The 70576-nt window shown below is 39.9% G+C and overlaps 7 protein-coding genes and 1 pseudogene across 8 annotated transcripts; 3 read left to right on the top strand and 5 right to left on the bottom strand.

Annotated features, from left to right (window-relative positions):
* The first annotated feature begins 813 nt into the window (after positions 1-813).
* Positions 814-2837, top strand: LOC133742321 (protein MHF2 homolog). Its single transcript, XM_062169986.1, has 7 exons — positions 814-881; positions 977-1025; positions 1137-1177; positions 1389-1428; positions 1554-1607; positions 1704-1808; positions 2610-2837. The coding sequence occupies exons 1-6, from the start codon at positions 855-857 to the stop codon at positions 1805-1807; spliced, it is 315 nt and encodes a 104-aa protein (XP_062025970.1). The 5' UTR covers positions 814-854; the 3' UTR covers position 1808; positions 2610-2837.
* Positions 2838-3047: 210 nt separating this feature from the next.
* LOC133742320 (leucine-rich repeat receptor-like serine/threonine/tyrosine-protein kinase SOBIR1) lies at positions 3048-5145 on the bottom strand. Its single transcript, XM_062169985.1, has one exon. The coding sequence runs from the start codon at positions 5083-5085 to the stop codon at positions 3172-3174; it is 1914 nt and encodes a 637-aa protein (XP_062025969.1). The 5' UTR covers positions 5086-5145; the 3' UTR covers positions 3048-3171.
* A 22377-nt stretch (positions 5146-27522) lies between these two features.
* On the top strand, positions 27523-29398 carry LOC133742107 (uncharacterized). Its single transcript, XM_062169792.1, has 2 exons — positions 27523-27711; positions 28271-29398. Exon 2 carries the CDS (start codon positions 28631-28633, stop codon positions 29270-29272), a length of 642 nt encoding a protein of 213 aa, XP_062025776.1. The 5' UTR covers positions 27523-27711; positions 28271-28630; the 3' UTR covers positions 29273-29398.
* Positions 29399-39390: 9992 nt separating this feature from the next.
* LOC133743607 (leucine-rich repeat receptor-like serine/threonine/tyrosine-protein kinase SOBIR1) lies at positions 39391-41497 on the bottom strand. Its single transcript, XM_062171587.1, has one exon. The coding sequence runs from the start codon at positions 41428-41430 to the stop codon at positions 39514-39516; it is 1917 nt and encodes a 638-aa protein (XP_062027571.1). The 5' UTR covers positions 41431-41497; the 3' UTR covers positions 39391-39513.
* A 2231-nt stretch (positions 41498-43728) lies between these two features.
* LOC133743606 (protein SIEVE ELEMENT OCCLUSION B-like) lies at positions 43729-47655 on the bottom strand. Its single transcript, XM_062171586.1, has 7 exons — positions 47376-47655; positions 47160-47258; positions 46170-46627; positions 45956-46065; positions 45640-45782; positions 45003-45482; positions 43729-44645 (listed from the first exon to the last, which is right to left on the bottom strand). Exons 1-7 carry the CDS (start codon positions 47592-47594, stop codon positions 44025-44027), a joined length of 2130 nt encoding a protein of 709 aa, XP_062027570.1. The 5' UTR covers positions 47595-47655; the 3' UTR covers positions 43729-44024.
* A 1465-nt stretch (positions 47656-49120) lies between these two features.
* Positions 49121-51279, top strand: LOC133743608 (protein-L-isoaspartate O-methyltransferase 1-like). Of its 2 annotated transcripts, none has more exons than XM_062171588.1 (4): positions 49121-49454; positions 49927-50197; positions 50345-50509; positions 50830-51279. In XM_062171588.1, the coding sequence occupies exons 1-4, from the start codon at positions 49191-49193 to the stop codon at positions 51078-51080; spliced, it is 951 nt and encodes a 316-aa protein (XP_062027572.1). In that variant the 5' UTR covers positions 49121-49190; the 3' UTR covers positions 51081-51279. The 2 variants fall into 2 exon arrangements, with proteins under 2 accessions (XP_062027572.1, XP_062027574.1); XM_062171590.1 differs by having other exon boundaries at positions 49123-49418.
* Positions 51280-51450: 171 nt separating this feature from the next.
* Positions 51451-54004, bottom strand: LOC133743609 (28 kDa ribonucleoprotein, chloroplastic-like). The gene is made up of 4 exons (XM_062171591.1): positions 53459-54004; positions 53269-53370; positions 51992-52273; positions 51451-51751 (listed from the first exon to the last, which is right to left on the bottom strand). The coding sequence occupies exons 1-4, from the start codon at positions 53888-53890 to the stop codon at positions 51692-51694; spliced, it is 876 nt and encodes a 291-aa protein (XP_062027575.1). The 5' UTR covers positions 53891-54004; the 3' UTR covers positions 51451-51691.
* A 410-nt stretch (positions 54005-54414) lies between these two features.
* Positions 54415-58565, bottom strand: LOC133745978 (probable galactinol--sucrose galactosyltransferase 2; annotated as a pseudogene).
* Positions 58566-70576: the final 12011 nt, after the last annotated feature.

Below are 70576 nucleotides of genomic sequence, written 5' to 3'. Positions count from 1 at the left end.
TTAATTAATAGAACGAGGTTGTTAATCCAAAGATGTAATGAATCTCATTTCTAAACTCAACAATTCTCATATGCTTTATAACTTAAAAACCAAAGTGGCTGATAACTCCACCCAAATTTCGAATCAAAATGCATCATACTTGTCAAAAGTAGTAAACAATGAAACTAAAGAGTATCAGAAACTTCAGAGACATCAAAAATCTAACACTAAAAAGTTTCACTACCACATCAAAAGCTCACGTCTTGCGACGAAGACTCTTCCTGAGCTTCCTCAACTTATGCTTGTTCATCTTCCTCTTCCTCTTCTTCTTCACGCTGTCAGCCCAAATCGTCCCCGCGTCATCAGACCCGACCCCATCGGCCTCGCACAGCCCCAACCGCTCCGACCCAATTTGGGAAATCGGATTCAAGCAATACCCGAATGGAAAACTGGGGAAAACCGGCAACGACAATTCGACCTTGTCGACGCTTATAGGACTCAAATGGGGAAGCTGGGTGTCAGATTTGGGAGGGCCCAGATGATTGTGATGGGTAATGGGAAAGGGTTTAGGTATAGGGAAAAGATGGGTTCTTAGAGAGGTTGAGTTTCTGGTCAGTCTCCGGACAAGGCTAGCCATTTTGGGACTCCAATTTGAAATCTTTAGGCACTGTGGTGTGGTGCTTAAGCTGAAAAAGGGTTCGTTGTGATTGAACAAGGGTTTTAGTTGCAAGAATCAGTAAAGAAGAAAGACCAAGCGACGCCGTTTTGATGTGACGTAATATACGACACGTCGTGTGATAAAAACGACACGACTCTTTCTTCCAGCTTAAAACGCGCCAGTAGTAGGACTTCTTCTTCTTCTTCTTCAGTCGCAAATGGAGGAGAACCAGACTTTCGAGACGGTGAAACCCTAATTTCATGTCTCCGATTCTCGATTATGAGTGTGCTTTGATGTTTATGGCTCTGAGATTTTGCTATGTGTTTTTTTTTTTGTTAGGATCTGATTCACGCCATTTTCAAGCTCGTCTGGTCCAGAAGAGCTCTCGGTTTGAATGCCTCGCCATTTTCGTTCCTTTTTTGCTCCGTTAGCTTGTAACTCTTCTTCTTCTTCTTCTTCTTCGTCTCTCTTATGTGTTAATTTCCATTTCCGATTCCAGAGCGTCAGTTACTTGAAGGCACCGATGCTTTGGACGGCGAGGTAAGGCATTGTTCCTCCACATTGGTTGATGTTAAGCTTTCTTTAACCAAATTAGGGCTAGAAAGTTTAACTGAATGAATTGAAATTTGAATCTAGGACGTTCTGAAGATACCTAATCTTTGGGCCTTGATTACTCATATCACTGTAATTAGCTACTTTTGTGGTGCTAAGAGTGTATATGGTTTACATTTTGAGTTTGACTCGGGTGCAGGTGGGAGCTGGAACGTCCAAGAAAAATCGGCCGACGTCAGGTAACTCTCACAATGTAGCTTTTACTATTTTGATTGGATTGCTTGTTCCTGTTCAGAAGAGTTTTGGCTTCTGTTTGTGTTGTTACTTGGTTTTGTGGTGAATCATTTGGACATTTGTAATGCAGCTAATGCGAATGCGTTGAAATTGAGTTGTGAGCTTCTCCGAAACTTTGTCACAGGTTGTACAGGATTTTGGTTTAGTTGAGATAGAATGTATTGGAATTTATTTATGTTTGTTTGTTGTAATGTTTTGAGAGAGCATTTTGTGTTGGCAGAGGCTGTGCAGCGTGCTGCTACGATTGCTGAGGCGGAGGGCACTGATAAGATTGAGGCAACTCATTTGGAGCGGATTCTCCCGCAGTTGCTTTTGGATTTTTGAGGTATTTAGGAGGATCTAGCACAGATATGTTTTTTTTTTTTTTTTTTTTTTTGCTTTTCTTATGATTTTGGCCCCATTTGAATCCTTGAAAATATGATTTCTCGATTTTTTTCGATGTACTTGATGAACGATAACTTAAGATAAGCTAAAACCTCTTAGGCATCTGTTTCTCCATGAGAAATAAGACATAATAACCTCATAATCAACTTTTATGTACTTGCTGCCGAATATGTATTTCCTTGCTACACATGGTGAACCCAATGGTTTTTGTCTTTTCATAAGGTTAGTGGACTTGATATTTTGTATAAGGTCTTGAAATCTGTACTGATATCCGTATTGCTTTGAATACTTTCTCTTTTGGTCATGGGACCTAAAAACATACGTGATCCTCAGGTCAACCTTTAATATACTTGTTGTTGAAATTGAAGTCTTGATATTTGTTTCGGTTTTCTCTGCTTTTCTCTGCTATCATATGATTCACATGGTGAAGCCAAGAATTTTTTGCTTCTGATTATCTTCTTGTCAAAGTAAATGCATTCAAGGTCCTAAAACTCCATCTGAGAAATCATACGCGGTTAATTCACTTTTTCTGTACAAATGACGGAAAGATGAAACAAATTTTTCGAAAGCACTTCCATTATTTTCTTGAATAGTAATGGAATGCATTTATGTGGGACCTTCCTTTCTATTGCATGAACTTGCTTGGATTTTTCATATCTTAGTGGAAATTCCAATTATTTTTGAAGCATGAGTTCGTAGAGGCATGTCTTTTCATAATTTAACAGATTATGTTTTGCTTCAGGTATCAAAACTTGCTGAGTTAAAAAAAGAATCTGGACAAGTATATCTTTGGGGGTCACTACAGTAAGAATGTTTCATAGGAACCACCCTTTGTAATGGTTGTTGCCTACTATGGACTCACTTTTGTTATATGTAATCTAAAATACTCCCATCCTTTTGTACTAGAAACCTTTGGAAGTACATATGCAAGGATTTGTGCTGAGACTTGTATAGTTTCCTCATGATTGAGAATATTAGGTAATTAATGTTCTTGCATTTGGTGGTTTATATACGCAAGTTAGGGCGAGAATCCTCTTTTCTTCTTAACCTTTCCTTCTGATGCATTTTCAAGGTTGATTCAATCATATGATATCTTGCTCTTTAGGGTGCTTCTTTCAAGCTAGAAATGTAACATGAACTAAATTTCTGAATACATAATGGACACGGTGAATTGCTGATATTATTTGCAAACACAATATTTTCTTATTCATCATGCTATTTATAACATTACACAACTTCTTGGATGATACATATGAGATACAATCCATCCAGTGGGATTTCCCATTCATTTCTTACATCTATACTTAGTGCTTGATTTGATCCAACATGCACCTAACATCCTTACTATTAGGTCTCTCTTTCGGGTTATCCACTGTGCAAAAGCATGCTATCTTTAGAACCAAGAGCATTTGGTCCTCAAATCCATTTCCCATCAATTTTGAGTCGATTGCCTGCTTAGGATCCTCCGACGTCAGCACATTCTTCATCCACTTAACCAGACTCATCTCGCTGGTGGTCTGGAAAAATTCATCAGACGGTAGCTTTCCTATGATCAGTACCCCGAGCAATACCCCGAAGCTGTATATATCACACTTGTCTGTGAACTTGAGTGTCTGATGATACTCCGGTGCAATGTAACCAACCGTTCCTGCCACATTTGAAGTCGTGATATGCGTCTGGTAGTCAGGCATTGCTTTCGCAAGCCCAAAATCTGCAATTCGAGCTTCCATATCGTCATCAAGCAGGACGTTTGCCGGCTTCAGATCTCTGTGAATGATGTGAGGTGTATGGTTCACATGGAGATATTCAAGCCCTGAAGCGATTCCTATTGCAATCCTGTGCCTTGTTAACCAATCCAGTTCCTTTCTCCCTTCAGAAACCTCAATCAACATGTCTTGTAAGCTCCCATTTTTCATGTACTCATACACCAGCAGATGACAGTCCGGCCGGGACACATGTGCCAACAGAGGAAGCAGATTCCGGTGTCGAATTTGTCCCACGGTATTGATCTCCGACCGAATTTGACGCATCTTCTTATGCATCTGCTTGCTGTCTTCGTCCGTCAGCTCTGCCGCTTCCTTAGGAGGTTGAATAATCTTCTTAATAGCGATTATCTTCCCGTTGCTTCCTGGCAACTCAGCTTTGTAAACCTGTCCACATCCTCCACTTCCGATGAGCTCCAACGAAGTAAGCCCGTCTTCTTTCTCCAGAAAAGCCAAGTCCTCTTTTCTCTTAATCAGAGAACTGAAAATGGCCGGACCAGAGTCCTTGCCTCCACCTCTAACCACAGCCAAGAGCAGCTTGAACAGCAGAGAGAAGATGAACCCGGATATGCTCCCGGCCAGCGCTCCGGCGAAGAACCCGAGCAGCCAGCCTCCGAGTTTCTTCGTCTTGCTCTTCTTCTTCTTCTTCGGTGCTGCAGATGGACCTGGAGCTTGAGCATTAGAACCGGAGGGTGCTTGAGCGATTGAATTACTATTATTGGTTTTTGCTGCGGTGGTGGAGTTTGATGTTTCAGCAAAAATGAAACGCCTTGGAACCTCGGAAGAAGCTGAAACCTCGACCCTTTTCAACTTAGGTGCGGAGCCTTCCAGGAACTCATTTCCGGCGAAGTTGAAGAACCTGAGATTGCGAAAAGAACGAACCGAAGCTGGGATCTTCCCGGAGAAGAGATTGTCGGCAATGGAGAGATTTTCCAAGTTGGGAAAATGCTTCAAGAAGCTCAAGTTGCCGGAGAACTTGTTGGAGGAGAGGTCGAGTATTCGAAGCCTGATTAGAGAAGAGAGCTGAGAAGGAACTTCACCCGAAAACTGGTTGTTTCCGAGGTTGAGGATCTCCAGCTTCTTGCAGTCAACGATTTCGGGCGGGACTCGGTCAACGAGGCTGTTGTCCGGAAGAGAGAGCTCTTTAAGCTCGGAGAGCTGTCCGATTGCCGGAGACAGAGAGCCGGAGAGGAGTTGGGACTTGAAGACGAGTCTAGTGATTTTGAGGACGTAGGTGTTGTTGGAGAGTCTTCTCTCGCAGAAGACGCCGGGGGTGTTGCATGGGTTGGTAGGTTTGGCTCTGTCTGGGGTGTGGAAGCCGAGGTGGGTTTGGACAGTGATGAGGGCTTGAAGGTCTGAAGGGTCGAGGTTGAGCCTACCGCCGTGGATGAGGAGGAGGAGGGAGAGGAAGGTGAGGAGGCGGAGGAGCTGCGGTTTGCCGGGAAAAGGGTCCATTTTCCGGCGGGCGGGCTTTAAATTGTGGACTAGCGGGTAGACTAGTTCATGCTTAGGTTTGTTTTAAATAGGAGGAGGATGTGGAAAAGAATGAAGAGTGAGTGGAGCCCATTCAGAAGATTGAATCCATTATTCAAAGTTTGATTTTTCTTTGTATATTACCCAATCATCACATTTCTGAAATCTATGTAATTTTATAATAGAATCTTAATTTATTAAAAAAAAAAAAGGAATCTTAGTAGAAAATGCAATTTTGCAAAATTGAAAAGGTAGTGAGACAATTATACATTACATCATTCATACATGATGCTATGATCTTGTTGAGAATGAGATAAAAATTCATTATTTGAGGGACGTGCATAAAATTATTGATAATCGATTGATACATCTGACTAAGGTCTAGAATTATTCATTATTGAAATATACGATTTTGATACTATAAATGAAAATATAAAAATTGTCATACTGGATGCGTATAGAGAACTAAAAGTAAAATGATAAATTAACAGGGGGACATTAACAGAATGTTAATTTACATATATAGTTAATGCATCATTCTTAAGAGTTGTTCACCTAACGGACAATTTCAAGGAACTGTGCCACATGTATTGAATTTAATTAAATGATGAAATTACAATAACTTACCCTTTGGGTAAGTCGTTAATCAGGCGGTGATGATGGTTCCCTTTTCTTCGGAGGTAACAGGTCGGAGGTAGAGGTTCTCTGTGTCATTATTGGGTTACCACTTTTGTTTTACATAGTTCATTTGAGGGGATTTCATTGGGATGGCCATGTTCGACTTTACCCTACTCTTGAATGTGTACTCGGGCTGTTTTCCTTGGGGGCTTTGGGGTGTATGTTACTAGTTAGGGGCTTATTTTCAGACCGTGGTTGTCTTCCTGTAATGTTTGCTTCAATATTCAATGAAAGTGTTACGTTTCTCTTTAAAAAAAAAAAAAAAAAAACCTATGAATTCATTCTCAGCCGTTAAATCCACATATCTCTCTAAAACTATTGAGCAGCCTGCATTATCCTCTTAAAATAAGAAATATTGGATATTTACAACATATGATCTACTGAAGAATACTACAGATGATTATGAAGGTCACTATTAAACAACTAGTTATTTAATTTGATTTTTTTTTTTTGACAACTAGTTATTTAATTTGATTGATGGGGTGTATGAAGGTCCTAACAATATAGTCCATTGTATTGGACCCCATTCCATACGCAAAGCAGAGCGCGCCGAATGGGTCAAAGAGAACTTTCAGACTTGAGTGGCCTTGTTTGTTGGGGTATTAGTTGACTAGGAAGCTTCTGAGTATACTCCAAGTAATTGCCTCACATTTCCATCGGTCAAGTCAACACAAAGCAAATGGCAAGTCTTGCGGACACTTCCGGCCGTTGGATCATATTTTACATTAAAAATCTGATATTGATCTGAAGCAGAAATTAATATTCCCACCTGGTCATTTTCTTGCTAGGGCCAACCAGCTTCCCACAAAGTCTCCACTAGTCTCTGTCTTCCTGAGTCCTGACTCGCCCCGCATTCCCTGTTTGCATTTCTACTAGTCAATACTGTTGTTCTTTTCTTGATGCTGAATTACAATAAAGATGTTGGTTAGTTATATTTATCCTCTTATATTATCGTATCTATCTGCAGGCTGGAAGTCGGGAAAATGAAGAAGAAATAAGGGTTCAGGTCGGGTAACTATATATGAAGCTCGATCTTCATATATAGGTATCTTAACTTCCAAGTCTTCTAGCGGTAAAGGGTTCAAAGACTCGATCGTAATGAAGCTCGATCAGTCAGAAAGTAGTGATCATAGAATATCACTATACGCTCTAGGCCGAGCCGCCGAGTTAGCTGTGTACTTGATGGGTTAGAGATGAAGATGTTCGCACCTCTCAGTTTGCTTTGTTTGCTTGCCATTGTTGCTGTCGTACTCAAATTCGAAACAGTTCGGTGGACATTTTGCATTAGCATTTTTGTGTGATTGCGTCCTCTAGTCTTACCTGCCCCAACATAATTTTGATTGTTGTTGTTGTTGTTTTTTTTTTTCAAGAAAAAATATCAATTCATTAATAATTCCCCTGCCTGGGAGTGGGCCTGATAAAAAGAGCCACTACCTAAGCACCTCATCTTTTCTAGCCTTCCATAACAGATAAGCACAATTTCGGAAAGTACTCAAATGACCTGGGATCTACGCGCTAACCTGCGATATCTCCCTCGGCCTTCCATCCATCAAAACATGAAAAAAAGCTCAAGCGCATATACAAAAACGTAGACCCAACACCAACTTCAGCAGCCCTAGTGTCAACATCCAAAGATTGAGCCCAAACCCACACCTAACACACAGAACCCGATTTCACACGGCCGACTGCAACTCCAGCGCTACTGCAGTCAACCACGCCGCCCGCAAATCCACCATATGTGGATCCAACCTCCGGTCGCATCCATTGCTGAGAAAACTTCCGCAGCCGCCGCCTACCTTCCTCCAGACGTCCATCAGCACTGCAGCATCACAACTCGATCCCGCTCCCACTGTCGTAGGAATGGTGCCTCAATCAAGAGGACACAACTCAAGGTTAACCCGAGTTTGAAGCAGTACTCATCCAAGCCAACAGCCGGAATCGAACCCAACAGAGAACTACCCCCCCCACCAGATTTCGGCAACCGAGAAACCAAAGGCTCCGCATCTCTTCACCTCAGAAACTGATGACAAAGAAACATGGTAGGCTAGCTAAGGCCTACAATTGAAGGTTCCCTGGCCGCGACACCCTCTTTACGAGCAGACACAGAAAAATCCCTTGGCTGATCGATTGAAGCTGCTAACGACCCGAGTTCTCCATGCAGAGAGAAAAAACCTAACATCATCTTCTGATATAACATATTCTTGATTCTAATTAAGCCTCTTTTAGCATCTTCAAAACATTTTGCCCTCATATATATTCAAGAAAATGCAAATACAAAGAGCTAGTAAGCTTTCATAGGTTAACAGAGTTTACATGTGAGCGCGGTTCCCCCAATTTTATTTGATTCAAAATGAAAAAGAACACCAAGTGTTGATGTGATGCATGTTCACAAGCAGTAGCAGACAACTAGCTAGAAAATAGTTGAGCTCATTTATTTCAAGAGATTGAATTCCAGGAGTTTACAATACTTCTTAGCTAGGCAGATGGGTAGATTTTCAAATTATAAATATAAATAATACTCATTTTCTTTGCAACAAAATATATATAGTACGATAGACTTAGTGCCGTTTTTTCAGGCGCAAAGCCAATTCCTCCAACAGGGCCATCTCAAACTTGTTCAAATGGTTGAGATTCATATCCTTGGTGAATTGCCACCAAAAGTATTTAAGGATGACGTGATTCTTCAAGTCGTCGGCCATGAGAGCAAAACATTCTACTTTTGTAAGCGACCTAACAATTCTTTTCGAGATGGGCAAGTCTGAAGAGGGAGGAAATCTCGATGCCCAACTTACGAGTTCTTCTCCATAAAAATTGCCTTTCTTGAGACAATGGGCACGTATTCCATCATTAGGAGTTGTGTAAGTCCGAACAATGCCTAGTGAAATGAAGATTATCATGTCACTAGCACTAGGCTCTCCTTCTCGAAGAATAAAGGTATCCTTGGCAAATATCGTTGGCTTTAAAAGCTCACAAATTCCTTTCAAATCATCCATTCCTTTGATTTCTCTAAGCTTTGGCACCTGGAGTTTGGTGTAAGAATTTTCAATATTAGTTCAAGAAAATAGATGTTAGAACAGGGGATAATAAGCAATGGATCGATTCTCAAAATTAATTGTAAACAGATATATATATATATATATATATATATATAAAATTACGAAATAAGATTAGGGTGAGGCTATTGCCACCCTATAATTTTCTTTGTTCACCCTACTTGCTTATTACACCCTATATTTTAATTTCAATTATTAGATTTACTTATCCAACCCATTTCTCTTTCCAGGAATATCCTCCATCATATGACATATCAAATTAAAAAAAAAAAAAATTTAACGAAAATTTCTCATTTAATTTATATCAATTAAAAAGACGTCCTAAATTATATTAAAGTTTCTTAATAAAATCATAATTTGATTTTCTTCTATTTTTTTATTTTTTCCATTCAGTTTCAATGTTCATTTATTTCAATCCATATTAAAAAAATTAGTAAGTGCTACTATGAGCAATGAAAAAAAGATTTATTTTTTTTTCGTGTTTTAAATTTTTTACTTTCGGTGTTTACAAAGGTATTATAAAGATTTTGATGAAGTTAACACTAATGGTTTTGTGAATTGAATAACGAATTAACGATGAGGACGCAACAAAAAGATAAAAAAGAAAATTGTAATAAATTGAAATTTGGATGGAGAAGATGAAGATTAGTTATGTTATCAGAAGAGAAATTAAGTAGTTTTGTATTTAATTAGTTATGTATTTAGTTTTCTTTAAAGATTTAAATTTTAGAAAATTAGTGTACTTATTAGTCATTTTGCATTTGGGTAATATAGTCTTTCAATAATTCAAATATTTGTAGGGTGAACAAAGAAAATTGTAGGGTGGCAATAGCCGCATCCTAAGATTAAAGCGTAATTCAATCCTAATATATGAATGAAATTAATTTTCTTGAAATTAAAGGAGGAAGTAATGAAATCATATATTGACTTGATCTGAGAATGATAGAGGCTTATGCTTGTAACAATATCCTAAGACAGAAATTCGTTCCTACTCTTGTGCTTGTAGTTCCTTGGAGGTCTATCTTGCAAGATACAACTATCAGATTCAATTATGGCAAACTCTACTATGTGTTTCTCTTTTGGATCGAAGGAGGGGAGGAGGAGAGGAGAAGCGTGCGTTCTATTTCTTCTCGTGTTGCATATATAGACAACGGACGAACAGTTGCAACTATTCTTTTAAATTCAAACTCAATCAACAGTTGTAACTGTTGATAACTGATGATGTTTGATAATCATCCGAAAATCAAATAGTCTAAAGAAACAGAATGCAAAAAATAATTTTCGTTTTGGCCCAAGGCCCATCTTTGATATATATAAATACACACACACACACACACACACACACAACACACACACACACACACACACATATTTAGTTATTTACATGTACAATAGGGCTTGCCTCCACCCATTGGCTTTACCTCTCTCTCTGGGCATCTCCAACAGAATACTTATTTAAAAAAAAAAAAATTTAACTAGTTTTAAGCTAAGTTTGATCTCCAACAGAATATCTTTTTTTTTTTTTTTGAGTTGAAGAGGTCAATCTCATTACGCATTTCAGCAAGCAGTACAATAATGGCCTGCCCATAGGGCCGTCAGAAAAAGCCATTACACAGAGTACACCTAACAAGCACACCCAACAAGAGGCATACCACTAAGTACACCCCTAGCGCACCCACCTTTTTACCATGAAGCACAAAAACAAACAACAAATAAACTCCGAATTTAAATAAAACTACCTACGAAATCACTTGTTGTTTGCCGATTCCTTCCACTCAATCAGAAGATAAAGCCCCCACACTTCCCACAGTTGAGGTTTTCACCTCCCCAACTGGAAGTTGGTCCTCGTTAAGAGCCGGATTCACCTCCGTCTCCTCCATCGAAACCTGCTCACCTACAGGCTTCCCCATCACAGCAATTGAAGTCATCACCTCTTCACTTGAAGCTTCCCCACAACTGAAGTCATCACCTCATTAGCTTGAGTAGTTTTTTCCTTCCTCGGAGAGGAATCACTCCCTTCCTCCTCCTCAAGAAGCTTCAGAAAACGCTTTCGCCCTTTCACTTTGACTCGAGCATCCTTCTCCGCAGACCCTTTAATCTTATTCTTTGATCCCTTGGGGCGACCTACCTTCTTCTTTTGTGGCGAAATGATCAGACGATCATCCTTCTGAGGTAAAGCCAGGGACAGATTCCTAATCCCATCCATAGCAGGAGAAGGTAGTGCTAGTAACTTTTTGCCAGGCCGCACAAGAGAAAGATCAGCACCACGCTTGTGGCCACTAATAACAACAGAAGCTTCCTGTGTCTTGGTAGTCTCAAACGCTGGCAGCTGAAAGCCTCCTTGTTTGCATGCTTGTAAGAACTGATCCCTAGGTGATTCATTAAGCATACAGCTAACCAGACTACGTTTCGGTTCCACCGAAGGGCCCGGTTTCACCAACTTTTGAAGCAGACCGGCAACCTTGAGTCCGGAATTGAGGTATTCTGAGAAGAAAGTTGCTTGACCAAGATGCTGTGCCCCACGTTCATCCGCCTCAGAAGATAGGAACCCAACCCTAACATTCGTATCTCTTTGCACCATACCAGTCCGAGCCCTAGAAGTCCGAGCAGAGTTGAACAGAGTCAGCCCCAACATCGCATCCACAGCTACAGCCGATTTGCGGGCTTCCTCCTCCTTGATGAACAGACGATCACAACCTTCCATTGGGTGATCAAACAACCCACAGTCACGACAATGCCCCCAGACTTTCTCATATTGGATTGTGACATCCACTTCAACCGAGGAGAAGAAAGAGAAACTTCTGAACACCCTAAACCTTCTCTTGGTGTCAATAACCATCCTGATCCTCTGTTCCTCATCCTTACGCTTCAATGCTACCGTATCAAGCCTCAAAACCCTACCAATAGTAGATCCAATCATGGATAGGGACAGCTTGTTCCGAAGCGTAGGAGGAAGCCCTTGAACAGTGATCCATAACTCCAGAGAATGAAGAGGGATTGAATCCACATTAGCTATCCCATCATATAGGGCTAAGAGCAGCATAGTGTTCCGGTAAAACCATAGGCCTCCGTGCAAATAACGGTTTCGATCTTCTTCCCAATCAAACTGGAAAACAAATCGATTTCCCACCGCTTTGATGGAAAGATCCCCCTTCATGCGCCATATGGTGGTCATCGAACCAATGAAACCTGCTAGATTTGGCTTCCGAGTAAGCAATTGTCCCACCATGTAATGGTGAGAGTCCTGCAACGCCGCTTCCCTGGCAAAGCCTAGATCGACATGAGTGTCGTCTTTGAGAGTAAAAGCAGCCGCAAGGCTGGAGATCGGATCCGTCATGATTGAAGGAACAAGGTTTTTCGAAGGAAGTCTTCGTAAACCCTAGCAGAGCAAAGAAGCAGCTAGGTTTTTTTTAGTTGGTCACTTTCCAACATAATATCTAAATAAAAACTAAATTTAACTTTAGCTGAAAAACTTAGCTATATTTAGCTAGAGAGGAGTAAAAATTTAACTAAAATTAAATTTAACTTGGAATTTAGGTATTCTGTTGGAGCAACACTCAATAAATGACTAGTTATATTTCAATTTTAGCTACTTTTAGCTATGAAGATAGCTATCACTATTAGAGATGCTATAAGGGCATCTCCAACAGAGTAGCTATTTTAAAAAAAAAAAAATTGAAATTTAACAAATATTAGGATAAGATCTATCTCCAATAGAATAGCTATCCAAACCTAAATTTAGCTTTAGCTAAACACTCTAGCTATATTTAGCTAGAGTGGAGAGAGAATATGACTTCACATAAAATCCCCAACGTTCCAATTCTTGAGTTCCAACGTTCCAATTTTTCAGTTTCAACGTTCCAATTCTGGGTTCTTGAGTTCTCTGTTCTTCTATTTAAGTTTTGGCATTGTACAATACAACACTTTAACTTGTGAAGCAACAACTATCATTATATTGTATGTCTCTCTGATTGCTGTATTTTCCTATCTCTCTGTTTCCAACTCTTTTTTCTCTTAGGAATTGGGATTAATGTTGCCTATTATGAATTTGTAAATTTTGTATGTAGTTTTTAACGGACATTTGAACAATTGAGGGAATCTGCCATTAGATCTCAGTTCTTCATGGACCAGGTAAGACGTACATACATTATCTAATTTGATTCATTGAATGAGTTCTGTTGTCAATTGAGTTCTCTTACTCTTGTCGAATTTGAAATCCGAGATGCCATAAAATCCTCAATGGAAATTGCATGCATTAGTTGTACTCTTCGTAATTAAGAATGCAGGTGATTTTACTTGAATCATCCATTATTCCATGCAAGACTGAATGGCCTCACATGCGCTGCACCTCTCCTTGTCAATTTTCATGAGTCCCAGACTAATCCTCTAAGCTATTGTTTCTATGTGTTTTGTCCCATTACCAATAATTAATAGTTGGTCTTGTGTGTTTCTAAGCTTCATTTCTATGTGTGCCTCTAAGCTTTCGTTTCTATGTGTTTCATGTGTGTTTCTAAGCTTTCATTTCTTTTTCTTTTCACGGGCTCTAAAAAAAATATATACTTCGTTGAATGAATAGCCTTTTTGCTAGGAAAACTACTACTGCTTGGATAACTTACAGTGATTGCATTGCATCCATTATTAATTAACAAAACTAGAATATGGTCTGATCTGATTATAATGTAGGGGTTGAAGTTGAATTTGATCTCAGTATTTGTTTTCTTTTGATGTTATATGCAGATGGGTTCTGAAAATGTTACATATTTTACCGATCTCCTTAACAAGAGCAAGCATAATTGCTTCATCCTCATCATCAGATGATTCATCGTTCATCATCATATCACGTAAAAAATGAGTCATAGTTAAAGAAAGTAATTATCAATATTGAAAGTGAAGTTGAAGATGGAAGATGGTTGAACATGAACATACGTTTTTTTTTTTTTATAGAACAGACTGTAGGTAGCCGTTGTTTTAGTTATTTTTTTATTTTTTAAATTTAAATTAACTCAAGAATAACTATCCTTGCTGGATGATAACTCTCAAATTGGATAGCTATATTTAACTTTTAGCAATTTTTAGCTATGTTTATAACAAACACTGTTGGAGATGCTCTAAGGTACGTCCTTAAACCTTTTCTTACCCCTCCCACATTCTCCAACAACAGAAACCACGCACACATAATAGTGCAAATTAAGGTATAAATTAAATCATGTAGTACGTAGGAATAAATATGTGATGATCGATTTAACTTACTTTATTTAGTGTTCCCAGACACAGGCAACGCTTAACATAGCTCAAGTATTCCAAAGGAAGAACAGACAGGATCAGAGAACCACAAATCTACATCTAAACCTTTCATTTACATACTCTTCATAAGCTTCTCTGAGCTTACAATTTCCATAGTGGCGGAGCTAGACAAGTAGACCTGTACGTGGATAATACAGTCGAATATTAAAATTGAAACAAACAGATGATAATTAGACCCAATCAAATGCCCATGCCACCGTGTGCATTGACTTGCAAGAGATGGAGAAAGAGCGAGGAGAGATTTGGCCAGGGTCTAATCATCTTCAAATTAAGTGAGAAACTTGCAATTAGAAGGAGCTTTACAGTTAAACTAAAGCAATTAAACCTTTTTATATAACGCATGCAGTACCCACCTGTAAATTTCCAATGAGGTATAAAAATAGGACCAAACCGACTATACAAATAGAAACTGCAAAGAGGTTTTCCCATGCATAAGTACTAGCAATGGCGGATCCAGGATTGAAATCTTGGGTGGGCTTGGATTTCTTAAAAAAATAATATATATATATATATATATATATATATATATATATATATATATATATATATATATATATATATATATATATACAGCGCTTCTCCACTGTGGACGTCCGCATTTTTTCTTAGGTACAGATTTTAGGTTTTGACCCACTTTTCAATCATATTTTCATATCTTAACCGTTCAGTTTTTAGGTCCTAATGTATAGATCACCTCTGCAAAATTTCAGCCAAATTGATGATCGTTAAGGCATCCAAAACTGCAATTTACAACAATGTACACGAACGGTTTCGGTTCAGCAGATTCGGTTCGTTCATGTAAATTGCAGTTTTTGATGCCTTAACGATCACCAATTTGGCTGAAATTTTGCAGAGGTGATCTATACATTAAGACCTAAAAGCTGAACAGTTAAGATGTGAAAAGATGATCGAAAAGTGGGTCAAAACTGAAAATCCCTACCTTTTTTCTTAGGTGCGGATATCCGCACATGAGCAAAGTTATATATATATATATATATATATATATATATATATATATATATATATATATATACCTTGGAAAGCAGTAGATTGTAGCTACTCTAATAATGGAGTCCAGAAGTACTTCCATCCTGCACAAGATCATACATAGATGCACAGATGAACAAGAAATTAAAACAAAGAAACCCCAAGAAAGCAGTGAATCTTGAAGTAGAAAAGGTACAAATCTTCAAGTCACCGAATCAGCCCACAAATCTAACTCAAATTCCAAGAAATTGAAACCGAAGACGAATCACAAGTTGAAAAAGAAAGGGGGATGAGTCATGAGTAGGAAGCTAGCTTAAGAAGAAAGCAAATAATGGACTCAAGCTTATCTGATTTCCAGCAGTAGATTGCATATTTGCAGAACAAGGAGACAGAGAGAATGCTGCCTACAACCTACCTGATTTCCAGTCTGCAACCTTCATTCTTCAATCCACGAAAGCTTCAATCCAAATATCCAATACAACCTACGAAATTGAATTTCACATCAATCCTTAACCCTATAAATTGCCCCAAATTGGATTGATTCAATTAAACAAAATTGAACTTAAAAAATTAAACAAAATTGAACTTGATCTTTGAGAGAAGTGGAGAAGGGAGAACCGGCTGAGCCACAGGCGGTTAGAGGAGGAGGAAGTGGGAGAGAGTGAGACTGTGAGAGACGATTCTCCAGTTGACCAGTTTGAAACTTCGAATAGGCCGTAGACCCGTAGTCGGTGAGTGGAGTCGGGAGAGCCGGCTGAGCCGCAGGCGGCGAGAGGAGGAGGAAGTGGGAGAGAGTGACTGAGTGAGACTGTGACTCTATGAGAGACGATTCTCTAGTTGACCGGTAGTCGATGAGTGGAGTCGGGACTCGGGAGTGGGGAGTTAGTTTGGGTCGGCTACTGGCCTACTGGGCTTCTATTGTCTGGACAAACCCCAATTAAAAAAAAAAAAACATACATCTAATTTTTTTTTTTGAAGCCCAAAAATCTCGGACGGGCTTGAGCCCGCCCTAGTCTGTGCATAGATCCGCCAGTGAGTACTAGTCTGGAATTTGAACCAAGAGAACTGCAAAAATCAAATGGAGCTAGTGATTAATATATCCCGAACCACAGTTAATAATTTTTTCGTTTAATACACGAATAGTTGTTGTTGTTGTAGTTTTTTTTTTTTAATATTTTCGTATTTAAAAAAAAAAAAGACTCGTTAAATTATTTCTTATTTTTAAATCCAAAAATATTATACATACTAGTAGGGTCCACCCACTATGTATGTAGAGAGAAGTTAAACATGGTGGAGAAATTTCTCGTACAACTACCACATTTTCTGTTTTTTTTTTTTTAATTCTTTTGTTTTCTATTATCATATTATCCCTATTGATTCATTATAATTCATAGTTTTTTAATAAATAAAGGTTAAATTGGTAAAAAAATTCAGTTTTGGAGAGCAAGCTCTCTTCTCTTAATAATAGATTATGCATGGTTTTTTTTACATGTTTTCCTTATTGTACACATATCTTATATAATTAAGCAAATTCTTAAGAGAACGGTTAAAATTTTAATTACCATATATGCCCTCACATAATATAGATATTAATAAATAAATTATTTATATATGATGATAAGATAGTCAATAGAATATTCAAATATGAAAAAATTGTAATACCTCCCATGAAAAATGGAGAAGCTTCCCCAAAATCAGGATAAAAATTGTTGTAACTTTTTTTAATTTAAAAAATAAAACCCAATTGACATGTGCGGAACACATGTTAAGGGGTTAGTTATTAATTATTGAACAAAAATGATTATAAACTAATATTTTGAAATGTAAAAATTAATTAATTGAAAATATTTTGCCGAACATTTGAACTAGCTATTAGATGAAATTATCTGAATATACACACATATATTTTTGCCATATTATACACATTTCGTATTACTATGTCTCGTACGTACGTGCTATATGTGCTATATGTATATGTAAATGGGAACTCTCTTTATTGTGGACCTTGGAATATAGACTCAGTAATTAGAGAGAGAAAAATAACAATAAAGACTCAATAAGGACGTTGAAATCAACAATTGAATCACTTGTGTATATATCTCAAGTTATAAAAGCATTCTGCCCAGAGTTTGAAAATCCACAAATATGGTTTTGTCTGGCCATATAAATTAAAGAAGAACAATTCTTAGGTTCACCCCTAGGGTGAATGAGCATATTCACGCCTATTATCGATTAACATACTTTTATTTAATAAATTTATAATCCAACGGTCCATATCTTAAATTAGCCTTTAAAGATCATCTATGTAAAAAATCAATCGAATCAGAAATCGTTTAATTATCTAATTGAATCAAACAAATGGATGGTTCTAACAACACTTACTACTATTATGATGAACCGTCCATGTATTTCATAGAAATGAATAACTGAAAGGTCTTCAATTTGATTGATTTTTTACAAAGCTAATCTTTGTATTACGTTATACAAAATGAATGGTTGGATTAGAAAATTATAAAGTTATTATGCGTTAATCGACAATGGGGGTGAATATGCTCATTCACCCTAGGGGTGAACCTAATAATTGTTCATTAAAGAAAGAAAAAAAAAAATGTTGCCAACGCGCTTAGAAATTGTCATTAATGTGAAATAATTAATATCAAAAAAATATTGTATTTAATTACATACCTCAAATGAGTAAATTTGGAGGTTCCAATAGAAAAACTCATACCTATTTAAGGAAAACAAAAAATTGGGAGAGAATTAAGTCATGCTTTAATTGATAATAGGGGCCTCTTTATATAGAGGATTACAAGACATAGAATCAGAGTTGTACAAGGAAAGATAATCGTACAATTAATCGGATATCTATGAATATCTCTGAGAATATCTCTAATTTGAAACCCTATTACAATTAGGTTAAGTAACATAGAGTTTGGGCCAGACACATATTCTGAATTTACTTGAACACTCCCCCTTGTGTCGCCCAAACGTGGTGCTCCTCTTGTTGCCTCATTGAAAACCTTGCCGAGTAACAAAAACTCTGTGGGAAAAAAATAACCTCGGTCGAAGGGGAAAAAGAGTACAGCACACCCTTCACGTTTCGAGACCATACATGTAGACATCTCCCCCTGATGTCTGCATCTCCTCTTGATGACTATTGTCATGGGAGTTCGGATAACTTCCGCAAACGATGCTACCAACATGTTTCTCGAAATTGGAATTTAGGCAATGACTTAGTGAGCAAGAATGTCACGCTGTCCTTAAATCGAACCTAGTTCACTTTAATCTTGAGGAGAGTCTATTGTTGCTGATTATGCTTGGTGTTGTCGCTTTTGATGTAGCCTTGCTTCATTCGTTCAAAATAAGCAGCATTATCCTAAATGCTCGTAGGCTCATTTGTGGTAGATTTCAAATCACAATTGCTTCTAACATGCGTAATTATGGATCCAATCCATATACATTTACGAACCACTTCGTGAAGAGCAATAATCTTTGCATTGGCCGAAGATATAGCGACTAGGGTCTGTTTTGTAGACCTCCAAGATATCACGGTCTTTACCCATGGTGAACACTTAACTAGTTTGGAAAGACTTTTGTGTGGGTCAGAGAGATACCCAACATCAGCAAAACCTTCCAAAACACATGTTGTTTTAGGATGGGGATAGAGTATGCAGGCCAGTGTTGGCAGCGTTCCTGGTGTGTGATGGGTCCTAATCCATCGTCTCTCTGTAGGGATAGAACAAGCCCATATCAATCGTACATCTCAAGTACCGAAAGATATCTTTTACACCAATCTAATGGTGTCGCGTTGGAGCAAAGTTATATCTAGCTTACAAGTTCACAACATATGAGATGTCCGGTCATGTGCATTGAACTAAGTACTATAATGCGCCTATTGTACTTATGTAGGACATTTCCGCCTCTAGCACATCTTCGCCATAATCCTTCGGACGAAGAGGATCCTTTTCAGGATCAAGACTACGGATGATCATAGGGGTGCTTGAAGGCTTGACCTTGTCAAAATGCCTAAGCATCTATCAACACATTGCTCAAGTTTCAAACCGAGACATAATCGTATTCTCCCAAAATTAGGGCTGGGCATTTTAGCCAGAAAGCCCGATCCGGCCCGTACGGTCCGGGCCTAAATTTTTTTTGTGCGAAACGGTTCGGGCCCGGGCCGAGATATATAAAAAACGGTTCGGGCCCGGGCCTAGTAATTTCAAAAAAGAAAATCCCGTCAGGCCCGAATATATCACAAATGACACGTGTCTCCATTTAGTTGGTTTAAAAATCAAGTCCGATATTATTCAGTGCACTCCACTCCATCCAATAATCCCTTCCACAGCACCCAAGACTTCTACTCCTCCTCAGATTTCTATTCTTCTTCTAAAAGAAAGACTTCTATTCTTCTTCTATTTCTCTAGAACTAGTTTAGACGGACCCGGACCCGGACCCAGACCCATTTTTTTTTCCCTTTCTTTCTTCCTCTTCCTCCTCCCTTTCTTCTGCAACCTATTTGTTTCTCTTCTTTTTCTCCTTTAATCCTGTCTTCAGACCCAATTTTGTTTCCCTTTTCTTTTTCCTTTTCCTTCCTTTCTTCTGCAAACCTCATTCTCACCCAAACCTAGAAAAAAACCCATCCTTCGAATCCGCCTCTTACTGATCGTTTGGAACTACAAAGACTTCGACCTCTCCATCTCCTCCGATCCCAATTTCCCGCTAGCCCAGTTCGTAAGCCTTTCGCGGCGAAGATGACATCTTTTCTCTGACCTGAGATTTATGTTGATTTAAAGACAAGGGCTTCTTCTCCAACCTTGAGAAATCTAGCCCCATATCATAAATCTGTGGATTTAACTTTTGGAGTATGCTTTTGTTGACAGAGGGTTGTTCTCTTTGGGGAAGGGTATGAACAAGTTCAGGCGGCTGTGATTTCTCAGTGGTGGGTTTTTTTTAAGTCTCCCGGCTAGAAAAATTTCGGTCCAGGCCCAGTTCGGTCCCAGCCTAAGAATAACACGTTTTGGGCCCGGCCCGAAAATTTCGGGTTCGGGCCCGGGCCTAGCAAATTGATATACGGGCCCGGCCTGTGCCCAGCCCTACCCAAAATCCTTCATCTCAAAATCGGATTTCAAGTGTTCAGAGATTTTCCTTAACTCTCTAAGGGCTTCCAATGAAGACATGTCCAACATGAATCACGATAGAATCCGAAACTTGTTATGGAAACGTGTGGGCATATCCCTTCCCAATCAAGTATTCACTTTAGTGAGCGTTTCAAACTCATTGTAAAACGCGCTACGTGGTCTAGAGCCACTTGACTTGGGTAAATGGAGTTCATCATGAACCTTCATGTATATTATGTATCTAGATCCCCATAGAGATACGCAGTGACCACATTCGTAAGCTGCATGTTTAGTTATTCGGAAACTACCAAAACTCACAGGGTAGTGGAGTGCAATGACATCCATTACGATAGCATATGTCTCATCGTAGTCGATTCCAGGGCGTTTTGTGAGAAGCCTTGTCACATGTACATTAGTGTAATTTTCATAGAGCTCTATATTCTCAGGAATAGGTTCTGATGTTGAGGCGTCCCCTAACGATAACCATAATCCGGAAGATTTTCATGAGACGGATTTTGAATCTTAATGACCAAAGGATTGGAATGTGCCAAAGTATATATCTTTCGAACCCACGGGCCTCCCACGCATCCTAGCTGGGGCCATGGCCTATAATGCCAGAGTGCCACTCTCTTTGGCGTTGGCGCCATGCCTACCTCCGTGTAGGGTGGCGCTACGTCTTCTCGTAGGGACGTCATTCCTTGTAGACATGTTTGCAGCAGATATGTGTGATATCGTCATTTTAGTAGGGATCGAGATGAGACATACTGGGGACAGACCACGACAATTCCTGTCGTTCCTGTTGAACATTCGTGTTCTTATCTCCCCTTAATGACGGGAAGATTGTCTCATCAAAGTGACACCCGCAAATCTAGCGGTAAGGAGATTGCGTAGTAAGGACATTAAGTGGCGGATAATTGTTGGAGTCTCGAATCCAACGTAGTTGCCCATTCGTATGTAAGGACCCATCATAGAACGTTGTGGCGGCGCAATTGGCACATAAATGACACACTCAAATATGCGTAAGTACGATACTGGATCCAGTCACTAGCTGTAACGCAGAGGTAGATTGAGTGGCGGTGGGTCGTAGACGAATTAGCATAGCTACAAGCGATATTACATCACCCTAAGCGGATAAAAGGAAATTGGTGCGCATTACCAATATTCGGGCTACCATCGTAGTCGTTTCCGCAAGACCATTTGGGTGTGTACATGGGAATATGATGTCCAACATTAGTCCCATTGCAATAATCATCGAAAGTCTTTGACGTAAACTCTCTAGCATTGTCAAGTCTAATTGACTGAATATATAGGATGATCCGGGGAGTGAACCCGTTGTCATATGATATGTGCTAGGAGTGTATTATAAGCAGCATTTACAGGTGGACAATGGCACAACACGTGACCAGCGTGTTTGCGTGTCAACCAACATTATGAAATATTTAAGCGTCCGCAAGTTAGTTGAATCAGTCCACATAATCCCCATAGATTCTATGTAAGAACAGAATGAATATTTTCATATACTTTGCATAGGACGGTCTCAGTCCTAAGTTCCCTAAGGAACAGACTTTGTAAAATGAGCGAGTGGCTTTAGAAGCAACCAATGAGGATTTTGTTTGGGCCTGAGCGTCTGAAACACTATTTGAAGCAAATTTGGTGATTACAGCATCACCTAGGGCGCCATCACCATGATGGACGCCATCCATTGCACCATGGATAGGGATTGTGCCAGCCCTAGGCTGGTGGTGGACGGCGGCGGCGCCAGAGGCAGCGGCGGCGGTCACACTTAGTCCAGGAATCAATTTTTGGTTCATGCTTTGTTTCGCTCGAGAGAAAGGATGTCCATGTGAAGTCTTTAGTAGACAGATCATCATATCATGACTAGGATGACCTATCTTGTCGTGACAAAGCCAATATGTGTCTAAATCCAAGAGATATTCTCTCATAACTTTATTGGATTTAATAGCTCGAATAGTGACATAGAGTCCACTAGAGAGACACTTAAGCTTCTCTAAGATGCGCCTTTGTTCGCAATCGTTAGAGGTATTGCAAAGGAACTCATTTCCGTTCTCTACATGCGTTTTCGCATGAAATCCGTTGGCTATTTATAGGTGCGATTTGCCCTCGGAGCGTAGAGAGTTTCTGTGACAGTAATCAAGGTGCCATTTGGCAAGGGGAACTTGGGCTATTCCATGTCCTTGAACTAATACTGATGGCCCAGCCATCGTAGGCACAAAGTAATATGCTCAGAATCAAAATGGAGTCATAATGAAAAGAACTCGAAATTTTATTCATAAGCCAATGGAGTACATCATTGTCTCTTAACCATTAGGAGAATCTAATTCAAATGCTAGCTAATGCAAAACAAAGGTAGTCGTTTGACTTCTTTCTGTAACTCCAAAATAAATATGACCAGGGGAGTAGAGAGATGTCGGTGGAGCAAAGCTCGCTTAAGTACCACTTATCTCAAAACCTTCCTAGACATCATACTCATTTTAGATGAGCCTATGTGAAGAAAAACTAAACCAATGACATTTACTACATAGTATATGGCAATTGCCTATTACATCTCTTTAAAAAATAAAGACTTAAATAGAATTGGCGATCTATTGATCCCAGCCAGATTTGTGGTCTTCAACCCTTCACTCTAGATCATCTTCTTGATTTTCTTGTTCCACATAGTGAGCTTCTCTTGCTTCACAATATGCTTTGTAGGCGGTGACAATTTCTTCACGAGCTCTACAAATGTGTGCCCAATGACCGGATACTCCACATCGAGAACATACATCTCTGTGCTCAGACTCCATTGATTGAGGCGCTCTGAAAGCATCATAAATATGGCTCTTAATGTTGGTGGCGCCACCAACATGGCCAGAGGCGTTGCCTCCCTCTCTCTTTCCACATTGACCTCTTCGGTTCCGTGTTCTCATATTTTGGCGGTTACCTTCCTTAGTAGAGCGATTATATGGACTGGAATGTCCAGAAGTATCCTTAAGTTTAGGGTTTCGCTCTTGGCGCCCTCTCTTAGGGGCGCAATTATAATCAGACTCTGGAATATGCTATGTTTTCACGAATCTTGAATTATAGTTCTTCACAAGGATGTTGTCATGCTTTTCAGCAACATTTATAGCTCCAATGAGCTCATGAAACATTGTGATTCGTCCTGCAGTAACATCGATTCGATAGTTCTTAGCAACCATCAATGTAGAGACGGGGAAGGTAGAGAGGGTCTTCTCAATCAACATCGCATCTGTGATCTCTTTACTACATAATTCCATTAAGGATATAATTCGAAGTGCTTCCGAGTTGTAGTCAAGAACTGACTTGAAATCACAGAAGTGGAGGCTATGTCATCTCACTTCTAGGTCAGGAAGCAGGGAGTCATGGACGTTGCCAAATCTTTCTTCGAGTGAGACCCATAGCCTTCTTGGGTCTTCTTCATTCATACACTTATACTGGAGCGAATTATCCATATGACGAGTCATTAGGATGATGGCTTTTGCCTTATTTGCCTCTAAGACTGCTCTATTTGCTTCCGAAGCTTGAGCTTGCTCAACAGTTAGCACGTCCTGGCTAGGCTCGAGAATCGTATCCAGGATTTCATCGGCCTTGAGATGCTGGCAGACATCACTAACCCACTTGTGATATCCAGAGCCAGTTGTTCCCAATGGAGCAAAGTCCAATTTGTTCAAGTTACTTATCCTAAAAGAGAACAAGAAAAAGGGTTTGTTTCGGAGCGGAAAAAGCTACCACGAAAACATATAAATTTTTTGAGCATAGTCGCTTTCAAGAAATAAGGAATTTCCGAGTATAGTCATTTCCAAGAAATTTGATTCCAAGAGGTATTGGATTAGATCGAAACAATGATGTTTGTGGTCGATCGTTTCTTCTCAACAAACTCTAAATTTGGAGGACTTTACAAGCTCCAAGTTTGGAGTGAGCACGAACCCCCACAGTTCGGCTTAATTAGGTCTCCCCTATGATGAAGAAAGGGGGGGGGGGGGTAGGAGAAGGGAGGTTGCAAGTCCCTGAGAAAAGAAGAGAAATTGAAAAAACTCAAAAACAGGCTTTTAGTAAAACATACCTGTTAGGGTTGCAGTGTGCCTTTGATCCTTGTTGTAGGATTGCAGACGAGCTTTCGATCCTTGGTCGGGATTGCAGAAACTGCTTCAATCCTGATTAGGTGCAGTAGAACTTCAATCTTGGTTACGTACAGTTGAACTTTAATCTTGGTTACGGGATTGCAGAGGCTGCTTCAATCATGGTTACGTACAGTCGAACTTCAATCCTGGTTATGGGATTGCAGAAGTTGCTTCAATCCTGGTTGCCGCAGATGGCAAAGCAGATTGCGTGTGGAGCTGCTGCCGAGGGTTGAGGGGCCGAGGAGGGGTCCTTGATGAGCAAGGGCAGCGAGGGTGCACGGGCGGTGGCGAGGCTAGCACGGTGGCTAGGGTTTTTGGGTTTTAGTTTTTGGGATTTTAGGGTTAGAGCTTCGTGTTGATAACGTGTTTAAGGAAAACTGAATTGGGAGAGAATTGAGTCGTACTTTCATTGATAATAGGGACCTCTTTATATAGAGGATTACAAGACATAGAATCAAAGTTGTACAAGGAAAGATAATCGTACAATTAATCAGATATCTATGAATATCTTCGAGAATATCTCTAATTCAAAACCCTATTACAACTAGGTCAAGTAACCTAGAGTTTTGGCCAGACACATATTCTGGATTTACTTGAACATTTAGGAATTTTTGTGGAAAATTTGTCGAACCCAACATCCTAAATCGAAGGGCGTCATCAAATATACCAAAATTAAAAAATGTTGTATTAGTTGAATCTATAGAGGATAAATTGGTTAGGAATGTGATAGTTTTGAGCGAACGATCACAGTTAAAAATATTTGGTTCACAGTTAGGAATCTAAATGATCTTCTCAACCTGTTCATATTTTCCTTATATTATTCTATTTATGTATAAATAGTTAGATAAACACAACAAATTTCTATACATGGCCCCTCCCAATTTAATACAAGAATAAAGTTAGAAACTATCTAATTTAATTTTTCCTTAAATAAATTGTAATTTTTTTTTGAAAGGAAATAAATTGTAATTAGATGAGGTTAGAGACCATAATATTTAGAATTTCAAAATCAATGGCATTAAATATTTTTAAAACATATCGCTTTACTCCCATTTTTTAGTTAATTTCATTTTTTGTTCTAAGAGTTATGATTAATCAATTTATTTTATAATATAAAACATCACAGGTGAAAAAACTTTGTAATTGTTAATTTGTTTGGCCTCTCTAATGACAACTATTTAGTTCCGCCACTATGGAGAAACTACTAGTATAGTTTTGGTTGAATGTTCAACTCATAATTTTATACTTGATTAACATGGTGTTTGGTGGATGAGAGCTCAAATAACACAAAGCCTATTTATATGCATCTATTTAAAGGCAACAATAATAAATTTTTATGGATTTCTCAATAACTAACACAAGTAATCAATAGGGTCATTTGCAAAATGTCAATATATTAGAATATACTAATCATATTAAATAGTAACCTTAATATAGTAAAAAAGTAGGATATTTCATGATTTTTGAGATTAAGGGTATTTTAGGTACTTTGAGTTGTGTATTTAGTAAATTATTAGAATGAGAAATTAAATGGGTGGTGTATTAAGTATGGAGTGTGTATTAAGTAATTAGGGGTGTGTATTTAAAACTTCTCTAACACTTCACATTCTCAAAAAAAAAAAAAAAATATCATTAATGTTGTAAATATTATTATCTATATGGCTGTCCACGTAAATACTCATTAGTTGTGTACTTTGATGTAAACTCTACCTCTATATAAAGGAGGCTAATGAGACTGAATGATATACTTCTACTTCCTCCCAACTATTCTCTCTCTATTTTCTCTCTACTTTATAACACGTTATCAGCACGCTTTGCTCTATTTTGTTTTCATTTAACTCTATGATGATCCATGAGGTTAATGGTGCAATTCTATTGCTTTGACCAATAACTTTGATCTACGAGTTTTACTTATATAGAATTCATTTGATTTCCTTTTAAAATCATGAGGATGAGTACATACATATTGGGTGATGTTAAAGGAAAAACATATTGTGTGCCTTCGTCAAAGCAACTGACGGAGAGGGAATCAAGGAATCAGTGATTACCATCAATCAGCACAATTACGGATCAATCAGCATTTAGTATCATTAATGTAATCGATATTTCCGTTGTAATTCTATCCCTATATAAAGGGATTATGAAATGAAATGAGTAGACCAATTCCAATTGTCATTTCACTTTAACACGTTATCAGCACGCTCAGAGCAAATAGCCAAAAGAAAAAAAATCCTAATTTTCTAGTTTCTTTCCGTCGAAAAAAAAACAACAACCAAAACCCTAGAAGAAAAAATATATTTTCTTCTTTTTCCTCTGCCGCCCTAAACAAAAAAAAAATAAAAAATCTCTCTCCCCCGGCCGCGCAGCCCAGCGCCCCGCGCTACTGCATAGCCCGCCTGCAGCCAAGCTTTCCCTTTGGACACCCAAGCTTTCCTTTTGGACACCCACCTAGAAGTAACCTCCAAAGAAGACCCGACCCGGCTACGGTTCCGAGCCCAGCTCCGACTGCGACCAAATTCCGGCACAATCCAACGCTCCTCCAGCCCGATTCTGATCTGCGCCGTCTTCCCAGTCGCTCACCTGCAGCCTGCTCCCCTATACAAAGCACCGCCCTCTCCTCCCAGCAGCCCACCAATCCCAGCACGGACGCATCCAGCCCACAGCGCCTTCGATCTGCCCAGCGCAGCCCCTGCCACCACGTTGCTGCTCACCTCCACCTCCGCCTACAGCCCAGACCGGCCTCCACATCCAGATCGGCGCACGAACAGCAGCGCTCGCCCAACCTCGCTGCAGACCGGCCTTCACATCCACACCCGGACACCGGCGCTCGCCCACGACCTGAGTCAGCCACCTGCAAACCTGATCGATCGGTACCCACCCACCTGCAAACAAAGAACCTGTAGGAAGAAGAAGACGCGAAGAGAGAGAAAGAAGGAAGAAAAAGACAAAAAAGAAGGTGACTAGGTTCACAGTATAGAGCCGGCCCAAAGAATAAAATAAAAAAAAAAACAGAAAAAAAAGAAGGCCAAAGAAAAGGCCCTCGGCCCAGAGAAAAAAAGGGGAATCAGGCCCTGTGGCCAAGACAAAAAAAAACCTGCATGCCCAGAAAAGAAAAATTGTGTGGCCTAGAAACGAAAAAAAAACAAGAAACAGGCCCTACGGCCCACAGAAAAAAGAAAACTTTAGCAGGCCAAGCAAAAGAAAAACAAACAACAAGGCCCGTGGTCCATTGCTGAAAAAAGAGGAAGTGGCCCAAGCCCAAAAACATCGCTACGCACGCCTGCATCAACACGCGCGTGCGCTAGGATCGTTTTATTTACTCAAAATCAAGTATGTTTTCTTTTATTTATTTAATTTCATACTATAGTATATTTAATTAGGATTATTGAGCATGCCTTATTATTTATGTTTTATATGATTATATTTACGCATGATTTATAATTATGTTTAAGCATGCTTTATATTTTATTGTTTATATTTTATTATGAAATTTTTAGCATGTTTATATAAATTATGCCTACGCATGCTTTGTATTATGCTATTATTTATATTTTATTTTACGCATGATATATTATTGCTATTATTATGTGTAGTATATAATTTGTTGTATATTTGTGAAATTTGAGCATGAAGCTTATTTTTATATGATATATTTAAATGTACTATGATTATTTTTAATGCAACATATCAATACCGTTTGGCCATGATAATGAAAATTCATGCGCATTATACACTCACTTACTGTGATAAAGTATTTTCACATAGCATCGAAAAAAAATGTGACCATTACGAATCTTGGTCTTGAAATCTAATTCATATGTTTGGAAAATAATTTACGTGGATGTCTTTATGACTGCGTAATTTATATCTTCTCTCTTGTTTTATGTAGATGGCTGATCCAACTCGACCTGAGTTTGACATCTTGGACTCAGAAGGACTTGAGTACCATCGTTGGGTTTCCGATATGGAAACTGCCTTTGTGGCAAAAGACTACACTGCCACCATTACTGATCCCAAAGATGATGAACTATCTAACAAGGTGAAAGCAAATGCCTTAATGTTTCTTAGGCGACATATTGATCCTAGCCTACGCTGGGAGTACCTTTAGTTGAAGACACCCAAAGAACTGTGGGATGCCCTTAAGGGACGTTTTGGGAACATTCATGACACTTTGCTCCCAGAACTGGCTGTTCAGTGGAATGGAATCCGCTTGCTTGACTATAAAAGGGTCAATGACTTCAACAAGGACATGTTGCGCCTACAGGCACGTCTCAATTTCTGTGGAAGGGAAATCACAGAAGATGATATGATCTACAAGACTCTTTCCACCTTTCCTACTTCAGCGCTTATACTAGCGGACCAGTATAGGCTGGAGTATGACAACAAAAGAATCACAACCTTCAAAAAGCTGATCAGCCTACTGCAAGTGGCTGAGAGGCAAAATGAGGATCTCTTGCACAACAATGCTAGGCCCACTGGGACAAAGAAAATTCCCGAGGCTAATTATGGAAAAATAAAAGGTGGAAAGAACTCCAATGCAAAGAGGTTTGAACGTGCTGATCCCTACCCACGTGGCAACAATGCACCACGTGGAAAGGGACGTGGAGGTGATGGAAACAAGGTGCAAAAGGCACCTAAGAACCCTTCAGTCAAACAGGATAGAGTTGGCAATGAACCATGCTATAGGTGTGGAATCATTGGGCATTGGTACAAGAACTGCCAAGCAAGCAACATAGTTGCAGCCACTTACAAGAGATATAGGGAGTCTAAAGAACAAGAAACTCACTATATGGAAGAAGGAGGCCATGACCCAGATGTCAACCTCACAATTGCAGACCTCAATGGCAACAAGGAACTTGCTCAGTCAATGGATGCACTAGATTTTGATTGACCTGCTTTATCTATTTATTTTCCAAAGACAGATATGAAGGCATAATGCCTCATTTTTAATTAGACTATTACTTGGTCTTAAAGTTTATTTCAATAATGGTTTGATGAATTAGATTTATGAACAAAGACCTTGATTTGATTATCGTTGGCTTATTAATAAATTTTGAATTTTATTCTGAAGCACTGAATTTATTCAAATTTATTTACTACACATATTTACATGGTTCAAAATTGCACTATAAAGATGTAAAGCAATACATCTAGAAAAAGAAAAAATTATTTGGATGAAAAATTATCATTCTACATAAATACAAATACTCTAAAGAATATGAGATACGCTCTGTATGCACCAAGAGCTAATCGAACCTTGTTAAGTATCAAAGATATTCATGCCAACGATTATCATGTTTTTGAGAATGGAACTGAATACTTTTATATTACCTCTAATGAATGTGGAAGGAAACGCATTTTAGAGAAACTTATGAGTCAATCTAGTGGACTGTACCTCACTACGATTCGGATCATTGAATCCTATGCTGTCACCAACAATGAAATGTGGGACACTGACTCATACAGGCTTTGGCATGACCGCCTAGGGCACCTCGGTCGTGACATGATGATCCGTATTTTAAAGAACTCATATGGACATCCCTTCTTTCGAGTGAAAAATAAAATGGGACAAAAATCCGTCACACTGCAAGGTGTCGGTTCTAGTATTGCTCAAATGCAGTCATTGCCTTCTGAAGTACCAGAAGCACTACCTCCCTCCCATTATGCCTCATTGACTATTTCAAAGGCACATCACTCGTTTTGCAAAGCCTGCCCTTTAGCAAAAACAGGATAGAGACCTTCCTATGCTAAAGATACAACACAAAACATTCCATTCTTACAAAGGATACAAGGAGATATCTGTGGACCTATCCATCCAGAATGCGGACCATTTTAAGTACTTTATGGTTCTGGTGGATACTTCGACACACTGGTCACATGTCGCTTTAGTGTCCACAAGAAATGCTGCAAAACTCCTAGCACAGACTATACGTTTAAGGGCTCACCACCCTGATCACCCTATCAAGTCTATAAGGCTTGATAACGCTGGAGAGTTTACATCAAAAGCATTTGATGAATATTGCATGTCTATTGGGATCGATATAGAGCATCTTGTACCCCATGTGCATACACAAAATGGTCTCGCAGAAGCCACCATCAAAAGGCTACAGATGGTGGCAAGGGCATTGGTTATGCGCACCAACCTGCCTATATCTGCATGGGGTTATGCAATATTGCACGCAGCTTTACTTATTCGTTTCAGACCCACTGCTAGCCAACCATTTTCTGCGTACCAGTTGGTAACTGGATATGAGCCTGACATTTCACACTTACGCATATTTGGTTGAGCAGTATATGTGCCTATTGCGCCCCCACAGCGCACCAAAATGGGTCCTCAGAGACGATTAAGTATCTATGTTGGATACGAATCCCCAACAATTATCCGCTATTTGGAAACCCTTGACAGGCGATCTCTTTACCGCTAGATTTGCGGTTTGTCACTTTGATGAGACAGTCTTCCCGTCGTTAGGGGGAGATAGGAAAAAGGATTTTCCAAGGGAACGACAGGAATTGTCGTGGTTTGTCCCCACTCTGTCTCATTTTGATCCCCGCACTTCACAAAGTGAAAGTGAAGTGAAAAGAATAATCGATCTTCAGAACGTAGCAGATTTGATGCCTGATGCGTTTACTAATATCGCAAAAGTGACGAGATCACATATACCAGCTGCAAATGTGCCTGCAAGGTTAGAAGTCCCCAACAAGGGGCACGGTGCCGCAGATAGAGGCACTGCAACCGCACTTAGTGGAGGTGTGGTTGAGGCCGTGGCTCCCCAAGGAAGAGGGGGAGGCCACTTGGTTCGATTGACACTCACCCAAGGAAGAAGAGGGTGAGTAAGGCACAAACTAATCATCAATGTATAGAATCCCTCTCATGAGATTGTCTCTGATTATAGTTATGTCCATGAATCAATACTGGAGGACGCTCCGATGTTTAAAATGATTCCAGAGAACAAAGAAATCTCAAAGGATTATGAGAGTGCGTATGAGTTGATAGAAAGATCTTCCATACACATTGATGATATATACTGTCGCTCGAGGAATCATAGAGCACAATGATATCGAACCACGCTCTGTTGCAAAATGTCAACAAAGAGCAGATTGGCCTAAATGGAAAGAAGCAATCCAGGCAGAATTAGATTCTCTGACAAAGAGACAGGTATTTGGTCCGGTAGTGCTAACCCCACCAAGTGTAAAGCCTGTAGGACATAAATAGGTCTTTGTCAGAAAGCGTAATGAGAAGAATGAAGTCCTGAGGTACAAGGCTCGCCTTGTGGCGCAAGGTTTCTCACAACGCCCTGGAATTGACTACGAGGAGACATACTCTCCCGTAATGGACGTTATAACGTTCCGCTACTTAGTTAGCATAGTAATTTTCGAAGGACTGGAAATGCAGCTCATGGATGTGGTTACTACATATCTCTATGGGGATCTAGATTCAGAGATATATATGAAAGTGCCTGATGGCCTTACATTACCCAAGTCAAGTGACTCTAAACCACGGAGTGCGTTTGCAATTAAGTTGAAACGCTCACTTTACGGAATGAAACAATCCGGGCGGATGTGGTATACCCGTCTAAGTGACTACTTGATTGGGAAGGGATATAAGAACGATGAAGTATGCCCCTGCGTATTCATAAAGAAAACAAGTTCCGGATTTGCAACTGTAGCTGTATATGTCAATGATATGAACATAATAGGTACTCTTGACGAAATAAGAGAAACCGCGAGCTACTTGAAATCCGAATTTGAGATGAAGGATCTTGGGAAAACTCGATTCTATCTAGGCCTTGAACTAGAACACCGAGTTTGTGGAATACTAATCCACCAGTCTGCGTATGTCCAAAAGTCAGGCGATATAACATGGACAAAGCGCATCCTGCTAGCACTCCCATGATCGGTCGAAGTTTGGATGCAAGGAAAGATCCATTTCGTCCAAAGGAAGATGACGAAGAAGTGTTGGGAGCTGAAATTCCCTATCTAAGTGCAATAGGCGCATTATTGTACTTAACCCAATGTACTCGACCAGAGATTGCATTCTCAGTGAACTTGTTAGCTAGATTTAGCTCAGCGCCAACGCAGCGTCACTGGAATGGTATCAAGAACATCTTCGATACCTAAAAGGAACCATTGACTTGGGACTGTTCTTTCCCTACAGAGAGACAAGAGGGACCGCAGATGGAACTGCAATCCCTAAAGGAAATGTTGATGGCGAAAGCGCCACTCACTACACCAAAACGCCAAATAACGTTTTGGTTGGTTTTGCTGATACTGGGTACCTCTCTGACCCACATAAAGGTCGTTCCCAAACTGGTTATGTATTCACCATTGGGAACACGGCGATATCTTGGAGATCAACCAAGCAAACCCTTATGGTTACCTCCTCGAACCACTCAGAGATCATTGCTCTACATGAGGCGGTTCGTGAATGTGTATGGTTAAAAGCTATCATCACACATATTCGAGGGACTAGTGGTTTGAGTTCTACCACTGAAGAGCCTACTTGCATTTATGAAGATAATGCAGCTTGCATCGAACAGATGAAGCTAGGATATATCAAGGGTGATAATACAAAACACATATCGCCAAAGTTTTTGTACAATCAGCAACAACAGGCCATCCTCAAGATTCAAGTGAATCAAGTAAGATCTGAGGAGAATGTGGCAGATTTGTTCACCAAATCATTGCCTAAGGCCATATTTGAGAAACATGTGAAAAGCATAGGAATGCGAAGACTTTCCAAGCTCCCCTGATTAATGTAAGTATCAGGGGGAGGTGTAGACGTCAGGGGGAGTCTAACACACATGTCATCCTCAAATGTAAAAGGTGCGTTGTGCTCTTTTCTTTCGACCAAGGCGTATTTTTTGTCCCACAAGGTTTTTATTGTTACTTGGCAAGGTTTTTAGTAAGGCAACAACTCATGCACCATTTCGCTTTGACTTGGCACAAGGGGGAGTGTTAAAGGAAAAACATATTGTGTGCCTTCGTCAAAGCAACTGACGGAGAGGGAATCAAGGAATCAGTGATTACCATCAATCAGCACAATTACGGATCAATCAGCATTTAGTATCATTAATGTAATCGATATTTCCGTTGTAATTCTATCCCTATATAAAGGGACTATGAAATGAAATGAGTAGACCAATTCCAATTGTCATTTCACTTTAACAGGTGATACAATTTTCAAAATCACCGAGAACTCTGTGTGGTTTAATATATATTTTCTGATTATGTTTTGTTATACGGACAAACTTATTGATCCCAGATTATCTTATGTCATCCATTTTTCCATGATATCCATTCATTTTGTAAACAAGTAAATTGCGTGTTCTAATAGGTTTATCATATCAAGAGGTATTTTTGATTTTCCCATATACATGTGCGAATATCTAGCATGCTTTACTAGATGCATGATAGACTGAACGTTTTAATGTTTTACTAGAACTCAATAACTTATCAATCTGATCATTTGGCGGTTTGGATAGTCATGATTTGTTTTTATCTCCTATATATACATCTAAAATGGGCATGTGACCATAATTGCAGTTTCATTTATTGATTAATTTGGTCCTTCAGACTTGTGTCTCTTTGAAGGTGGGGTCAAACCATATGTCTCTTCACTTCCACTGACCACCGGCACATTTTCATTCAAAGCTTTCATAAACTGTAAATCACCAAGGCCATCAGCATAAGAACACACCTCCTTTCTTGGCCGCTTTCCCGAGACGTTGCTATAATCAAATCCTTTGGAAGCTGTAACCTTATCAGTTACTTCAATGCTGGGTAAGTTTTGATTAGTTATAATTATACCGCTGAAGATACATCCCTGATTTATGCTTCACAAATGCTATCCCATGGTCCGATCGAGCATACATTTTTATGTTCTAAGAAAGAGGGAGTTTATTTTTGGATATATATAATGGGTATATATACGGATGTATCTCCATGTATTAGCAAGCATATATCAATGATAGTTATTGAACTCCAGATCAAGACCTGAAGTCTTTGGATCTGATTGCATGCAGACCTGAAGTCTCTTGATACAATTACAGAGGGCCTGAAGTTCCTCAAGACTTGCATAATGATAAAATTTTAACATGATGTTCGTCAAAGTTTATGCAATTAACGAAGGCCAGAAGATCCTCGTACCTATAAAATTGAGCATATGAACTCCCATATTTTTTTGATCCCCAATATAAGAGGGCCGGAAGTTCCTAAAATTATTTTAGAATTGGGGTTTCCTCCTCCGTACGACAATGTGAATTTGAAGTTCAATTTTGAGCACTTGGCTAAAGCTAGCAGCTACGCTCTCCACAAGATAAAATTATGTTCTTGTGTGATTAGAGGAGAGAAAAAAGATTATCATTTTGTGAAGTTAAGCAGACCAGAAGTTCTATGTAATTTCTTCATTAATGGAACCAGAAGTTTCCACAGTTAATTTTATTGCATAATTTATCTTTTTCTTCCCTGCAATTTTCCTATTTTGTTATGTACTTTCATTACAGTACTTATCTTTTAATTTTTTTTTGTTATTCATATGGGCCAGCAGCCCTATATCTCGAACATATGAATTTCGAATGTAATATTTTTGAACCAGAAGTTCAAAATTTCATAGTAGAACCTGAGAAGTTCTAACAGTAAAACTCAAACCCAAAGCTTTGAGTATAAAATATAAATTAGAAGTGAACTTGAAGATTCACTTTAGTTACCTCGAGCCTGAAGTTTCGAGCATCAAAATTGTTTGAACCTGAAGTTCAACATACGAAATTTTAGAACCAGCAGTTCTAATAGTAAAAAGTTCGAACCTGAAGCTTCGATTACACATGATTTATTTTAACTTTATGTCCATTTCGAACCAGAAGTTTCGAGTGAATTTTTGTATGTTAATTGATACATTCTTCTTTATGCTTGCCTAAAGCATTCTTACTATTTTCTTACATTAATTACTATACCATAAGTTCACTCCACCTTAGAACCTGTAGTTCTAATTGTGCAGACTCGAGCCTTAAGTTTCGAGTGGATATATGGACAATTTATCGAAGAGTTTTAATCTCGGTCAACCTCAAACCTGAAGTTTTGAGAGAACTATATTGACACCAATTTAAAAGTAAGCAGATATTTAACCGTTGGTTTATGACGAATGGATATGAGTATACCCCAAAATTTGTGATCGTGACTTTTGTAATTAAAAGAGATCAGAACCTGTAGTTCCTTGATCCTTAATTACATGAGGACTTGAAGTTCCTCAATGATCATACTCAATAGATGACCATCTAAAATCCCTCATTTATAAGTTATGGTCATGAAGAAAATATAATAATCATCTCAGATTTTACATATCTGATTGATGGCTCCAGAAGAGCACATAATATTATTACCTATGATGTATAATCTCGCCCTCTCATGGTCTCATTCTATAGTTAGAAAACCGACTGACATGGTTATACCATGAAATGCCACCAGAAGTGGATCATGGCAAGAGAGAAATCAGGAGTCAATGTAAATACTGCCCTAACATCCACACATGTGAGGAAATTGCAAATTAGGTGTGTCGCCCATGGTACACTATATGGTGGATGATTATCAAGCCACTTTCGAAAGGGCACTGGTCAAATTAAATTGCCTTGACTAATATGAACATTGCGATTCATCACATATGTCTTATGTCTTTTGCTTACAATAAACAAATTGAAAGCACTATTTGTGTTACTCCACAGATTTATTGTAACCTCTTGAGTTCCCATTGAAACTAAATGTTTCTTAATCCGATTATCTAGGAACCTGATGTTCCTTAAGAGGGTTTTATAAATTGAAACCTCAAGTTTCTTGGATCTCCAATTATATAAGGGCCTGAAGTCCCTCCTCTTTATGACTACACATTTATATGTGTGAGGTTCTCCACGTGATAAAGTTTTATGGATTGTAGTCTTCAACTCGAAATTTCGAGTATATCATTTTGGCCAGCAGTTCAAAATAAATTTGGTCCATTGCAATTGTTGATATTTCACAATTGATGTTTACTAAAGTTAAGGTAACACTCATATTAGGAGTTGTAGAACTTGTTTTGTGGCTCCGAATGAACTACTATCATGTTACCTAATTTGAAGTATTGTCGCACTAAGTGCCTCCAATGTGGTTAGAGAATACTATTTGCTCTCTCATGTCAAATTTTTATAGTAAATTGAGGCATATAATGTCATGAACCAGAAGTTCATTGAATCAAATACACTATTTTGGCGTGTGAAGTTGCGTCGACATCTTTTGTCTACCATGTTGCGTGGAATCACTTACAAGTTTTGATGACTGCTAACCTTACACACAAGGAAATTGTTTATTTACCGCATATTTGCGAGTTGTCACTTTAATGAGACAATCCTCTTGCCATGAGGGGGAGAAAGATTGTTCCTGAAGAACGATATGAATTGGTGTGAGATATTTATCCACCGTCTCATTTTGACTTCGAGAAATATCAAAGCTAGTGAATTGATAAAAGAAAGTGACAATTATATGCTTAATGCAAAGGCATATGCATGCTTGGGTTAAAGTCCCTAAAACCAACCATATTAGCACAAACAATCTAGACCCCATTTGATTTGTGGGATGCAAGTGTATCCAATTAACATGGTTCTCCTGAAGAGAATGTCATTAAACAATATCACAGCTCTTAATATGGCTACACATACAGAGGGTGTAGGTACGCCATTAGGAAATGGCGTCTTAGTGATACAATAATAAATCAATATGGTTGATGCTAATGAACAAAGCATGTTTTGACCTAAAATTTGGTTTGGGTTCGCCACCAACCAATGAAGATCTTCACTCCAAAGCAAGTGATAGATATTTGAACGCATCTTTTGCGCATGGTCATAATAAGACAGTCTTCCCGCCGTTAGGGGGAGAAAAGAGTACTGTCATTTGAATGACGGCGTGAATTTATGTGGAATGTATCCACCAGGTCTAAAGTTTTAAGCTCCCAAAACAGGGAAGATTATACAAGCCCTATAATGCTCATACATGAGATTATAAGTAAAAAAGATCCACATTCGCTACATGACTCATCTATGAGAGATGATTGTCCTAGAAGTGACAATATATGCCCCAGAAGTGGCATGAGTACCCAATATCAATAAGCTTATTACAGCTAATGCATGCACATAAGAATGTGAGGGATCTATGATTAATGATCATCAATGATAATTTACAAATGGTAGCTACCAAAGAAAAATCATTAAGGGTTGTATTGATGCTATACCACGTTTCATTATAAATGTCGACAAAGTATATTAATGGCCAAATTGGAAAGAGGCAATTCCAATGAAATCGAATATTTGAAACGTGATGGAATTCTTGGACCTTTAACCCTACATGTAGAAAAGGGTATTTGTCAAAAGTGAAGATAAATCACTATGACACAATGTCTATTTATAGAGACATGAGATTATGAATATCTTCCCTTATATGAATGACAATTTTCTATAAGTACAGTGTTATATATAGCTGTTATATTGACGAGAGATTTATGGCACGTTGTCATCGTATATTATGAAGATCTTAAAGACACATTGCTAAAAGCAAAATCACAAAAGCAAAGTGTCATTATAAGCGTATTGCATATCAAATCCTCAAGGGATTCAAATACATGAATGATTCAAATGCAAGTCCATGAAAGGTTGAAAGAGCCTGAAGCTCACTCATGGAATCAAAGAGTCTAAAGCTAGCTCATATGTACTCATTTCGTTCTAGTCAACAAGATCTAAATTGCCTTAATGAGTACTATGACAAGACTACTATCGAATTCGAATTATGAATATAATGTTGCAACATATTCTAACTTTTAGAGCTCTTGAAGAGCTTATATGAGACATATCAATACACAAAGATATTGATGTGTATGGCTAGGTATGCCATGATGATTTTTCAATGTTTTAAACTATACAAAGTTAAATGTGTCAATTTCTTTATATTGTTTAGCTATTACTTTGTGTATGAATTTGAGCATATGAGATTGTTTCTAACCTTATCATATAAGGTAAGGCGTATTGAAAATCGTCTATCTTTGTTGGTATTTCTTAAACTTTACAGGTATGAAAATTTGTGATGAGCCCCTACATGCAAAGCACACATGGTCTCACTTCAGTGATAGACACATCAAACTACTATACATGGTACATGTAGCTTATCGCATACATGAATGAGGCTTTGCAACAATCAGGGGGAGATTCTCATCAGGGGGAGCATCCAGAAGCATGCTACCTAGGACATATGCGCGTTGTGCTCTTTTTGTCCTTCGACCAGGGTTATTTTTGTCCCACTGGGTTTTTGTTACCTGGCAAGGTTTTTAACGAGGCAACAATAAGCGCGTCCAATATCATCATTCATTGGTGGACATCCAAGAGGGAGTGTTGTAAATATTATTATCTATATGGCTGTCCACGTAAATACTCATTAGTTGTGTACTTTGATGTAAACTCTACCTCTATATAAAGGAGGCTAATGAGACTGAATGATATACTTCTACTTCCTCCCAACTATTCTCTCTCTATTTTCTCTCTACTTTATAACAATTAACACTTCACAAATCTCCCGTCCCAATCATTATCTAAATGTCAATAAAAAAAAATTAAAAAAAATTCTTTATCGAACTGCCATTCTGGCAATACTTTCTCGAGATAGGATGAGGGCTGCAATAGGTCTTCTTGACGGCGGGTCGGCAGCACGGCAAATTTGGTTGCTGAAGAACTGAACATGGATTTTCTACTTACTCTCGCTGGCCTCGTTGGCGTGCATGGTCTTCAACCAGGAGGACTTGTACTCCTTCTTATCTCAGCGGCGCTTGGTGGTGGTGCTGATGATGGTAGGCTTGGAGCGGTGATTCACTTTGTGGGTGGATGCCGACGGGGTGCATAGGTGGATCTCAGGTCAATTCTGGCTGGGGTCGAGCTATGAGGTTGGGTCTGGAAAGAGGAGGTGGCAGAAGCGGGCTGGGCGTCGACGGGCTGCTGAAATCGTAGGTTTGCAAACACAATATTTTCTTATTCATCATGCTATTTATAACATTACGTACACAACTTCCTGGATGATACATATGAGACACAATCCATCCAGTGGGATTTCCCATTCATTTCATACGTACATCTATACTTGATGCTTGATTTGATCCAACATGCACCTAACATCCTTACTACTAGGTCTCTCTTTCGGGTTATCCACTGTGCAAAAGCATGCTATCTTTAGAACCAAGAGCATTTGGTCCTCAAATCCATTTCCCATCAATTTTGAGTCGATTGCCTGCTTAGGATCCTCCGACGTCAGCACATTCTTCATCCACTTAACCAGACTCATCTCGTTGGTGGTCTGGAAAAATACATCAGACGGTAGCTTTCCCATGATCAGTACCCCGAGCAACACCCCGAAGCTGTAAATATCACACTTCTCTGTGAACTTGAATGTCTGATGATACTCCGGTGCAATGAAACCAACCGTTCCTGCCACATTTGAAGACGTCATATGCGTGTGGTAGTCAGGCATTGCTTTAGCAAGCCCAAAATCTGCAATTCGAGCTTCCATATCGTCATCAAGCAGGACGTTTGCCGGCTTCAGATCCCTGTGAATGATGTGAGGTGTATGGTGGACATGGAGATATTCAAGCCCTGAAGCGATTCCTATTGCAATTCTGTGCCTTGTTAACCAATCCAATTCCCTTCTCCCTTCAGAAACCTCAGTCAACATGTCTTGTAAGCTCCCATTTTTCATGTACTCATACACCAGCAGATGACAGTCCGGCCGGGACACATGTGCCAACAGAGGAAGCAGATTCCGGTGTCGAATTTGTCCCACGGTATTGATCTCCGCCCGAATTTGACGCATCTTCTTATTCATCTGCTTGCTGTCTTCGTCCGTCAGCTCTGCCGCTTCCTTAGGAGGTTGAATAATCTTCTTAATAGCGATTATCTTCCCGTTGCTTCCTGGCAACTCAGCTTTGTAAACCTGTCCACATCCTCCACTTCCGATGAGCTCCAACGAAGTAAGCCCGTCTTCTTTCTCCAGAAAAGCCAAGTCCTCTTTTCTCTTAATCAGAGAACTGAAAATGGCCGGACCAGAGTCCTTGCCTCCACCTCCTCTAACCACAGCCAAGAGCAGCTTGAACAGCAGAGAGAAGATGAACCCGGATATGCTCCCGGCCAGCGCTCCGGAGAAAAACCCGAGCAGCCAGCCTCCGAGTTTCTTCTTCTTGCTCCTCTTCTTCTTCTTCGGTGCTGCAGATGGACCTGGAGCTGGAGCGTTAGAGGGTGCTTGAGCGATTGAATTACTATTATTGGTTTTTGCTGCGGTGGTGGAGATTGATGTTTCAGCAAAAATGAAACGCCTTGGAACCTCGGAAGAAGCTGAAACCTCGACCCTTTTCAACTTAGGTGCGGAGCCTTCCAGGAACTCATTTCCGGCGAAGTTGAAGAACCTGAGATTGCGAAAAGAACGAACCGAAGCTGGGATCTTCCCGGAGAAGAGATTGTCGGCAATGGAGAGATTTTCCAAGTTGGGAAAATGCTTCAAGAAGCTCAAGTTGCCGGAGAACTTGTTGGAGGAAAGGTCGAGTATTCGAAGCCTGATTAGAGAAGAGAGCTGAGAAGGAACTTCACCCGAAAACTGGTTGTTTCCGAGGTTGAGGATCTCCAGCTTCTTGCAGTCAACGATTTCGGGTGGGACTCGGTCAACGAGGCTGTTGTCGGGAAGAGAGAGCTCTTTAAGCTCGGAGAGCTGTCCGATTGCGGGAGACAGAGAGCCGGAGAGGAGTTGGGACTTGAAGACGAGTCTAGTGATTTTGAGGACGTAGGTGTTGTTGGAGAGTCTTCTCTCGCAGAAGACGCCGGGAGTGTTGCATGGGTTGGTGGGTTTGGCTCTGTCTGGGGTGTGGAAGCTGAGGTGGGTTTGGACAGTGATGAGGGCTTGAAGGTCTGAAGGGTCGAGGTTGAGCCTACCGCCGTGGATGAGGAGGAGGAGGGAGAGGAAGGTGAGGAGGCGGAGGAGCTGCGGTTTGCCGGGAAAAGGGTCCATTTTCCGGCGGGCGGGCTTTGAATTGTGAACTAGCGGGTAGACTAGTTCATGCTTAGGTTTGTTTTGGGGTTTGTTTTATATAGGAGGAGCATGTGGAAAATAATGAAGAGTGAGTGGAGCCCATTCAGAAGATTGAATCGATTATTCAAATTTTGATTTTCTTTATATATTATCCAATCATTACATTTCTGAAATCTATGTAATTTTGTAAAAGAATCTTAATAGAAAATTGCAATTTTGCAAAATTGAAATGGTAGTGAGACAATTATACACCGCTTCATTCATGCATGATGCTACGATCTTGTAGAGAATGAGATAACAATCCATTATTTGATGAGTAACATATTTAAATTAGAAATGTTTAGGGATGTGCGTAAAATTATAGATGCAAACTTTATAATTATTTATTACCGAAACATACGACTTTGATACTATATATGAAAATAAAAATTGTCATACTTGATGCGTACAGAGAACTAGAAGTAAAATGATAAATTAGTGGAATGTTAATTTACATGTATAGTTAACATATTATCTTTCAGAGTTGTTCATCTAATGGACAATTTTAAGGGATTGTGCCATATGTATTGAATTTAAATATTAAAATTACAATAACCTACTCTCCCTTTTGAGTAAGTCGTTGATCAGGCGACGATGATGGTTTCCTTTTCTCTGGAGGTGACAGGTTGTTGCCTCGTTGGTGGAGGCTTCTCTGTTTCATCGTTGGGTTACCACTTTTGTTTTACACAATTCATTTGTAGGGTTTCATTAGGATGCCCGTGTTTGGCTTTACCCTACTTTTGTTTGTGTACTTGGGCTCTTTTCATTGGGGACATTGGGGTGAATGTTACTAGTTAGAGTTTATTTCCATAATGTGGTTGTCTTCTTGTAACGATGTTCAATAAAAGTGTTCAAGTTTCTCCTTAAAAAAAAAAAAAAAAAAAAAAAAAAAAAAAAAAAAAAAAAACAACTGTGAATTCATCATCAGCCGTTAAATGCACTTGTCTCTGACAATCTCTCAAAAACCGTTGAGCACTCCTGCATTATCCTCTTAACATAAGAAATATTGGGTGTTTACAATATACGACCTACTGAAGAATACTACAGATGATTATGAAAGACACTATTACACAACTAATTATTTAACTTGATTGATGGGTTGAATGATTTAAAATTCTAATAATAAAAAACCCTAGTCCATTGTATTGGAACTCATTCCACACGCAAAGCAGAGAGCGCCAAATGTACGTATCAAAGAGAATTTTCAGACTTCAGTGGCCTTGTTCGTTGGGGTATTAGTTGACTAGGAAGATTCCGCTTATACTCCAAGTCAATGTCATTGCCTCACATCTCCGTCGGTCAAGTCAACACAAAGCAAATGCCAAGTCTTGCAGACTCTTCTGGCCGTTGGATCATATTTTACATTAATAATCTGATATTGACCTGAAGCAGAAATTAATATTCCCACCCGCTCATTTTCTTGCTACGGCCAACCAGCTTCCCACAGACTCTCCACTAGTCTCTGTCTTCCTGATTTGCCCCGAATTTCCAATTTCCATTTCTACTAGTCAATGCTGCTGTTCTTGTTCTTGATGCTGTATAATTACAATAAAGATGTTGGTTAATTAGTTATAATTATCCTCTTATATTATCGTATCTATCTGCAGGCTAGAAGTCGGGAAAATGAAGAAGAAATAAGGGTTCAGGCCGGGTAACTATATATAAATTAAAACTCGTTCCATACTGAGAATCGAGCTTCATATATAGTTATCTTGACTTCCAAGTCTTCTAGCTGTAAAGGGTTCAAAGACTCGATCGTAATGAAGCTCGATCCGCCAGAAAGTAGTAGTGATCGATCATAAAATATCGATCACTGTTCTAGGTTGAGCCGCCGAGTTAGCTGTGTACTTGATGGCTTAGAGATGGAGATTTTCGCACCTCTCAGTTTGCTTTCCATCGTTGCTGTCTTACTCAAATTCGGAACAGTTTCTTAATAGATAGTATACATAAACATTTCTATTTCAAAAGAAAACTGGTTAGTAACTTAATCAATACTTTGTTGATTGAATGGTAAACATAGCTATCTGATGATGAAAGCTAGAGATCCACACATATTTCTCTATATAATTTATATCTAAAGAGAGTGGAAGTAAAGATATTTTGTCCGAGCAACTATTCAATTTTTTTTTTTTTTTTTTTTTGGGTCTGAGAGCAACTATTCCAGTAAAGAGTTCTGGCCACAACAAAAAGTAGAGTACATAATCTAATGTGAAGCAGGTGGAGAGATCAGAGGAGTAATTTTAGTACTGAAGAAGCCTTTCAAGCACTATTATTTCAAGTTTTCAACTATTCTTATAGCAACCCAAACAGCTAGCCTAGACTCAACAGCCACAACTGTGCTCAAGAGTCCTAGCCAGTTCACAAGTAATTGACACAAACAAGTTTATTGTTAATACATATAACAAACAACAGATGGTTTAGCTCTTAGGGAAGTAGCACCACTGCACAACTGGGGAGTCTCCCAACATAAGTAGTAGCATAAAAGGTCCAAGATGGTTTGTCACAATGAAACTGCAGCAGATGACAACTACACATCAATCGGTGCAGCAGCGGAACATGAAGAACTTCTCCATCTCACGACCACACTCGGTACACACCACTCTGTCTGGAATGTCCGGACCGAATCCAGGAATGATCAAACGAGTACAATGAATTGGTTGGTGGCGCTGTTTGAGCTGATTTCTGAGTTCAGGCACAAAGCCTAAATCAGCAGCCGCACTTTTCCATTTCTCAAAGTCATCAAGCGTGCTGCTAGTCAGGTGTCCATTAGCTCTAACAGTCTCAGCTGAGCCCCTCCACACCATAACCCAACCTTGGTCACTTCCATCATAGCTAAGTAGAGTCATGACCTCTCTCAGTATAGGATCATCGTCTACAGTCTTGTGGTGCTTAGCCTTTGAGCACCTCATGCTGTCAAGTCGAGACCAAAAGAACCAGGTGGATGTATAATCAGACCAGGTGCGACTGAGATTCTCAGCATCAATGGTTCTGTTGAGTTTCCGGAGTTTCTCTTTGGTGGCCGTGCTTCTTCCTGCATAAACCAATTCCAAGGGAATACCTGCACGTATTGCCACATCTTTTGCTCTCAGAGTGAATCTCTTAATCCACTCGATGTCATCACTTCCAAACAAGCATATGTATTTCCCTGCGTCTATCTGATAAAGCATGCAGTACCATATATGTAGTTAGTTGTAGTTACATCAGCATTTTGGCTCAACGTATAGATACATCTAGCCATTCATCAGATACATCATTTTTTTATTACATGGTACTCTCATAGTTTTACATCACAACATATACTTTATAATAAAATAACATTACCCTATATATATATATATATATAAATACACACACACACAAGTATGGACCAAGTAAGTTTTGCCGTCAGGGACTGGAATACTATGTTGTTAAATGTTAATCAGAACAATGTTAAGTTGCTGAATCGACAGTTTAATAAACATAATAGCCTGAGTATCTAACAGCAATCTTGTAATTAGCGGAATACTACATACCCATTTTAATATTTCTGGATCAATGGCATCAACAACGAGCTCGAGTCTCCAACTTTCTGCATTCCAAAGTGCTGTCTCTCTCTCATCAGAGAATGGGAAAGCCACATTGCCCCAAATCCACAGCATGTGGTAGGCATTTTCGGAGGACACCATTCCTTGTGGATCCAATGACACTATGATCATCTTCTTATCAAAATGCCAGTAGTCTCTGATGAACTTGATCACTGGGGGTTCAATAATCAAAGGGTCGTGCACAGCATACCACGGCATCCTTGACTTCAAATCTTCGAATCTGTCTCGTTTTGCTTCATCCCAAACAGCCGCGTCCACGATGGGGAGCCAAACAAATTCATACTCAACTTCTGCCCTATGTTGCTGATCGTTGTGGATGTGTTCAAGAATCAAAATCTCTTCATAACTCAGACTAAGATCAGTTATTAGTAGTAACACATGCTTTCTCCTTAGTACTTCAAGACTGGACTGTTTATGTCAAGGAAAAGATATATATGAATCAATTTTATGGTTCATCATATTAGAAGTATGAAGTCAGGCTTTTCACAAAAGCAAAAGAGAAAAGAAATGCGAAGCCAAGGGAATGCAGAGCGCAAAAGATATGTACGTAAGCTGAGAACTATACCCTCACTTTGCTTCTCCCAATTACTAGAGGTTGAATATCATCCTTGTGGGAAATTAGTGCCCGTAAGTTCTTCATGTTGTCGAGGTGGAGGCTTCGGAAAAGGTGTATCAGATTCTTGTAATCTTCATCATATCTCCTCTCCACTGAATTCAATATGGTGAATTTTTTTCAGTACCTTTGTTAAGTTTAAGGTGCAATTTGAAAGCAAAAGCGAGAGATCATGAACTTCTAGCTAACTTCTAAGTTAAACTTCTTAACCACAACTATCACCTCCCTAAATGTTATGCAAACGTGGTACATGTAAAGGCTAGCTCACCAATATATCGACGGCAGTTCTCAAGTTCAGTGGTGAGATGCTCATGTATATTGTTCAACTTATGGGCCAGACTTGATAGTTCCCATACCTCTGTGGTTGATGCGACGTACCTATAAATTTGAGCACAGCATAATTTCTATCAGATTAGACACACTTTGAAATCATGAATTGGAAGCATCATGCTTCATAGTTTGATCCAATCATGCCTACTTACTCATATCTGCCGCCTGTTAGAATAGCAATATGTGTGGCACAAGCCAGTATGGCTCGAATGGCCCAATAGGCAGCAGCAGGAATATGTGCCGTGGCAATTGACAGTGGTGGTGTGTCTTCAGAAATGTACTGAGACTGCAGCTTGACCATATCGCTATAGTCTACAATGAGCTTCGTAACTTTGGTGATTGCCTTGATGAGGTTGTCAATGGCCTCGAGCTGAGGTTTTATCGAGGCTGCATGCTCTATTATGTCTGACAGTTGCTTCAGGATGGCCACAGGCTTGGCTAGTGGGTCTGTAGTACAAAGCTGAACCACAAGCCAGAATTCTCCATAGTACACAGCAAAGGCGGCGAGGGTTAGCACCACTTTTGCTTCCCATGAATAGTTCGAAAGGGACCTCAGTAACTCCATTGTACTTGTATGCACATCAGCACCAGCTAAGCTTTGGCAACTTATCTGCTTGTACCAGATACAGCTTAGTTACTGAGTTTTATGTTGCATAAACAATTTAGTACAGAATAGAAGATTTGGATTGACTAATATTGTTAGATGAAACTATGGTTTCTGGGTGTGTTTCAAAAGGGAACAACTAACTGATAGTTTTATTAACCAATGAATATATCAGTAAAAGAAAACAGCATTGAACTTCTTATATACACATCCACTTCACCTTAAAATTAGAGTTGAGTGAGTACATGTTCTGTTTGTTTAATTCAGCTTGTACTTATTTAGACATTTGAAATGATCTTTTGGCTTTTCCACTACTACAAAAACAATACAGGAGTCCAAGATTAGATCTAATGGGAAGTATGCTAATGTTTCTGAGAAGAAAAGAAGTTGCTTTTATAATGGAAGTGGTCTAAATAAACAGAATTATAGATGGTTCTTTGAGCAAAAGCTATCAACTTTAGCAAAAAATTGCTATTGTAAGAGAATAGAAAAAAGATTAATAGAATCTGCATTCAATTCTAGTCTTAGTCAAGATAACCTCGATATATATCTTTTGTATCAGATAAGACAATCCTTGGAGCAAGACATCATAACTCAGCGAATAGGTCCTATCCTCCTGTGAATCTACATGGGTACCCTGCATCAAAAGCAAAGAGTTTGTGATCAGAATAAACAATAATTAGTACATTGATTACTGCATTTCAAACTGGTCTTAAATATTAGGACGGTAAGATCAAATAGGACAAGAGAATACAAGTAGAATGCCGCCATCAGTGCCAACTGTAGACCGATGAAATATGTCATCAATGACATGGAGAATTGGCTTCACATCGACGATGTGGGAGCGCCCAGGAGTATGAGTCTCCCGAATTTGCCTCACCAATGCAGTATCATCAGATTGCATGGATCCTCTTCTGTCCCTCCCAATCACATCTTGCATCGCAGGAGCTCGCCTCAGTGGGGTGCTAGCCATATCTGGGAATTTCAAATGGCTTAGAAAAGTGGGAAATTTGGTTGGAGTGGTTTTACAGCTCCACACAATGTATGCCTTATATAGTGAGAGGGAGATGGAATAAAAGTTATAAAGCCTTATGAACAAGTACCTTGCTTGCAAGGTGAGCCTAATTAAAGTTAAAGCGAGGCACATACTAGATAGGGACATATAAGGTTACATTAATTTGATAGTACTAGGCAATTCTCTGTCTTGGATTCGAGGTTATCAGTAAAAAAAGTAAAGTCTGCAATTAGGAAAAAGGCCTAAAACAGATTAATCAATCTAATAGTAATGATAGTTACCCGTTAGTGCACCAATCCGGGAATCTTTCTTCACAAGGGAAAGATGAAGAAGCTCTCAAGTCTCAACGAAACTTCAGTCCCCATGCTTGTTGAACTGCTATTTTCACCTGTTCGAAATATCGTTGAATCAAGTTTTCTCTTATAGTTGAGACATTTTATCGAACACATTGTTAATAACTCTTAAGAAACGAACATAAGAACTAACTTTTGGTAAATTGATTCAGAGCAAATTGCCTTCAGACAGATTAGACTAAGGCCATTGATTCATCACAAGCAACAACATAAACATGAAGTTAATTATGAAAATCAAACTTTTGCCAAGCACCTAAATGGGCAAAGCCCTAGTATTATTCTTTAATCTTTATTGTTCACCTTCTTTTCTTTTTTCTCCTTTTTCTTTTCTCTTTTGGAAATTATGTTAAGTAAGCAACATACGTAGATAAACTGCCCCAAGTGTCTTTAATCTTTCCTGCAGACTTTTCCAAAGTCGTGAATCACATGAACCGTCGAACCCCTTCGTCAATAATAAACTGTGAATCTCAATCCCAACCCTATAGGCTATACGTGTTACTGTGAAGAAAGGAATTATGTGAAGAGACAAGTTTGAACCAAATGGAAGAAGAAAGGGACACAGACATAGTTCATTAGCATTATATAATGAAGATGTTATGATAGTACTAGTACTAGGACAAATTCTGACTGTTAGGTAAACAACGCTTGGTTCTTGTCCATGTGGTGTGGGGGAGCAAAATGGCTGAGAGAAAAGGGAGCTTTGCTGAGAATTTCTCCGGTTTACCATTATTCCATTACATGTGCTATCTTTACTTCATCCCTGCATATAAAACCAGGCTCGCTTCTCTCCTTGATCACCATACAAGGAGAGAAGCTGTTTTGTTCAACAAAATGTAGTGTAGCAAATACCGATAACTAATTAACTACAGCTCCACAACAGTCTTTTCTTTCTTTCAATACTACATGTCCAAAATACTCACATATTGAATAATAAAAAATAAAAATAAACCAGAACTACCTCTCATGGTGGTTATAACAACAATATCACGTGACACAACAGCCGCACTTAAAAGATTATCCTCTCGTCATAGTATGGCTGTGTCGACCACTCTCAACTGTGACATCAGTCGGTGATGGAAAAGAAGTGATAGGGCCAATCAAGCCAAGTGTAAAGATTAGGGAATAGAAGAAAAAAAGGGCAAAAAAAAAAAGAAAAAAGAAGAAGAATAGAATAAGGTAGAGGAGGAGAGAATCGTGGCAAATGTATAATCTATTATCGGCATCACCGAGAGCTATCGCTATAGCCCGCATAGCGTACGGTTGCGTATATACTACGCCCTCTACAACAACCCACCTCTTAACCTCCACCCCTACTCGCTCTTTCTCTCACCTTCACCGTCTCCGCCGCACAGTCTCACTCCTCCGACCACCCACTCTCTCCTCCTGTCCTAATTTCCTCACGGGTAACTCTCACTTCTGCGGAATGGCGGTAATTGCTCCTCTCTTTTCCTATCTCAGCTTAATGGTAATTTTGTAAAGATCGAAACTTTTTCGTGGTAATTTCGTAAAGATTAATTCTTTTTCATGTCGATTGATCGATCGAAGCGTAGTTTTGTTTAGTGATGATGGAATTTCGTTGGTTGTTGATCATGTTAGGATGTAATTAGTGAGTTATGCTCCTAAATATTTGGGGATTTGCCATTGCTTTAATTCCTGTATATTAAAACTAGAAAGATGGTGTTTTTAACTTTGTTAAATGAGGTTTCCTTGTTAGTAATAAGCATGGTTGTGACCATTAATGGGTATTATTCTTAGTTTTCCCTTACAAGAACTGGGCTGTACTTTGCTCTGAATTAGTTTTACTGTGAAGTTGGAGAAATAAAAATAAGAGGATCGAACCATTTCTTCTGACTCTTTCTTAGATTTAATAGATATTGGTTGATTGTATTTGATAGAAACATTACAATTAGTTTGTGCTTATGTTCTGTAATGTATAGTGGCTCTTGTCTGGGCATGGAGTTCGTGATAGCAAGGCAATGGTGGAGGGTTTGCAAGGTTATGGAGTGATTAGTTCCAAGAAGGTTGCTGAAGTGATGGGGACTATTGATAGGGCTTTGTTTGTGCCTGATGGGACCCCAGCGTATGCTGACTCCCCCATGTCGATTGGTTATAATGCCACCATTTCTGCACCTCATATGCATGCAACATGCCTGCAATTGTTGGAAAAGAATTTGCAGCCTGGTATGCATGCTTTGGATGTTGGATCAGGTGCTTATCTTTTGCATTTCTATTCCTCTGTCTTCACGCCTTCTTAGTAATCAAATTTGCAATACTGTGGGATTCTTCAACATGATTATGTTGCACTAGCTGCAGATAACAGAGAAGCTGAAATTTCATTTACTTATTGTTTGTCAGGGTCGGGATATTTGACTGCATGTTTTGCACTGATGGTTGGGCCAAAAGGTCGAGCAGTGGGTGTAGAACACATTCCGGAGTTGGTCTCTTCCTCAATTGAGAATATTCAAAAAAGTGCAGTAGCACCATTACTGAAAGAAGGTTCCCTCTCAGTGCATGTCAGTGGTATGTTTTTATTGAACTCAGATTTGGTCTTTTGAAATTCAAACCAATAAAAGGAAAACAGTTTCTTCCTTTGATTTAATGAGAATACTATGCATTTTTCTTAGCTTGGCAGTTTAAACCAAATTGGTAATGAAAACTTACTTATCAAAAGTTGCCATCTACAACAGTAATGCTTGTATTACACATACTTGAGCTCTGTACATTGGTTCCCAGAGTCTGGTTCCTTTAACCTTGCATCTACCTGCAATACAGGTCCATTGAAAAAGTAAAATAAAAATCAGTGCTAACTATCCATTTTGGTTGATTAATCATTTTTCCAGATGGAAGGCTAGGTTGGCCTGAATTTGCACCTTATGATGCTATTCATGTTGGGGCAGCTGCTCCAGAAATACCACAACCACTTATTGACCAATTGAAGCCTGGAGGAAGAATGGTGATTCCTGTGGGAAACCTATACCAGGATTTAAAGGTTGTGGACAAGAACATGGATGGTTCTGTAAGTGTCAGGACTGAAACTTCAGTTCGTTATGTTCCACTGACAAGTCGAGAAGCTCAGTTGCGAGGCTATTGAGGCTGCTGATATGTTTCAGTTGAAAATCATGTCCCTGGTCTATTAGATTGTCCGGGTCTGCTTCTACCTTTACTAGGACTCCTGGATTCTGTATAGATGTTACTCTTGCTTTCCCTTCACAGTAATGGTTTGTTGAATATAGTTCTGCTTTTGTCACTGTAAATTATTCTTGTTGGTTAATAAACAAGGTTTAGCTCCATACCGCAACTGGAATCACTGGATTGGCTTTGAACTCTTGAAATCATCTGTTTAGGGTTTAGGCAAACAATCTCAGTTGAATACCTTGAGTTTAAACAATCATATTCAACTATGGTAGAATTTCTTACTCGTTATATTCTTTATTTTGGGTGATGAAGGAGGACTTATAACATGCAAATGAAACTATTCCATTATAATGACATTCAAATGCGGCACTTCAAACCAAATAGCAATAACAGTAATGCCCCAAATTCAAATGGAGTCAAAAAGTACAAATTATATATGATTTCAACATAAATAACCCTAATTGCAGAAATCATAAAAGAGAGAAGCTCGCTTGAAGTTGACCGACACAAAATCTCGTCTAAAGAAAAGCAACCAAAACCAGAACTTAGATTTCATCTCAGTTAAAATCAAAAGCGCCTTTGTCTTTCCTCGGCAACATTTACTCTGATCGCCCTGCCGTCCAAACTCTGCAGCACAGGGGGCACTCAAGTTAGATGATTTCAAATTGTATATCACAACGAGAAAAAGAGAAAATCTGACTACCATTATTCATCAACCATCTGTTCCCAAGTTCATTAAGCAATACTAGACACTCATATCAAATGTATATTGACCATCTGTTCCCAAGATTTGGCCCTTATGTATGATGCACCCCCGTTTTCCTAGCATTTTGACTATTTAAGTAAAAAAATTTAAACATCTGATACCTCTCCATCCAGAGCACCAATGGCATCATTCATATCAGATTCACTGGCCATTGTTACAAAGCCAAAACCACGCGATCGTCCAGTTTCTCTGTCAAAGACTACACGCGCATCCACCACGCTACCGTGTTTACTGAAGAGCTGCTCAAGTTCACCATTATCCACATTCCATGGCAGGTTACCAACATAGATTCTGTATGAAGATTGAAAAGAACGCGGTGGGCGCTCTGCGCGTGTTCCTCTTGGAGCAGCCTTATTGACAGTCAAGAGTCTTCCATTCAAATCCTATCCACAAAAACAAAAAAATAGAAACTTAGAAATAGCACAATCACTGAAACATGACGAAATATGCTATACGCACACATTTATACTATAGACTTATAGAGCAATGAACATGAATAATAATCCCAGCCATCTGCTCATATGTTCCTAGAAGCATATTATCTTTGGATATTGTGAGCGTGCACAATTGAAATCTACCATTATGCTTTACTTCATTACGCAGCGTGGTCATACTGACCACCTCCATTGATACAAACAAGATGCACATATCAAAGAAAAGAAAAAGGTTCTCACCATCACACAGGCTAACAATACTGCTAAAGGGATTCAAAACCAACCCGAAGCAAAAATGCCCAATAGACCGGTGATACAGAAGTACCAAAACAAGGTATGGATTTGGCTATAGCCAGTGCTACAGACATTGTCAAAACTTCATATGGCTTGAGTTTATGAATTTGATCAAAAGCACAAGTTCAACTATTTCCACTCCTAGCAGATTTTCTCAATTACATTTGGCTTTGTAGTGCCAACCTTTTCTCGTTAACGTTACCCTCAAAAATGAATTTGTAATGGGTTTTCCCAAAATTTTAGATTGATAATGTGCCTTCTAGTATGGTAGAGTACTGTCTACTTTACCAGACATATCCTACCAAAACTTCTCTACCAACTCTAAGGGATACTCGAGGTTACAACAATCAGTACAGCTATACATGATTATAGAACCAATCGTTAGTGACTACATTCAAATCTTTGAGTTAAAGCACAAACAAAATAGAACCCCAAAACCATATTCAATTACATATGCTCTGCAGCTCAACTATCATTTCTCGGTTTGTATGCAATTCAATTCTAATTTTCGCTCTTACAAAAGAACTCGGCTTTTCTCTAAATACATTGAGTTCCATAATGTATGCATGCCACAAATACACAGCAATCAAAATCACCAAAACAGAACCGCAAACAACCACTTAAAGAAGCAAAATTTATAAACAACTTACGTAGCCACTGAACTGTTCCACAGCCCTGTCAGCTTCTTCCACAGTGCTCATAGTCACAAACCCGAATCCACGGCTCTGGTCAGTGTCCCTGTTGTAAATAACCTACACAAACAACAAAAACCCACAAATAAAAAAACCAACCACAAACCAAAACCCAAAAAACACAACCTTTACAACAACAAAACCTCACCTCAGCAATCTCGACAACTCCGGCCTTCTCAAACAGCTGAGCCAATCTCTCACTGTCAACATCAAAGGGCAAATTCCCAACAAAAATCTTGGCCTCCTCGGGCGGCTCAACAGGGGCCACCTCTTCTTCTCTCTCCTCAAACACCCCCTCCTCACCGCTCTCCTCCGCAGCTCCATCAATGGCAACCGGGCTGTCCTCCTCCTGCTGGGCCCAATCCGAGGTCTGGGCCACGTATGAGACTATGGAAGAGAACTGGGTCTTGCTCCTGAGAGGTGAAAAGGAGTGGGAGAGGTGGAGCTTGGTGGTGGGTCTGGTTGGGATTGGGAGAAATGCGTTGGGGGTTTTGGCGGTGAAGAGGTGAGGGAGAGAGAGACCGCATGAGTCTGCTGTTATTGATAAGGTCTTGAATAGATGGGAGGTAGCCGAAGTCATTTTCAGAGGAAGAGGAAGAAGAAGAAGAAGAAGAAGAAGAAGAAGGGTTTTAGAGAAAGAGGTGAGGATAAGGGTAGAGAGTGGAGGTTGGCCTACTCTGAGGGGAAGGGGTTTTATTTGGAAACAGAGAAGGAGATTCACTAAACTAGAAAACAAAAAGATTTAATATTTGAGATATGGGCTTTGAGATATTTTGGGAAATCCTGTAAGGATATATGGCCCAAATATGAATCATGTTTTTGCTCTTAGACATTTTCATAAATTTTACTGATGTGTGATTTTTGGGGGTAAAACTTCAGAATTACTTTTGATCCTGTGTCCTGGATTGCTGGTTAAATTTCAGTTTTCATCTAGTGTGCTATCACTTATCCGTTAAGTTTTTTGAGCTAAGTACTACGAACTGGACTTCATGAACTCTATTTTGAGCTGTCATCGAGTTAAGTAGAATAAATAAATAACTTACTGAAGTGAAACAAATCTTCAAAAGAAAATACAATAAACTCCATTGGTCTAACTAGCAAACTTTTTTCTTTTTTTTTTACTTTTGGGAGATCTCCTTCCTTCCTCATTCATATGCTCCATTTATTTGTATTGAAATTTCCTTGTAAATGCTATTTGTATTACATGGTCTGGTGCATCAAGAACAACACTGGGGTTATCCCATGGCATAGAAGATAGAAACATTAAGCTTATGTCGACTATATCTCTGTATAGGACACTCAAACTGTACGTTAAAAGCACAACACTATGTACAGGTCAAGGAACATTCCTTCCTTGCTTCAACTGAATTTCATGGAACAAAGCTGGGAGCTCCCTCTCCAGTTGCTGTACAGAAATCTCAGTACATGAACTCAATCTCTTTTACTTTGCAATCGCCTTGAAGTTTAAGTACCAACAAACCATTATTAGCATTGTAGACTATAAACTCCTCTTTCTTGTCCACCAGACAAGACTTTGGTTTTTTGTTTGAGTAGGCTCCAAATCGACCACATCCTCTGACTCGAACCTTCACAACACAGTCGAACAGATCATTGTTGCTGACATCTAGAGATTCAAGTGCTCCTCCTGAATTGTACATATCAAGCAACCCTATTGGGGCAAATTGAAGGTTGTCACCAAAAACCTGTTACATTAGCACTCATTTAGATCTTCATACCACTTCGAAAAGCATTGAGAAGTATTGAGAGTTGAGTAACCTAATAGAGAAAAGGGGACACTCACCATAATAGGAGATATGGTGAAAACTTCACATTCTAGCACATCCAAGGATACTTCAAAATGGTCTTTCTTTGGCATTACAGAAAGAGTACCTGCATTAAGCAAGATGTTAAGTGTGGATTTTGTTAAGAGGAAAGTTTCATAATAAAAAAGATGGTATAGGGTGACCTGAATGGTATGCATATACTGCACATCCTCCTCCCCAACTTTCATTTGCAACATCTTCAAGCATATTAATATCTATGGGGCTGACAAGGCCTATAAGAGGCGGTGCAGATTCGGAGGGAGGCACATATTGAGCACCTTCAATTGGTGGCCACTTTCCGGCTCTTTGGCAATTGAAAACACCAATAACTCCTGATACCTTGTTTAGATTCCAAATCTTCAGCAGACTGCAATAAATGAACCAAAGTCGGAAATATTAGTTGGTATTGTTGAAAAAAATTCTTCTAGCAGTTAGGTGAGCAAGCATATTACCTTTTTCCATCGACCACAGGGTCACTGAATAAGCAGTCCCTAGTAGGCCGGCCAGCGAATCTAGCTCTCAGAATAGAGCCATCAGGCAGTACAAGCTTTTTGAGGACATTGAAATTATGGCTGCCAGGCTTGTCACTGTACATGTTCAAGGACAGGTGAGGTATGATTTGTTTACTTAGAAGTGAGGTATAGTCTGTTTAGTTAGAAGTCTCGACCCCAAATGCTTAAATCATCAGGAAATAGGCTAACAATCTATAGCAAGCTAACATGTTGATACTGACCTTACATATACTGGACATCCACCCAATGCTCTGGCTGCAGCATGGAACTCCCGGGTGTAGTGGTCGCTCTAAAATAAGAATAAAGACACTAAGAAATAAGGAAGATCGAGCTACTCATATTAAGAGTATAGAAAAATGAATCTACGGCTGTTGAAGTGAGTTGGATAAGTAAATTCAAGATATGATGCTAAATAATAGAATTGATTGGATTACAAAGAACATGTCCCAATCTGGTACAACAATCTCTCCCATAAGAAGACTGTTAAAAGCTACTGCAGCAACTTGTAGGGTCTGAAATGTTTTCTCTAGTGGCATGAAGTCCTCTGACACTCTTGAAGCTGCACTCTTCTTTGAGCTGATCAAAGCAACATATATAACTCATCAATTAAAATATGATCTCCAATTGTTGGCTAATGGAAATAATCTAGCTAAGTTTAACCTGTAAATGTAGTCATTGCTTAGACTCATGGAACAAATAAGGTTATTGCTGCCAAAGTTTCTCATGACAGATTCCTCGAGGGCTTCTTGGAAATGCCTCATCAATGCAACCTGGCCTCCATAACCAGAAGCAAGGAGTTCCACTTCATTGTGTATATCCACCTTCACTCCGTCTATATTGCAATTTGCAAGGTAGCTATGTAGATCATCGTAAAATCTATAAATCATCGAAGGGTCAATCATTCAGATCCCATGTTTCTCCATTGGATCGAGGGTTCCACATATGACGTTACTCTTGTTACCAGGAGACTGAACTATGGATTTGATTTGGGGATTGTATTTCCTCAGTGTTTCAGATGTTGGCAGTAGCCCTCCCCATGAACCAAGTAAAGCGTGCCATGCATATACTAACCTGCACTAGCAATACTTGTAATGTATAACCAACTAATACAGGAAATAAAATGTTAGATCAAGGAATTTACGTACTTGAGTCCATGCTCCTCTTTGATGGTTTTCACAAACTCGCGGAGATTAGGAAATGATGACTTTCCCGAGGGGTAGCCCTTGAACCTATCATTTTCTTCTAAGCTTGCCAACCTGGCCACAAACCTATGCATTTGAGGCAAATGAGATGATCAATTGATTCAGAGAAGGCAATCAGGATCATCAAACAGGTAAATCATGAATTATAACACGAAAAGTCTTACTTCGCTGTATTTGGTAGTTCAGTTTCATTTTCAATTACTTTAGTCTGCCATCCTTCATCGATGTACAAACATTTCGGGGGGCACCCTCCTTCGGAAAGACTGCAACAGAAAAGTAGATATTTAGACTAATCATAGTCTAAGAGAGGAAATTTCACTTGACAGAATTAATGCAAACCTTTTGAGTCCAAGCACGATTCCTTCCGGATCAACGTCATTATAAAATGCATCCCATGTGTTCCATCCAAACCAGTCTACATGTGCTGGTATCTGCTATTATTTAAAGAACAATAAGTCTAGCAAGCTATTCAGCTTGCATGGTTATTCATGAAATTGTTAATATATATCTGGCCCAATTTAATTACCTTCTTGTCTTCTAAATGATTGAATGTACCTTTGTGCTTGGCAAGAATCCTGCGTTAAGAAAGTAGTCAAAAATATAATGAACCATCAACCATCCCTATATATGTTACATTAATGCTGAAGTGATCTGAGAATTTACAAAACATACTTAATAGAGTCCCTAATGAGCTTATATGGGTCATCTCCTGAATTCACAAATACTGCTTCAGTTACTCGTGAGGTTTGAACTTCACGGTCCCCTGAGTCAAAAAAACCCATCAAATTCGAATACGATAAAAAATCACAGCCAAAATGCTAAATGCCTAAACCACATGACCTACGCCAACAAAGTTTACACAAAATCAAAGTAAAACCGGACCGCTTTCAACGCAAAACTCAAGCTCATTAACAGTGTTGCCTTGCAAAGTAGCCCTGAATGCTCCATCCAAGACCGGCAATAGCAGAATGTAGAAAGTGCTTTTGTTCTCAGCACTTGTTGGCTCCTCAGACTCAGATGAGAACCCATTTTTGTCGGGAATACTACTACTTCTCGACGTTTGCGTTGCTTCCAAGAGAATCATTTGAGTCTCTGCCGGAACATCACATCCAGAATCCCCAAAACTCGGTATCATCCACCAGATTTTGAATCTGAACAGGCACATAAACTTGTATCCCCTGCAACAAAATATTTTCTATGTAGAAAAGTCCATTGAAATGGACACAATATATTGCTGATGATCGAACAGAGCAGAATACAAGTACGACTCAGTAAACCTCACGAAAAATACAATCGTACTACAAAAAGTAAAACCCTACTCAACCTTGAAGACATGGAGAAATAAAGTAGCACATGAATCACTCTCTTAAAACCGAAACTGGAAGTGTTAACCAGCTAGGCCACACTATACATACTCAAGAAGTCCGAGGGAGAAGACATGGCGAGAGCTACGGTTTTCAGAGGTGGCTCCGATGAAAGCTGATTCACCAGTGGCCGGAGTGACGGTGATGTTGGCCGGGAAACGTGTCAGAAGGGCATTGTCACGGACCATGAAGCAACCATCTCTGCTGCTTGGCTCGGTAGAGGTCATAGTCATCTTTGCTTGACTTTGGCGGTTCACAAACTTTGATCATATGTCCCGATTCTTTAGCTGGTTTTATACATGAGGGCACATTGGAGCACCGCTGAACCGCACCGAACGTAGACCATCAATTTTGTAAGGACTTCAAGAATGAAAAATCAATCTAGATTGCTCATCAAGTTCAAACGTACAATTTTTTATTTTTTTGAATGAATTATGTTGAGCTTCTGAGCTTGGTGCTATCTTCTTGGTGGCAACTGTATGTCTGTATATAACGTGTTACGTGTCCCTCTTTAGTGATAGCTTAGCTAGTGTTGTGCGAGTTTTGCATGTAAGAGCAAGTGCACCGGTCTGGTATTGACCGGGCAAAAGCATGGAATTATGACGTGGTGACCGGGCATGTAGAGATTCATCCCTCCACCGGTTGGTTTTTGCCCAGCCAAAACTTGGCTTGGGATGACCGAGGGGAAGAAAAAGGGCAAAGCCCTGACTAATTTCTTGACCAGTCGAAGGAGAAGCCCAGCTGCCACGTTGGAAGGGGAGAGAACATGGCTGACGTCACAGAGCCTGGGTTGCTTCGATCTCGGCCTGGGTTGCTGCGATCTCCGCCTGGGTTGCTGCGATCTCGGCCTAGGGGCAGCGTCTGGGCGGTTTGAGGCCACAGAGCGGCCGGACGAGGTGAGGCGACTTCGGGGGTGGCCGGGTCCTTGGCCGGAGGAAGATGGAGGCCGGAGAAAAATTCGGGTCGGGTCGGACGAAACCCGCCAGTTCTGGGGGCGCGCGAGAGAGAGAGACCAGAGGGGGAGGGGGGGGAAATGAAAATAAGAAAAAATTTCGTCCTTTGAAATAAAATAGAATTTTTTTTTCTATTTATAGAAAATTTTCAGATTTCAAAAATTCATAATAAATTCATACAAAGTCCGATTTTTGCATTCCACATATGCACGAACTCGTATCGACGATCTCTATAACTTTCATGAAGGAAGCTTTCCCAAATTATGTATGTGTAAAAAGTCAATTTTCGAGACCCCCCTAAAATTATATAATAATGAACAGTGTTGACCGGGCAATAAAAACAACGGGTGTAAACCCATGTCCAGTGGCAGTGAATAGTAACTTGACTGGTCGAATTCTCGACTTCTCGACTTTGCCTTTTCTTGACTACGGGTGCACTTGCTCTAATGAAAAAACTTCAATTTTTTTTATGTACCTGCGCTGTTAGTGACTCAGCACCTATTAAACAATATTTTAAAAATCTCTCTGAGTGAGTTTAAAAACTAATTAAATATTTTTTAAGGGTAAATTAATACTTAAAAAATGACATTTTATTTGTAAGTACTCAATATATACTTACCTTTTCTTTTATGTTTTCAGTCAATCATATTACTAAGTATAATTCTTAGTTTTAATTGCACTTGTTTATATGTTGTATAATAAAATTAAATGAAAGCGCCTAGATGCTAGGTCCCTCCCCACCGCTTGGTGATTTTTAGAGCATTGCTATTAGGTGATCTTAACCCTTGTTATTTATAGTCAATCTTTTTTCTTTTAATAAAGGAAAAATGTATCTTTACCAAAATTTTAACTACTTTAACTCCATTTACCCCAACATCATATAACATTGCCCACTTACCCAACAAATTACATACTTTTTACCTTACTACCCAATTAAGTTTTTTTAATTATTTTTTGGATAGTTTTGCACTCTCTCCTTTTGTCTCATAGAGAGAGAGTGGAAGAGAAAAAAGTCATCGGAGACTTCACCGGACTTCAAACTCCGGTAACCGGTTGCCGGATTTCTCTGGAGGTCTCCAAAGAGGTCGTCGGGGATCTCATACGTCACCGATGACTTTTATTACCCCTAATAAAAACCAATAAACTTTATTGGGGGGGGGGGGGGAGGCAATAAAAGTTTATTAGGTTTTATTGGTGGACAATAAAGTTTATTGGGGAAAAGTGACTAATCTCCCTAAAATTAGATAAATAAAACTTTGATTGAGGAAAGAGATAAAAAGATTACATCGATTCAAAACTTTTTATTGGGGGACAATAAAAGTTTATTCAATTACGGAGTGATAAAACTTTATTGCCTTCCAATAAAACTTTATAGCAAAAAATTTCCTCTCACTGCGAACAAAAAAAAAAAACCATTTCCCTCTTCTAGTCTGGCGGCGCGCCCTTACGGCGCCGTCATCGGACGAGCCATATTGACCCAAATTGGGTCTTCTGTGAGGCTTAGAATCCTCGATCGTTGCCATCTCAGTCTATTTGGGGAGATTACGGTGGCTGGTACTGTGTTGAGGAAACGGAAGGTTGTGGTGGTTGGCGTGTCTTGGATGGTTCCTCGCTGGTCTGGTTGGAGGATTGGGTTGGTGTGCAAGGTCTGAGGCCGGCCGGTGGCGACAAGCTTCTATCGGCATGGCTGGGATTGTTTGGAATCCAATCGGATTGGAATTGTCCAATCTGGTTTGTGTCTCAGAGATCCGAGATGGGGAGGGGATGGATTGGGAGGGGTGGCGCTCATCAGTGGCGTGACAGGGATGGTGGTGCGATGGTGGCGGTGGTCCGGCGGAGTAGGCTTTTGTTGGCGGGGCTGGGATCCTTTGGAGTCCGATCGGATCGGAATGACCTGATCCGGTTTGGGTCTATGGGATCTGAGATGGGGATGGGATGGATGTGGATTGGTGGCGCTCTTTAATGGTGTGACATGGTTGGTGGTACGATGGTGGCGGCGGTCCGGTGGCAGTGGCCGTGCGGCGCAGTGGGCAGTTGCGCTGAGGTGGCCATGCTGGGCTTGGGCCATGATTGGCTGGTGGTCGCTGCACTTCCTGTTTCTTTGGCAGAGGCTTAGGTTTAGGCCCTCGTATTGGGCCCTGCCTGGGCTGGTTTATTTTATTTCTATTTCAGTTTTATTTGTTTTAGTTGGCTAGTGTTGTTGCGCCTTTGGCGTATAATAAGTCCCTACATGTATTTTGTAGGGCTAGTCGGGCTAACTGCCTGTGTATGCACTCAAAGTGCCTTGTCTGCTCTAGGTAGGCGGCGAGCTCCCTTTTTTGTCAAATGGTCGCTACCTCCTAGTGGCAGGGTGAGACGAAGTGTTGTCGGGGTTATCCTCTGGCGGCAACATAGTAGGAAAGCTGTGCGTATGGTAATTATGTTACGTTGTAATCGAGTTATCTTTCTGTTATGTCACCGCTATGTCAAAGCAAATAGAATCTCTAGTAGAGCGCTCTTTGCTAATTCGTGCCTTGTTGAATACAGTTATTTGGTAGAGACTCGTGATATAGTATTTTAGGATGTTCTCTAGATGCTTATTGTAATAAGGGGTTTAGGCTCGTGATAGGTATGCATATCCAAAATAATAGGATGATACCAAAATTATAAGTATTTGAATCATTCAAATATTTGTAATACACATACATATGTATGCATATTTGAATCATTGTAGAGCTGTTTGGTTAATTCCTTCTCAAGAGGTATTTGATGTTTATATATGTTTTATTTTTTAAGGTTTAGGCTGATGAACATGTATATATGGATTTTAACATATATAGATGACAATTTTAATTGAGTCAAGAAAGAGAAATACCTAAATAAAAAGGACTAAATTAATACTTGTTACTCCTCAAACTTTTCCCTGAAAAACAGTTTAGTCTCTCGCCTTTTAAATTAAACTGGATAGTCCGTATTCTTTGCAAATCTAACACAACAGGTCCAAAATGACTATTATACCCCTCACTTCCTTTTTTTATATATATATTTTATTTTTCTCTCTTTTTTTATTTTATTTTACGTTTTCTGCTTAACTCTCTCTCTCTCTCTCCCTCCCTCCCTCGCTCTCCCTCTCTCTCTCTCTCCCTCTCTCCATCTCCCTCCGGAGGAGGCAGCTCTCATCTACGACGGCGTTGCTAGGTCTCTCCGCGGCAACAAGGCCAAGACCAACTTTCTGGCGCCGTTGAACCAGAGGAGATCTCTCCCTCGACCTCAACATCTCCTCCGTCCACTTCGGCCGTCTGGTTGAGTTTCTCCACACCGGCGTCTTGAACGACGTCGTTTGCCCAGCGTAGGAGCGCGGCATCCATGCGAGCCCAACGTAGCAGCCAGGCAAGCATAGCAACCCCAGACACAACAGGCATGCGTACACGCAGCACAGCTTCGTCACACCACTCTGCCCAACTCAACCAAACCTCAGAGACCAAGTCCACCATCTCCACCCAGCTCCGATCCCATTTCCAACAAGCGTACCTCTACCGAGTTCCATTCCTAGCTTCGATCCCATACTCGCGGCTCTCGGAGCCTTGGACCTCAATCAACCTAATCGACTTCAATCGGAGCCCTGGACAGATCAAAATCCGAGCCCGGCAACGTAATTGGGCGGGGGCTTGGCGGTGAGGAATGCGTCGTTTTGGGTGGAGTGGCCCATCGGAGAATGGGGCGGGGCCGTCGCTGTGGAAGAGAAGAGGAAGAAGAGGCGGGTCACCGTTGGTGAGCGAGAGAGAGAGAGAGAGAGAATAGAAAAAGGAAGTGAGGGGTATAAATGTCATTTTGGACCAGTTGTGTGAGATTTGCAAAAAATAAGGACTATCCAGTTTAATTTAAAAGCCGAGGGACTAAACTGTTTTTCAGGGAAAAGTTTGAGAAGTAACAAGTATTTAGTCCTAAAAAGAATATAAGAATTGATGTAACACTCTCTGATGATATGCAAATATCTATACTATTATATTAAGATAAGAGAGTTAGTCAGCCAAAACAGAAAAATTTTACCAAAATATCCCTCAAATATTAAAAAACATTTGAACTGAAATATTTGAGAAAGACGAAATGGTCAATTCACAAATAAAAGAAAAACAAAGAAATTTAACAAAAAAAAATCAAAAATAAAATATGTGCATGTTCAAGTAAATCTAGAATATGTGTCTAGCCCAAACTCTAGGTTACTTGACCTAGTTGTAATAGGGTTTTGAATTAGAGATATAGATATCCGATTAATTGTACGATTATATTTCCTTGTACAACTCTGATTCTATGTCTTGTAATCCTCTATATAAAGAGACCCCTATTATTAATGAATACACGACTCAATTCTCTTCCAATTTCAGTTTTCCTTAAACATGTTATCAGCACGAGTGCACGACGCCCTAATCCTAAAACCTAATAGCCAAAACCCTAAATCCGAATACAAAACCTTGAAACCCTTCCGGCCCCTGCCGCACATCTTGAAGCCCGCCATTCGAGGAGTCCAGAACCGGCCGGAAACCTACCGAACCGGCCACCGGAAGCTCCAAACCACCCGCAGCAAATACTCCACCGGTTCACCACCTTCCAAACCTCTAATTGCTACAAAAGTTTTCCAGCAGTCAATCCAAGAGTCCGGGAACAGAAAAAATTTTCCCCGGAACCGGCCTAAAAATATGTGAACCGGCCACCTAAGCTTCTGCACCCTTGAACCGACAGAAGAAGAAAAGAAAAAAAAAAAAAAAAGGAAGGAGAAGCCCAGAAGAAGTCAAAGCCCAAAGGTCAATGGCCCAGAAGGAGTCAAAGCCCACTGCCACTGGCCCATTGACATCAGATCCGCCACGTCATCAGCCAAGTTAGCAGATCTGCCACGTCAACAACTCGGTGAACCCTCCAGTCAACGACTTCCGGCAACTTCCGACGACATTTTCAGGCCACTTTCCAGCGACTTTTCCGGCCAAATTTTTCGTCAACCTATTTCAAGGTATTTTTTTTTCTAAAAGTTCCGTTTTTGAGTTTTTATTTCAATTTCTCTTCTTTTTTCGGGGACTTGCAAACTCCCTTCTTCTACCCCTCCTTTCTTCATCATAGGGGAGACCTAATTAAGCCGAACTGTGTTGGTTCGTGCTCACTCCAAGCTTAGAGCTTGTTGAGATCTCCAAACTTAGAGTTTGTAGAGAATTTATGATCGATCACTTTCGTCATTGTTTCGATCTAATCCAGTACCTCTTGGAATTGAATTTTGTGGAAGCGATTACGCTCATAAATTTTATATGTTTTCGTGGTAGCTTTTTCCACTCTGAAACTAACCATTTTCTTGTTCTCTTTCAGGATGAGTAACCTGAACAAATTGGACTTTTCTCCATTGGGAACAACTGGCTCTGGATATCACAGGTGGGTTCGTGATGTCCGCCAGCATCTCAAGGCCGATGGAATCCTGGATACGATTCTCGAGCCTAACCAGGACGTGCTAACTGTTGATCAAGCTCAAGCTTTGGAAGCAAATAGAGCATCCTTAGGGGCAAATAAGGCAAAAGCCATCATCCTAATGACTCGTCATATGGATGATTCGCTCTAGTACGAGTGTATGAATGAAGAAGACCCCAGAAGGCTATGGGTCTCACTCGAAGAAAGATTTGGCAATGTCCGTGACTCCCTACTTCCTGACCTAGAAGTGAGATGGCATAGCCTCCGCTTCTGTGATTTCAAGTCAGTTCTTGACTACAACTCGAAAGCACTTCGCATTAAATCCTTAATGGAATTCTGTGGTAAAGATATCACAGATGCGATGTTGATTGAGAAGACTCTCTCTACCTTCCCCGTCTCTGCATTGATGGATGCAAAGAACTATCGAATCGATGTTACTGCAGGACGGATCACAAGGTTTCATGAGCTCATTGGAGCTATGAATGTCGCTGAAAAGCATGACAACATCCTTGTGAAGAACTATAATTCGAGATCCGTGGAAACAGAGCATATTCCGGAATCCAATTATAGTCGTGCCCCTAAGAAAGGGAGCCAAGAGCAAAACCCTAATCCAATTATACTTCTGGACGTTCTGGTCCATATAATCGCTCTACTTGGGAAGGTAACTGCCAAAATAGTTGAACACGGAACCGAAGAGGTCAACGTGGAAAGAGAGAGGGAGGCAACGCCTCTAGCCATGTTGGTGGCGCCACCAACACTAAGAGCCATCTAAATGACACTTTCAAAGCGCCTTAATCAATGGAGTCTGAGCAAAGAGATGTATGTTCTCGATGTGGAGTATCCGGTCATTGGGCACACATTTGTAGAGCTCGTGAAGAAATTGTCATAGCCTACAAAGCATATTGTGAAGCAAGAGAAGCTCACTATGTGGAACAAGAAGATCAAGAAGATGATCTAGAGTGAAGGGTTGAAGACCACAAATCTGGCTGGGATCAATAGATCGCCAATTCTGTTTAAGTCTTTATTTTTTTAAAGAGATGTAATAGGCAATTGCCATATACTTTGTAGTAAATGCCATTGGTTTAGTTTTTCTTCACATAGGCTCATCCAAAATGAGTATGATGTCTAGGAAAATTTTGAGATAAGTGGTACTTAAGCGAGCTTTGCTCCACTGACATCTCTCTACTCACCTGGTCATATTTATTTTGGAGTTACCGAAACAAGTCAAACGACTACCTTTGTTTTGCATTAGCTAGCCTTTGGATTAGATTCTCCTAATGGTTAAGAGACAATGATGTACTTCGTTGGCTTATGAATAAAATTTCGAGTTCTTTTCATTATGACTCCATTTTGATTCTGAGCATATTACTTTGTGACTACGATGGTTGGGCCATCAGTATTAATTCAAGGACATGGAATAGCCCAAGTTCCCCTTGCCAAATGACACCTTGATTACTGTCACAGAGACTCTCTACCCTCCTAGGGCAAATCGCACCTATAAATAGCCAACGGGCTCACTCCCCAAGCGGTTATTGCAATGGGACTGATGTTAGACATCATATTCCCATGAACAAACCCAAATGGTCTCGCAGAAAAGACTACGATGGTAGTTCTGACATTGGTAATGCGCACCAATCTCTTTATATCCGCTTGGGGTGATGCAGTATCGCATGCAGCTATGCTAATTCGTCTACGACCCACTAGCACTCAATCTACCTCTGCGTTACAGCTAGTGATTGGGTAAAAGTATCGTACTTACGCATATTTAAGTGTGCTATTTATGTGCCAATTGCGCCGCCACAACGCCCTGTGATGGGTCCTTACAGACAAATGGGCAACTACTTTGGATTTGAGACTCCAACAATCATCCGCCACTTAATGCCCTTGCTAGGCGATATCCTTACTGCTAGATTTGCGGATGTCACTTTGATGAGACAGTATTCCCGTTGTTTGGGGGAGATAAGAACACAGATGTTTAGCAGGAACGACATGAATTATCGTGGTCTGTCCCCACTATGTCTCATCTCGATCCCCATTAAAGTGACGAGATCACACATCTGCTTCAAATATGCCTGCAAGGAAGGACGTCCCTACGAGAAGACGTAGCGCCACCCTACACGGAGGTAGGCACGACGCCAATGCCAAAGAGAGTGGCACTCTGGCGTTATAGGCCATGGCCCCAGCTAGGATGCGTGGGAGGCCCGTGGGTTCGAAAAATACTTTGGCACATTCCAATCCTTTGATAATCAAGACTCAAAATCCATCGCATGAGAATCTTCCGAATTATGATTATCGTTGGGGGACGCCTCAACGTCAGAACCTATTCCTGAGAATATAGAGCTCTATGAAAATTACACTAGTGTACATGAAACGTGGGATAGAAACTCCATCATAATTGATGATGTAGTCACGCATTTCATTGCGCATGAGTTTGTTGAGTCTGATGATATCGAACCATGCTCCGTTGATGAATGAATGCCAACGTAGAGAAATTTGGCCTAAATGGAAAGATGCGATCCAGGTTAAGTTGGATTCTCTAACGAAGAGGAAGGTTTCCGAGCCAGTGATGCCAACACCTCCTAACATAAAACCTATTGGCTAAATGGGTCTTCGTTAGAAGGCATGATGAGAAAAAGAGATGGCAATCTCGCCTTATGGCCCAAGGCTTCTCATAAAACGCCCTGGTATCGACTACGATGAGACATATTCTCTCGTAATGGATGTCATTGCACTCCACTACCTTGTCAGTTTGGTAGTTTCCGAATAACTGAACATGTAGCTTACGAATGTGGTCACTACGTATCTATATGGGGATCTAGATACGGAATATACATGAATGTTCATGGTGAACTTCATTTACCCAAGTCTAGTGGCTCTAGACCACGGAGCGCGTTTTACAAAGAGGTTGAAACGCTCACTAAAGTGACTACTTGATTGGGAAGAGATATGCCCACGCGTTTCTATAACAAGTTTCAGATTCTATCGCGGTTCATGTTGGACATGATCTTCATTGGAGGCTCTTAAAGAGTTAAGGAGAATCGTTGAACACTTGAAATCCGAGTTTGAGAATCTTGTAGAGGTAGAGGCCTTTGATGAATCCTTGAAGATTTGGGTGAGTGATTATTTAATTCTCCAAAATAAAACTAACAAAAATTTGGAAAATGGAGAAGGAGGAGAGGAAAGAGAGCAGCCCAAAGGGCTGCCTCTGTTTTGGTGCGGCGCTATAGCTCTAGGGTTCTCCTCCGGAATGAATAGGGTTGGTGCTATATATATAGAATTATAGATCAAGAGAGAGGAGAGAATGAGTTGATGAGTGGTTGATGTTGGTTCAGAAGAGGGTAAGGGACACATGGTAACCAAATGTGGAAGAGAAGGAAGAATAAATCAATTATGCCTTTTGTCAAGCCCACGTGCTCTCCTTTTGTTAATTAAACAAAACAATTAAATATGTTGTTTAATTAATCATGCTTCTTGGCTGCTTCCTTACAACCCACGTGACCCGCAAGACATAATTACCAATTCTTTCTTCCATTTAATTAATTGTGGACTACGATTGACTACGTCGATACTTTCGTCTTTTTATCGAAATTTCATTTTGCTCCAATTTTGCATCGTTTTCTCCTGAAATCCACAACTCCGCTTATTTACTACAATATAAATAAAAATAGATTAATTATATAATAATTACTTTGGAGATTAGCTTAATTCTAGTGTTTAGAACGTAATTACGCGCATAAAAATGCGTGTAATCAATTGGCTTTAGCCGGCAGGTCCTTTTCCACTTGATCGCAAACTCATGAGCAAAGCCGCCCCTCATGCAGCATATGAGCTTCACTAAAAGCCGATTCTATTGGCTGGCCCCTAAGGGAAGGGACAAAAGGCATCCTGGGAAAAGGTGAAATAAAAAATCCCTCGCCACCAACTCTTTTTCCAAAGCCACCAAAAAGATGCTGGCAAAAGGAGACAGCCTCTAGACTAACAGCTTTATGGTCTGTAAACTTATCCCCCTCGAGTGAGCGTTTACACATGGATGGACCGGGCGAACGGGACTACAACGCGGCCATTGATCATCTCTTATGACATTTTCTTGAGCGCGGGAAGAAGAAGGAATATGAATGGACCGAATGATGAATAGCGACTGGTTCGGATGCAAGAGAGCCATGAAAAAACTTTGCCTCGACATGCAAATATATGCTTTGTTGGCAGCTCATTAGCCCCCAGTACGAGTCGATTTCTAAGGGTTCGCCTCTTCCCGGTCAGGACCGGCCTATGGAAAGAAAGGATGAAGGAGGCACCAAAGGCGTTTTGCTTCCTTGAGAAAAGGAGTAATTATGGGAAAAAATATTTTGATGGGTTTGTCCTAATACAAGCTTGGTTTTTTGGGTTTATATCAAATTTTCTATAAAAATAAAAAATAAATAAATAAATAAATAAAACCACATCAATTTGATGAAACCAACAACAACGACTTCAGTAAGCATACATCTCATAAGTTGTGGTGGCACAATCCTTGACCACATGTTTGTGCAGCTCCAATTGTTGTAACATAAGGCTCTGTTGTTGCAAACACCAGTACTCAAAGTCAGAAACGATGTCGAAGCCAAGATCGAAGCCCTCAAGCAAACACGCCGCACCCGCCATGGAGCTAAGCCGCCTCCAGTGGGTTGTCGTACTTGAGCTTCTTGGCAAGTTTGTTGCACGAGACTAGAACGATGGTGGCGACGAAGTCGTAGATGATGGCTGCCCAGGGCTAGATTACAGAGCAGCAGACAGTGATGGCCATGAAGCTGCTAAGGAGGCCGTTGGTGACGTTCCAGTGGCTGGAGCAAGTTGACTCGAACAGATCGATGATGGAGGTCTGGGTTTATATTTTTTTTTTGGCAAAGAGTATTTGGGAGGGGGGAGGCAGGTCCCCCGGTCCAAAAAAATTATGATCGACCATTGCCTCAATTACCCGAGGCAAACCTTGGCAGGAGCCCAACTAACATCTGGGCCCCGAGCCGGTTACAATTGGGAGTAGACAAACCTCGCAACGTCCCAAACCCCATACTACCACACTGAAGTGGTCAGTTGGTAGGACCCGCAGGCATCCGCAATTAAGCTTACGAGATAACTTAGACACCCGTGCAGTTGACACGTTTCACCAGCGTTCACACGGGTCCCGCAAGACCCCAGCACTCAGCAACCTACCAATAAGGGATAAATTGATAACTCTGGGGCTCGAACCTTGGATGGGGGTGCCAACCAAGGCAAGATCCTTGCTTTTGCCAATCCTACCAACCCTTGTTGGCGAGGTCTGGGTTTATATGGAGGACACGGATTTGAGAGAGAGAGAGAGGTACGCTTTGTAATTTATTAATTATTTGGAGGGTAAAATTGGCCTAAATTTGAGCATTTGGTCAAGACCTTTTTTCTAGGGAAAATGACTCGTACAATACCTGACGTTTCAGCTATTCTAAACTTTCGTATCTCAAGTTTGAAAAATATCATAATGGTACTTGAGGTTCTGGCCCCGACCGAATATTCGTACCTGGAGCCGTTAGCTCCGTTAAGGAGGTTGCTAGCTGGCATAATTTGAAGGGCATTTTAGTCACTTCACGTCTTAGTTCTTTTCTTTTTTCTAAGCATTTTTTTTTCTATTTCTTTTTCTTTTTCCAACAGTGTTTCAGGTACTAAAGTTGGGTCGGGGTTCCAACTTCACGTACCAAAGTGATATTTTTTTTTGTCAGGTACTAAAGTTACTAATGGGCCAAAAGTCGGGTACTATTTGCATTTTTTTCCCTTTTTTTTTATTGCATCAACAAACTCAAATTATGACAACTAGTCTTTCGTTAGTCAAACCCACAACTTCTCACTTACAAATTAATGAGAGATTAATGTCACTAGACTAAATGGTACTGGACAAGACCAATTTTTTTTTTTAATAACCAAAAAGTGCACTTGATGTTATATGGTCTTTCATTTTCGTTAGTGCAAGTGCACATC

The sequence above is a fragment of the Rosa rugosa genome, chromosome 4 (assembly GCF_958449725.1).
Source record: "Rosa rugosa chromosome 4, drRosRugo1.1, whole genome shotgun sequence".
NCBI classification, from domain to species: domain Eukaryota; kingdom Viridiplantae; phylum Streptophyta; class Magnoliopsida; order Rosales; family Rosaceae; genus Rosa; species Rosa rugosa.
The sequence above is the reverse complement of the archived record's forward strand: the minus strand, read 5'-3'. Positions and strand labels throughout refer to the sequence as shown.

What these genes read in the sequence shown, in the direction of transcription:
- LOC133742320 (XM_062169985.1), bottom strand. Translation starts at nt 5,085, where the DNA reads ATGGACCCTTTTCCCGGCAAACCGCAGCTCCTCCGCCTCCTCACCTTC.
- LOC133742107 (XM_062169792.1), top strand. Translation starts at nt 28,631, where the DNA reads ATGTTGCGCCTACAGGCACGTCTCAATTTCTGTGGAAGGGAAATCACA.
- LOC133742321 (XM_062169986.1), top strand. Translation starts at nt 855, where the DNA reads ATGGAGGAGAACCAGACTTTCGAGACG. An exon ending in CTGGTCCAGAAGAGCTCTCG is followed by an intron (nt 1,026 to 1,136) that starts GTTTGAATGCCT and finishes TTCCGATTCCAG; the next exon opens with AGCGTCAGTTACTTGAAGGC. An exon ending in CCGATGCTTTGGACGGCGAG is followed by an intron (nt 1,178 to 1,388) that starts GTAAGGCATTGT and finishes ACTCGGGTGCAG; the next exon opens with GTGGGAGCTGGAACGTCCAA.
- LOC133743608 (XM_062171588.1), top strand. Translation starts at nt 49,191, where the DNA reads ATGTATAATCTATTATCGGCATCACCGAGAGCTATCGCTATAGCCCGC. An exon ending in TTTCCTATCTCAGCTTAATG is followed by an intron (nt 49,455 to 49,926) that starts GTAATTTTGTAA and finishes TGTAATGTATAG; the next exon opens with TGGCTCTTGTCTGGGCATGG. An exon ending in CCTCTCAGTGCATGTCAGTG is followed by an intron (nt 50,510 to 50,829) that starts GTATGTTTTTAT and finishes TCATTTTTCCAG; the next exon opens with ATGGAAGGCTAGGTTGGCCT.
- LOC133743607 (XM_062171587.1), bottom strand. Translation starts at nt 41,430, where the DNA reads ATGGACCCTTTTCCCGGCAAACCGCAGCTCCTCCGCCTCCTCACCTTC.
- LOC133743609 (XM_062171591.1), bottom strand. Translation starts at nt 53,890, where the DNA reads ATGACTTCGGCTACCTCCCATCTATTCAAGACCTTATCAATAACAGCA. An exon ending in GAGTTGTCGAGATTGCTGAG is followed by an intron (nt 53,371 to 53,458) that starts GTGAGGTTTTGT and finishes TTGTTTGTGTAG; the next exon opens with GTTATTTACAACAGGGACAC. An exon ending in TGGAACAGTTCAGTGGCTAC is followed by an intron (nt 52,274 to 53,268) that starts GTAAGTTGTTTA and finishes TTTTGTGGATAG; the next exon opens with GATTTGAATGGAAGACTCTT.
- LOC133743606 (XM_062171586.1), bottom strand. Translation starts at nt 47,594, where the DNA reads ATGGCTAGCACCCCACTGAGGCGAGCTCCTGCGATGCAAGATGTGATT. An exon ending in CTAACAGGCGGCAGATATGA is followed by an intron (nt 46,066 to 46,169) that starts GTAAGTAGGCAT and finishes TCAAATTTATAG; the next exon opens with GTACGTCGCATCAACCACAG. An exon ending in GAACTGCCGTCGATATATTG is followed by an intron (nt 45,783 to 45,955) that starts GTGAGCTAGCCT and finishes TATTGAATTCAG; the next exon opens with TGGAGAGGAGATATGATGAA.